Source organism: Bubalus bubalis, chromosome 6 (genome assembly GCF_019923935.1).
Source record: "Bubalus bubalis isolate 160015118507 breed Murrah chromosome 6, NDDB_SH_1, whole genome shotgun sequence".
In the NCBI taxonomy this organism is placed as follows: Eukaryota; Metazoa; Chordata; class Mammalia; order Artiodactyla; family Bovidae; genus Bubalus; species Bubalus bubalis.
Window position 1 is genome coordinate 105,218,323 of NC_059162.1, and position 60,948 is coordinate 105,279,270.

At 41.4% G+C, this 60,948-nt stretch overlaps 3 protein-coding genes and 1 pseudogene across 21 annotated transcripts; 1 reads left to right on the forward strand and 3 right to left on the reverse strand.

Moving 5' to 3' along the window:
- The first annotated feature begins 3,627 nt into the window (after positions 1-3,627).
- LOC123334152 (general transcription factor IIF subunit 2-like) lies at positions 3,628-5,289 on the forward strand. Its single transcript, XM_044945191.2, has 2 exons — positions 3,628-3,739; positions 4,274-5,289. The coding sequence occupies exon 2, from the start codon at positions 4,352-4,354 to the stop codon at positions 5,123-5,125; it is 774 nt and encodes a 257-aa protein (XP_044801126.1). The 5' UTR covers positions 3,628-3,739; positions 4,274-4,351; the 3' UTR covers positions 5,126-5,289.
- Positions 5,290-28,950: 23,661 nt separating this feature from the next.
- Positions 28,951-58,356, reverse strand: ZNF684 (zinc finger protein 684). Of its 8 annotated transcripts, XM_044945184.2 has the most exons (6): positions 58,323-58,356; positions 57,425-57,517; positions 36,540-36,577; positions 32,036-32,162; positions 31,618-31,713; positions 28,951-30,518 (listed from the first exon to the last, which is right to left on the reverse strand). In XM_044945184.2, exons 3-6 carry the CDS (start codon positions 36,552-36,554, stop codon positions 29,614-29,616), a joined length of 1,143 nt encoding a protein of 380 aa, XP_044801119.2. In that variant the 5' UTR covers positions 36,555-36,577; positions 57,425-57,517; positions 58,323-58,356; the 3' UTR covers positions 28,951-29,613. The 8 variants fall into 8 exon arrangements, with proteins under 8 accessions (XP_044801119.2, XP_044801117.2, XP_044801116.2 ...); XM_044945182.2 differs by lacking the exons at positions 57,425-57,517; positions 58,323-58,356 and adding an exon at positions 38,475-40,297 and having other exon boundaries at positions 31,618-31,737; XM_044945181.2 differs by lacking the exons at positions 57,425-57,517; positions 58,323-58,356 and adding an exon at positions 38,479-40,295 and having other exon boundaries at positions 31,618-31,737.
- LOC112585702 lies at positions 41,249-44,126 on the reverse strand (annotated as a pseudogene).
- On the reverse strand, positions 46,836-58,398 carry EXO5 (exonuclease 5). Of its 12 annotated transcripts, none has more exons than XM_025289005.3 (4): positions 58,354-58,398; positions 57,425-57,517; positions 51,012-51,193; positions 46,836-48,793 (listed from the first exon to the last, which is right to left on the reverse strand). In XM_025289005.3, exon 4 carries the CDS (start codon positions 48,766-48,768, stop codon positions 47,656-47,658), a length of 1,113 nt encoding a protein of 370 aa, XP_025144790.2. In that variant the 5' UTR covers positions 48,769-48,793; positions 51,012-51,193; positions 57,425-57,517; positions 58,354-58,398; the 3' UTR covers positions 46,836-47,655. The 12 variants fall into 12 exon arrangements, with proteins under 12 accessions (XP_025144790.2, XP_025144798.2, XP_025144797.2 ...); XM_025289013.3 differs by having other exon boundaries at positions 57,425-57,482; positions 58,323-58,395; XM_025289012.3 differs by having other exon boundaries at positions 51,012-51,223; positions 57,425-57,482; positions 58,323-58,395.
- Positions 58,399-60,948: the final 2,550 nt, after the last annotated feature.

Sequence of the window (60,948 nt, forward strand, 5' to 3'; positions counted from 1 at the left end):
TGGTTGGATGGCATCACCGACTCAATGGGCATGAGTTTGAGTAAGCCCCAGGAGTTGGTGATGGACAGGGAGGCCTGGCATGCTGCAGTCCATGGGGTTGCAAAGAGTTGGACACAACTGAGCGGCTGAACTGAACTGAACTGAAAAAATATATTCACAGCTAAGACCTGGCACAACCGAATAAATAATAAGTAAAAATAAATATTAAACAAAAAATAAACATAATACGATCTCTATTTATATTTGATTTAAGAAGTGGGAATAGAGACACGCTAAACTCAGGCAGCAAGATAACCAAGACGTGAAAGTAGCTGTCTACATGAAAGTCGACATGAAAGTTGCCCATCTTGGGAAAGAGACTCTTACCTGAGGGAGCTGCCCCACCAGGCTGTATGTCTGCTCGCCATCATCCAGTGTCCCCCGTGTCCCCCAGGTCACCAGGATGCTGCAGACCACATTCTCAGGACTTCTGGGAGGGGCCAGGTGCCCCACTGGAAGGGACAGGAGGGCCATGAGGGAGAGTGGGGATCATCAGGCCTGGTGAGGGCTGGGTGGGGCAGATGTCCTAGCAGAGGCAAGGGAGGCTTACGTGGGCCCAAGGTCCACGCGGGTGGGGGAAGAGGCAGGGTGTGGAGGAGTGGCAAGGGGCACGGTTCAAGGGAGGTGTGTCAGAGAGGAGGGGAACAAGTTGGAAGGGGCAGTGAATGGAAGGGAGAGGGAGAGGGGAAGGAGGGTGGTAGGAAGAGCAGGGGCATAGACCAGGGTAGAGGTGATCCAGGCAAGAAGGTGGGGAAGGGCAAAACTAGTAAGAGGAGCGAGATGGTCTGGGCATGTGGTAGGAAGGGGACCAGTGTGGTCTGAGTAGCTGCTGAATGAGGCAGGCATAGGGTGAAGAGACAGGGATGACATAGGGACAAAAGGCCGGACAGGAGGCAGGAAGCGAGCCAAAAGCTGAACCTGGGCAGATGAAGAGAGGCCATCGAGCAGGAAGGAGACAGGGCAGCTCCTTCTGCATGACTCTGGGTTGAGAAGTGATGGGTTCAGTGTTCAGCATTCTTTCTGTGCTTAATGCCTTTATGACTCAGATTCCATCAACAGGCAGTGCTACATTCTGTGGCATTTTGACTTGGAAGATACCTTTACCATGAGTACGCCTTCTCCATCTTATAAATAAAGAAACAAAGGCTCAGAGGGTTGCCCAAAGTCCCTCAACAGTTAGTTAGGGGCACGGTTTGGACAAAATTCAATCCAGAGATCACAAAAACAGTCCCAGGTTGACCAGGGAGTGGGTCAAATGGGAGAATTCTCGAGGGCCTGGAGGGGGTCCCTCTGGCTATTAGAGCCCACCCTAGATAGAGGCACTGGAGGTATCTACTCTCCATCTTTAAGGTACCTTCTGTCCATGACTAGCATTGTCAGAACCTGCAAGGAGCCTCTTGTCTCCCCACCACGAGAAAGCCCACTACATACGCCCAGGAAAGGGACTGAACATGAAGGAAATACCAATACTGACCTGCTCGCCAAAGAATGAGTGAGTGAGTTGAGTGAGTCAGTCCTGTCCAACTGTTTGCGACTCCACGGACTATAGCCTACCAGGCTCCTCTGTCTATGGGGATTCTTCAGGCAAGAATACTGGAGTGGGTAGCCATTCTCTTCTCCAGGGGATCTTCCCAACCCAGGGATCAAACCCAGGTCTCTTGCATTGCAGGTGGATTCTTTACCAGCTGAGCTACCAGGGAAGCCCCCTCAGACAATAATTTAGCTCAAATGGGCTAGAGGTATGGGGAATGGGGGAGGAAGGACCTGGAGCAGGGGGATGGGTCAAGGAGAATTTAGATCCTCCCTCTAGTCTTTGCATTAGATGCTGCTACATCTTGCTTACTATCTCATTGGGAGTTCACCAGGTAGGGACATTACCTCCATTTTAAGCAAGAAGAAACTATGCCCAGATTTGCGGAGGCACTTGCCCAGGGCCACTCAGCACTGGAATAACAATACTAAAATCAGAATCCTGGCACCTGAGTCTGTACTCTTTCCATTAAATAACTATTGGAAAATGGGATGGAAACACAAGGGAACAAGTCCCTACACTAGAATGAGAAAGTTTTAGAGGCGGGGCAGGGCAGATGGTGGTGGCAGATGGTGAAGAGAAGGAGAATTCGAGAATTAGGGAGATTTTGCAAAAAATGATGGTGAGCAGCAGTCCCTTCTGGAAAGGCTTTGGAAGCCACCTTAGACCGAATGGACTTCATTCTATAACATACGGGGAGGTTCCCAAATCTATGAAGAAGGAGAAAGGCATGTTTAGAATCATGCTTTAGAAACACTACTCTGACTCCAGCATGTGGGATGTAGGGACAGGAGGAACCGGGTTCAGAGAAAAAGATATTGCACTGAACCAGGAGAGGAAAATCATAGAGGGGGAAATCTGAGATGAATTAAGGAGACAGAATAGGTAGAACTTGCTGGCCCACTGGAGCAAGACATGGGGAGAAGTAAGCTTAACACTCAAGTATCCAGTTTAGGAGACAGGGTGGAAGGGGAATATAAGAAGAGTAGGTTTTTTTTGAAGGCGGGGGTGGGTTCCTGGTTTTTACTTACTAAGAATCATATGCAGTTGAGAACATCAGTTGGCATTTGGGTGGCCTACCAGAAGCTCAGGAGAGAGAGCTGAACTATGGATGCCCTTTCGAGAGGCATCTGCTGAAATATAATTTTCAAAATGTGTGTCAAATGAGAAAGGACATCACCTGAGCCAATGGGCAGCATTTATGGCCCAAGACACACTGAGGTGCCCAGGAAGGAGGCTGAAATGGCAGCCTGAGAGGCAGGAAGGAACCCAGGAGCTTGTGTCATGGAACCACAGAAAGAGTGTTTTAAGAAGGGAACAATCAGGGAAGGAAATAAAGACTTTCCACATTCAGTCAGAGGGTGAAAGAAAGTGAAAGTGAAAGTCGCTCAGTCCTGTCTGACTCTTTGTGACCCCATGGACTATACTGTCCATGGAATTCTCCAGGCCAGAATACTGGAGTAGGAACCTTTCCCTTCTCCAGGGGATCTTCCCCACCCAGGGATGGAACCCAGGTCTCCCACGCTACAGGTGGATTCTTAACCAACTGAGCTATCAGGGCAGCCAGAGGGTAGTGAGAGCAATTTGTTTTTCTTAAATTTTTTCATTTTTTATTTTTCAGCCACACCCGGGGCATGCAGCTCAAGCTGAAAAGTAAAATCCCAGTTCCCCAACCACTGATCCAACCCACACACACCTTGCTTTGGAAGCATGGAGCCTTAACCCCTGGAATGCCCCAGTGAGAGCAGTTTTAATTCTGAGTGGAAGTGCTTGGTCAGGGACTGGGAATAACATGTCCCATAACTCCTCAAAATACCTGCATCTCCTGCCTTTTTAAAGACACTGCAGGAAACTGTCTTCCCTTGAACCCACCCTACACTGGAGAATTAAAGAAAATGGGTTCAGTGGAGGAAATAAATCAAGAAGGTCCCCACCCTCAGGATTATGCTTTAGGAGATGTTTGGGGGAAAACCCATAACTGAATCAAGGTGATTGGATTTTCAGTCTGGTTGTTACCTAATCCCGTCAAGGACTCCCTACCTGTAGCAATAAATAGGGCCATGCAGAGAAACTCTGTTCTCATTTCCAGGGAGAGGCAGCGTGGAGCCTGCTCAGTAGAGAGCACCCTCCCTGGCCAGCCTTGCTCGACACAGTTTTCTGCTGCCTCTGGTGAGTCTCAGCCTGGTGGAAGGGCCTTCCCTCCTGGCTTCCTTTTGTAAAATTATGCTCACTCTTTGCTCTCTCTGCCTCCCTCAAAGAAATAAACAAAATTATTAAACACCAAAAGCAAGCTATAAACTCTACCTTCATGGTGTTTAGAGTCTGGAGTGGGGTAGAGATATAGGATAATATGATGAATATGTAAAAATATAAAGAATCTAGGATGTTTCATGTGCTCTGGAGAAATATAGAGCAGGGGAGAGGGGAAGCTTGGTAGAGTAGGTGTTTAGGGATGACTGTGTCTTAAAAATTCCTACACTGGTAGATTGAAGCTCCTGTAATTTTAATTGTGGAAGTATTTCGTCTTCACCTTGTGCCACACAGTTATCAAACTCCCCACTTTTATGGTTTGCCATCTCCCCTTATTATGAATAATTTGACAATTGTACAATTGTTGGAATTAATAGCATAGCACTCTGTGGATTCTAAGACCCCATCTTTGAACATTTCTGAATGTGCGTGTATTTCCTGCTTCCTCTCTAGGCTTCTGGATTCCACCAGCTGGTTTTGGTGTCTGGCTTCCCCTGCATTCCTAACTCTGCACCCTCAGCTCAGGTGCCCATGGCCTCCGGAGGCAGCCGACTCAAGCCCCAGAGCATTCCACTCAACTTGGAGGGAATCCGACAGAACCAGCGGATGTGGCTGGTGAAGGTACCGAAGTACCTATCGCAGCAGTGGTCGGAAGCTTCTGGAAGCGGTGAAGTAGGGAAGCTAAAGATTGCCACAAATCAAGGGAAGTCGGAAATCTCCTTTACTCTGAATAAGGAACTTACAGACATTCGGGGTACAGATGGACAACCGGTCCCGGTCCACGCTCCCACGGAGCATCAGTTTCTCTTGCAGACAGACAGAGGGCAGGTCCTCACGGTGCTGACTGAGCATGAGCCAGATCAATTTTCCCTGCAAGGAACCGTGGTCCATCGCGGCGAATGCAGACCTGCTCCCAGTGAAAACTACATGAGGCTGAAGAGGATGCAAATAGAGGGGGCTTCCAAACCTGCCAGAACTGTACAGAAACTGGAGAAGGTGGTCACGACCAATTTTAAACCTGTTGCCAATCATCAGTACAATATTGAATATGAGAAGAGAAAGAAAGAAACCGGAAAGAGAGTGAAGGCGGATAAAGACCAAGTGTTAACCTTGCTATTTGCTGCCTTTGAGAAACACCAGTATTATAATATAAAGGACTTGGTTGGCATCACTATGCAACCTGTGGTGTACCTGAAGGAAATCCTGAATGAAATCGGTGTTCGAAATGTAAAAGGACCCCACAAAAACACTTGGGAGCTGAAGGAAGAGTACAGGTGTTACCAGAGAGCAGCCAAGAGAGAGTGAGACCGCCCTTTGTCACGAAGGTGTCAATATGAACTTGAAGATCTTCCAACACAAAAACTGGTGTGAGGCTGTGCTATTAGGGGGTAGGGAGGTTTAATATCTTTTTAAGTATTCACATTTACATTGTAAAACAAGGAAATAAAATAGGCTGTAAATTGAGAAAATATTGTCTGAGGACTTCTCATCTTTGCTGCATCCATAAAGAGCTCAGCTCATCTAAGTCTACAGAGACCTGGCATCCGAAACTGGGCAGGGGTGTGCTGGGGATGTGGCTAGGGGTGGAGGTGGGGGCTCTGCAGGGAGTGGGGATGCAGGCAAGCAAATTCAGTCTTCTAAAATGACTGAAGAACAAAGTTGCTTCTGAAATGTTTAAGATATGGTCCCTTCATATGTAGAAACATGAATGCAAAAATATTAAGGGTAAGAGGGTGAGACCATTAAAACTGCTAATTGACAGGTGAGGAGGATGGTGTCCGATAGAGTGGAAACAGGTTGTATTACAGGTCCTTTACTTACTTCAAGGAAGTCGTATGTGGATTGTATTTTGTTTTCTTAATGATAATTTGGGGTTTTTTGGTTTGTCTGGTTGGTTGGTTTGGGGTTTTTTGTGGGGTTTTTTTTTTTTTTTTTTTTGGTGGCTAAGCTGGGTCTTTGTTGTGGCCCTCGGGCTCTCTAGATGGGGAACTGAAGCTGCTCCACGGCATGTGGCATCTTAGTTCCCCAATCAGGGATCAAACCCACCTCTCCTGCATTGGAAGGCAGATTCTTAACTACTGGCCCACCAGGGAAGTCCCTGGATGGCATCTTAAGCTTGGATTCTTAATCATTGCCTGAAATATCTTTTTAAGAGATTGCACTCTGGCAGCGAGCACTGAAATGGAAACCGACAAGAATAATAGCAACAGTGACGATAATAGCGGCTAACACTTACGCTTTTGGCGTAAGCTGGGTGCAGTGCTTACGACCTGACGTTATTAGTTTTTCTCTCTCAGCAGCTCCACGGGGGAGATGTGAAGTCTCTCTTCCATTCTCCCACCCCATCCTTCAAAGTCTTTGTAGGGAGGTGGGGTTGAAGCTTTTTTTGCTTTTGTTTTAAAAAAATGCCTGCATGTTGTCAGCCAGCGAAGTCAATGACAGTGGAGAGAGAAGGAAGTCAAAGAACTCCTTGACAGTGAACAGGGTGGGGTCTTGGGCACAGGTTGGGCTGGGGGTTGGGGGTTGGCAGGGATATTTTTAGTAGGCAGAGAGAAAAAAGAATATTAGTGAAGAAGCAGGTATGCTGGTAGATTTGGTGGCAGGAAGAAATAAATGGGCATCCCTTTCTGGTGCCTCATTAGTTCAATAAAATATGATGCAAAGTCATTAAATGTGAGGGGGGGGTGAGTGGAGATCGTAATAATGACTAATGCCCACTGAACACTAGACTTCAGGGACTGTTCTAGGCACTTTGTTGGTGTCAACTCATTTAATCCTTATAACAATTCGGGGAAAGTAAATATATTTGGAGCCCATTCTTCAGATGAGGAAATGGGACACAGAGATGTTAAATAACTTGCCTGAGGTCACCTAGCTACTACATGGGCAGACAGACAGTGGGTTTGAACCCAGGCGACTCTGGTTCGATTCTTGGGTCAGGAAGATCCACTGGAGAAGGGATAGGCTACCCACTCCAGTATTCTTGGGCTTCCCTTGTGGATCAGCTGGTAAAGAATCTGCCTGCAGTGCAGAAGACCTGGATTCGATCCCTGGGTTGGGAAGATCCGCTGGAGAAGGGAAAGGCTACCCACTCCAGTGTTCTGGCCTGGAGAATATAGCCCATGGGGTCACAAAGAATTGGACTAGACTGAGTGACTTTCTGCAACTTCAGACGCCATTTCCCTGATTTTTGTGTTGTCTTGGAAGGCCAGCGGCATGCTGACTAGTGAACTGTGAATTTCTGGGTGGTATTGAGTGTTTTTTAAAGTGAAATGAGTTGTTAAAAATGAAGTTCTGACTTGGCAACAAGATAGAATAGATGTGAAACCAGCTGCCACAAGATACAGCAGATGTGAAACCCCAGGTGAGGGGGCAAATCGCTCTCTGGAGATCTACAAGAAAATGGTCTGACTCTTCTAGACCTCCTTGATTGAATCCTCAGCCAGACCAAGGAGCTCAAAAGGGAGCAGACAGTGAGAGGAAGAGCCCAGAGAAGGGAACTCTTTGGAGAAAAGTTGCTGATGATAAGGTGAGAAATTCCTCTTTCCGTTTGGGTGGTCAGGTGAGAGGCTGCTAACTTGGAACCCAAGTCTATTGAAGAGGCTTCAAAGTGCCCACCAGGACAGCTCTGAGTCATGTTCCCTGAGCTGGAAGCAAAGAGGCCTGAGAACACCTGGAAAAGCTACAGTAGACTGTGGACGTGGAAATCTGGAGGCCAGAGGAGGGCTGTTTTGCTGCGTTGGTCAGGGCATTCTGCTGCACGGGGACCTATCTCATTCCTGGAATGTGCCCTGACAAGGGTTACACATGCTTCTTGTGGGCCAGGAGCTAGAGAAGGAGCTGGCGTGCTGTTTTCTCAGGTCCTGTCCAACAGGGGTGTCTGGAAGGGGTGGAGAGACCTTGGCCGACAGAGGCTAAGAAATGGCATTTGATGACAGGGCTGAGGAGGGACTCGTAAGCAGCCAGGTAGAGCAGAGGTGCCTTCCTCTGAGTCAGGCTTACGCAATGGGAAGCCTCCAAATAACCATCACACAGCACAACCCATGAGAGCACTGGCTTTCTTCCTTTACATGAGCCAACCAAAGTGCCAACTGGCACCAGAGGGCTTGAAACCATACCTCAAGGGTACCAGTTCACATACTACTTTCCTTCCTCCTCTGGCCTTCCACTTTGGTGGGTCCCAAACCGTGGTTAATGACTAGGGGAGGAGATGAGCAGGAAGGGAGGAGGGAGCAGAGTGATGAAGCTGTTCCCACGTGGGGAAGGTGGGAGGGCTCAACACTGAGCCATGTCTGGATATTCTTATCACTGAGGCAAGACTGTTTGGGTTGACTTACATGACTGTAAGGCTGTTTACTTCCTAACAGAAGAAAAGTGAGGGAAGGAGGTTACTCCAGAAATGAATGTTAAAAGGATGAAAGTGAAAGTTGCTCAGTCGTGTCTGACTCTTTGCGACCCCCTGGAATAGTCCATGGAATTCTCCCGGCCAGAATATTGGAGTGGGTAGCTGTCCCTTCCAGGGGATCTTCCCAACCCAGGTCTCCTGCACTGCAGGCGATGCTTTACCAGCTGAGCCACCAGGGAAGCCCAAATATTACGGGTAAGAGAATGAGATCATTGTGCATGTGCTGCCACTTCAGTCGTGTCCAGCTCTTTGCAACCTCATGGACTGTAGCCCGCCAGGCTCCTCTGTCCATGGGATTCTCCAGGCATGAATACTGGAGTGGGTTGCCATTTCCTTCTCCAGGGGATCTTCCTGACCCAGGGATCAAACCAGCATCTCTTTCATTAGCAGGTGGGTTCTTTACCACTAGCGCCACCTGGGAAGCCCGGTGTTAAAAGGATGATAAGAGACAAAAATACAATTAGTTTGATCATATCATGAGTGGTGCATGTTCAGAGTACCTGTCTAGTCAGGAGATTAATGTGAAGGCAGTCAGTGTTGTGTGACTTTATTCCAGCAACAATCAGCTTCTGAGTATAGGCCCAGGGTCAGAGTTGGGGTTATCAATGGTTTGGGGTTTTCTAGGTTAGTATGATGGATGGAGAGAGGGGAGAGTGTTGAAGCTGTCTGCAGATATCTACGATGATGGAAAAGTGGAAAGTGGAGATAGGAGGGGAGAGACAGAGAGTGGAAAGTAATGGGTCTCAGGTCCTAGGAGACCCCAGTGGGGTTGAAGAATTATTGGCCTGTAAGTACCAGAGAACATGAACTTGAAAGACAGGAAGTGGTGGTCAGTGATGTTAAGTAATTTCTGTGAAGTCATAAAGCCACCAAGAGGGGAAATGGCAGCCTTCCGTCATTTAGACTGGTAGTCCCCAACTCCTGCTCATTGTTTCTGAATTATTGGGAACACTTGGAATAAATCTCCTTCTTCATAATATTCCCTCCTGGAAACTATGGTGTCAGCTTGAAAGAATACTATTTTCTGCCACAGTTTCCCCCTTGCTTTCTACAGTCTCTCTAGGAAATAGCTCCTAGATCCTCCCATACTCTCCCTTCCCTGAGTTTGGTCTCCATCACTCCATGACTGAAACACTGAGTTTCTTACTATTATCTACTGCTGCCACATACTTTCTATTAATAATTCTATTAATAATGTCTCTGCAAATTTTTTCACCTGAAATATCCAGCTTTATTTTATACCTGGTATAAAACTTTAGATGATTCCCTATTCACTGCTTCAAGTCATAGACATCTACCTAATTTTCTAGGCCATCCACACTTTCTCCTGCTATTATGCAGAGCTTTCCAAGAAATCTGAGTTCCAGTTACTCATAGAAGATGAATAAAGGGAATCATGCTCTACATGATCTCATCGATGTCCTCAAAAATAACAATTCTTATTGAAGTTCTGGCATGCTCAGAGTGACGCATAGAGTGCTGGCCAACCTGGGCCAGCTCCCAGAGAGGACAAGCATTTGCAGTCCACACAGAGGGGCCCATGGAGAAGAAATGAGCAGGCCAGCCTTTCCCATCAGATCACCTGGCACAGGACCTGCACTCACTCCTTAAATGCGTGAATGGCTTTCAATGCAGGAACATTTACTAAATCTATCCATCCAATTAGATGGCTAAGGACAAGTCATGGTTGAATTTAAGTCAATTTGAATGGGTAAGTGAAGCTTTGGAAATTTAAAAACAAGTGAGGAAAGTGGCTTCAAGGATTCTGTGGCTAGAAGGTTAACAAAATTTGGAATGAGATGAGTATCAAGATCATACAAATTCATTTTGAGGATTGCAATTCATTTAACTATAAAAATATGACTAAATTAAGTAAAGATTGGCTCTGTATCCCAATTGTTAGTGGAGAGGCACTAACAATTATATTCAGAACTGGTGGAGAGGGAGATTGAGAGGCTGGGAAAGAGGGCTAGCTACCTAGTTCTACCAAAGCTACCTTCTTTGCACCAAATTCCTCTACTTATACAGTTAAAAAAAGAACTAGTTTTATGTATAAATACAAAACAATAACATACATATAAATAATAAATATAAAATAAACACAAAATAAAAACTTTATATATAAATTAAACAAGGTCCTACTGTTGAGCACACAGTGGCACGGTCAATATCTTGTAATAGCCTATAATGGAAAAAAGTCTGAAAAAGAATGTAAATATATATATATATGATTGAATCACTTTGTTGTACACCAGAAACTACAACACTGTAAATTAACTATACTTCAATTTTAAAAAGAATTTATTCAATGCTTATTTTTGACAGTCTTTGAAATAAGCAATGGTCCTCCTTTATTTTTCTTTATTGAGTTATAATCAACATACATGGTTATATTAGTTTCAGGTATACAGCATAATGATTCAATATTTGTATATATTATAAAATGATTATCACAAGACTACAAAGTTTTTTTTCTTGTGATGAGAACTTTCAGGATTTATTCTCTTAATAATTTTCAAATCTGCAATACAGTGTATTATTAACTATAGTCACCATGCTGTACATGACTTATTTACGTTATACTGGAAGTTGTACTTTTTGACCTCCTTTACCCATTTTGCCCCCTACACCTCTGGCAGCTACCAGTTTGTTCTCTCTGGCTATGAACTTGGTTTTTTATGTTGTTGTTTTGTTCTTTGGCCATACTGCACAGGAGGTGGCATCTTAGTTTCCTGATCTGGGACTGAACTCATGCCCCTTACAGCAGAAGCAGAGTCCTAACCATTCGACTGCCAGCGAATTCACAAGATTTCCTTCTTTTTATGGCTGAATAATATTCTGGTGTGTGTGTGTGAGCACACGTGTATGCTCATGCGTGCATCACATTTTCTTTATCTGTTTATCCAGGGAGGGACATTTAGGTTGCTTCCATATCTTGGCTATTATAAGTAATGCTGCAATAAACATGGGGGTGTAGATATCTTTCTGAGTTAGCATTTTCCTTTTCCTCAGATAAATACCCAGAAGTGGAATTGCTGGATCATATGATAGCTCTATTTTTAATTTTTTGATGAAACTTCATACTGTTTTCCATAGTGGCTATACCAATTAAGCCATGGTCAACCTTAATGTTTGAGCAAAAGAACTTGCAATCAGAATTCTGGATGGTGTAGGGCTACACACAAGAAGCCCATCAAGGATTACCAGGAGCTACACTCTTAGAGATTACTTAGCAGCAGGGTAGCCCTGGCCTGAGAGATGTTACTCATTTCTAATTCTAAGGCTCAGTATGTAGGTAAAAGGCAGAAAAATAAATCAAAAGTAAAGATGACAATTATAATCACTTGAGGGTAACATTTCTGAGATTTGGGAAATAAGGATGGTGGTAGAGGAGAAAAGTAACTCCCTAAGTGCAACCTGATAGCCATTCCAGAGCTTAGGCATTAATTTGAAAAGCCTTAACACAAACTGTGGTGTTGGAGAAGACTCTTGAGAGTCCCTTGGACTGCAAGGAGACCCAACCAGTCCATTCTAAAGGAAATCAGCCCTGGGTGTTCTTTGGAAGGGATGATGCTAAAGCTGAAACTCCAGTACTTTGGCCACCTCATGCAAAGAGTTGACTCATTGGAAAAGACTCTGATGCTGGGAGGGATTGGGGGCGGGAGGAGAAGGGGACGACAGAGGATGAGATGGCTGGATGGCATCACCTACTCGATGGACGCGAGTTTGAGTGAACTCCAGGAGTTGGTGATGGACAGGGAGGCCTGGCGTGCTGCGATTCATGGGGTTGCAAAGAGTCGGACACGACTGAGCGACTGAACTGAACTGAACTGAACACAAACCAAGACTTTAATGAAAATAACAATTTCCTATTTAAGAGGAAATCGTAATTGGGAGAAAGGTTTCATAAAGTTGATTCAGCTGCTTATGGGTGAATTTGTCAAATATGCTTTGGTGTTCCAGAGACCCAGGTCAGCAGAAAGAATCAGAGAATGTAAAAGGAATAGTTTGTCCTTATTCCCCGTAACTGATAACCTACAGACTGATCATATTAGTTGCTTAATAGTAGATTATTAAAATAAAGGCTTAGGCTGCAAGGCTATATTGTACAGCATATATTTTATAATAAATATGAATGGAATATAACCTATAAAAATATTGAATCACTATGTTGTACACCTGAAACTATTATATAAATCAATTGTACTTCAATTAAAAATAATAATAAAGTTAAATATAACTCTCCTAAAAATAAATAAATAACTGTTTATTTGTTAGGGTACAGTGGACCCTCCAAAAGAGTGACTCTCCTCTATCCCTGCCCCCAAATTTCTCACCTTTAGTCCCAGACAAGTTTGCTGACAAAGCACTTGGTGAGGAGGCTTCTCCTGACCTCCTGGCTTCTCCTGGCTTGTTTCTTGAAGAGACCTCATCCTCAACTGTTTGCTGATTTCAGGGATGCCAGGTGTTAAATGTCTTAAAATGTCATCAGAACAGGATGGACAGCACGGTAGCTCTGTCCTTGACAAACGCTCAATCTTCCTGATCTCTTTGCCCCTCCTCAGCCTGTTTTCTGAAGTAGACACCTGCTCCTTATTGAATTCCATGGACTGTCTCTGACAACGTATCAGAGCCCCATATAAAGGTTTCTATAGAGAGCCTGGGAGTGGGGGCTCAGAGCCTGTGGGCTCACTCACTCCTATGGTACCATGTCCGAAAAGGGGGTGTACATATTACTTGCAGAGCAAAGTGTTCCAGAACCAGAAACATACTTTCAGTGAGGAACTGCTAAGTGAAAATTTATTTTTATATTCTTTAAACAGTACTTGTCCACATATTCGATTGGCTCTGAGTAAGGGCGATCAGAGATGGCTTTAACAACTCAAATTGCAGAGCCCTCTTCTTGTGCGGTTCCTTTACTCCTCTTAATCATGACCTCAGGAAACTGTCAGCATCAGGACCTTAACAGGATGTTCCAGACCCCACTTTGCCATGACTGAGACTCTGAATCAGCCAACTTCGAGGAAGCCCAGATTCCATTTAGAAAAGGACAATAAAGTACAGCAGTTCCAAAAACCTGGAACTTAGATGCTTAGTCAGGCCTTCTCACAGAAATGCTGAATCTCAGCCTCCTGGAGTGGTACCCAAGATAACTATATTTTTAACAAGCTGCAGTTGATTCTGATGCCCACACACATTTGGAAATCACTGATACAGATTCAGATTAGGCTATAAATTGCATGTTTATACCATTCCATATGACTATTTACAGTAAATAAGCTGATGCCAGAGACAGCACAAATTATTTCAGTGACAGACTGAATTTATGCTGATGTTCCTAATTTAATCATCATTGCTCTAAGGACAACTTAACCAGTATCTTACTTAACTACAGAAATTTCTCAATCTGTCTTTTTCCATATATAATAGACTCATACCAGACTCCCCTTATCAAGTTGTATATTCCCATACCAAACCATGTTTAAAGCTTTAGAAATAACATCATTTAAAAGCTGAGTTGTGGCTGCTTGTCCCCATTACTTTTCATTTGTGGTCATCACCTATCTCATCTTGGGTGATGTCAGAGAATCCTTTGTTAATATTTCTTTTGGCAGCTGATGTGCATTTTTAAGTTTCTTAGATTTTACCTCCTACTTCAATCAATTTATTGGTATAAATTTCTGTATTCAGTAGGTTCAGCACACTAGTAAAATGCCACCTAAGATTTTGTTTCTTTTTCTTAACCTTATGCAAACACTCCATAGAGCAGTAATTGTCCAACTTTGGTATACATAATAATCACCTACAAGGGGAGGAGGAGCTTTTATAAATGCAAATCCTTGGTCCCCACACCTGTAGACTGATTAGATATGGTTGAAGCCCAATAAGATGATTATATACACTGAAGTTTTCATGCACAAAATACTAAGGTATTATTTACACTTAAATGAAGCAGGGCAAAGGCTAATAGTTTTGCAAAGAGAATGCACTGGTCATATCAAACACTCTCTTCCAACAACACAAGAGAGACTCTACACATGGACAGCACCAGATGGTCAACACCGAAATCAGATTGATTATATTCTTTGCAGCCAAAGATGGAGAATCTCCATTCAGTCAGCAAAAACAAGATCAGGAGCTGACTTTGGCTCAGATCATGAACTCCTTATTGCCAAATTCAGACTTAAATTGAAGAAAGTAGGGAAACCACTAAGCCATTCAGGTATGACCTAAATCAAATCCCTTACAATTATACAGTGGAAGTGATAAATAGATTAAAGGGATTAGATCTGATAGACAGAGTTCTATGCACGGAGGTTCACAAATTGCACAGGAGAAGGTGATCAAAACTGTCCCCAGGAAAAAGAAATGCATAAATGCAAAATGGCTGTCTGAGGAGGCCTTACAAATAGGTGAGAAAAGAAGAGACGTGAAAGGCAAAGGAGAAAAAGAAAGACATACTCATCTGAATGCAGAGTTCCAAAGAATATTAAGGAGAGAGAAGAAAACCTTCCTAAGTGATCAAGGCAAATAAACAGAGGAAAACAAAAGAATGGAAAAGACTAGAGACCACTTCAAGAAAATTAGATATACCAAGGGAATATTTTATGCAAAGATGGGCACAATAAAGAACAGAAATGGTATGAACCTAACAGAAGCAGAAGATATTAAGAAGAGGTGGCAAGAATACACAGAACTATACAAAAAAGATCTTAATGACCCAGATAACCATGATGGTGCAATCACTCACCTAGAGCCAGACATCTTGGAGTGCAAAGTCAAGTGGGCCTTAGGAAGCATCACTATGAACAAAGCTAGTGGAGGTGATGGAATTCCAGTTGAGCTATTTCAAACCCTAAAAGATGATGCTGTGAAAGTGCTGCACTCAAAATGCCAGCAAATTTGGAAAACTCAGCAGTGGCCACAGGACTGGAAAAGGTCAGTTTTCATTCCAATCCCAAACAAAGGCAGTGCCAAAGAATGCTCAAACTACCACACAATTGCACTCATCTCACACCCTAACAAAGTAATGCTCAAAATTCTCTAAGCTAGGCTTCAACAGTACATGAACTGAGAACTTCCAAATGTTCAAGCTGGATTTAGAAAAGGCAGAGGAACCAGAGATCAAATTGCAAACATTTGTTGGATTATCGAGAAAGCAAGAGAGTTCCAGAAAAACATCTACTGCTTCATTGACTACGCCAAACCTTTTGACTGTGTGGATCACAACAAACTACGGAAAATTCTGAATGAGATGGGAATACCAGACCACCTTACCTGCCTCCTGAGAAATCTGTATTCAGGTCAGGAAACAACAGTTAGAACCAGACATGGAATAACGGACTAGTTCAAAATTGTGAAAGGAGTACATCAAGGCTATATATTATCATCCTGCTTAAAGTCTATTCAGAGTACATCATGTGAAATGCCAGGCTGGCTGAAGCACAAGCTGAAATCAAGACTGCCAGGAGAAATATCAATAACCTCAGATATGCAAGTGACACCACCCTTATAGCAGAAAGCAAAGAGTAACTAAAGAGCCTCTTGATGAAAGTGAAAGAGGAAAGTGAAAATCTGGCTTAAAACTCAACATTGAAAAAACTAACATCATGGCATCCAGTGCCATCACTTCATGGCAAATAGATGGGGAAACAAGGGAAACAGTGAAAGAGATTTTATTTTCTTGGGCTCCCAAATCACTACAGATGGTGACTACAGTCATGAAATTTAAAGACGCTTGCTCCTTGGCAGAAAAGCTATGACAAACCTAGACAGTATGTTATAAAGCAGAGACATTACTTTGCCAACAAAGGTCTGTCTAGTAAAGCTATGGTTTTTCCAGTGGTCATGCATGGATGTGAGAGTTGGACCACAAATAAAGCTGAGAGCCAAAGAATTGATGCTTTTGAACTGTGGTGTTGGAGAAGACTCTTGAGTCCCTTGAACTGCAAGGAGATCAAAGCAGTCAATCTTAAAGGAAATCAGTCCTGAATATTCATTGGAAGGACTGATGCTGAAGCTGAAGCTCCAATATTTTGGCCACGTGATGCACAGAGCCGACTCTTTAGAAATAAGACCCTGATGCTGGGAAAGATCAAAGGCAGGAGGCGATGGGGATGACAGAGGATGAGATGGTTGGATGGCATCACCGACTCAATGGATATGAGTTTGAGCAAGCTGCAGGAGATGGTGAAGGACAGGGAAGCCTGGCGTGCTGCAGTCCATGGGATTGCAAAGAGTTGGACACGACTGAGCAACTGAACATCACACTCACCTTGGGTAATTCCAATATAGGTGATCTGCAAACCACACTGTAAGAAACAAGAATACTCACCTAAGAGATGTAAAAGTGGAAAGTTCACAAACATAAAGGCAAGATTTTAGATATCATTACCCTGGAAAAGAAGCACTGTGGACCTACCCCCATGATTATTTGTATTCTTGGCAGAATCTTGTACCACTGGACAAGTCATGATATGAACCCGACTCTTTGTGAGGTTTTTTTCATTCTCCTTATGGGTCCATGGTGTCCCATAGAAATAATTCTTTTCAGCGTTCTCTTTATTGCTTCTTCATAAACAGAACCTTAAGGTGACAGCTTCTGTATCTTGTAACATTAAAAAGCTTGACAAATAACATTTTCATTTAAATTTCACTTAGGCTATTAGTATGGTTTATTTCTTACATGCAACTTCATTATGAGTGTATCTCCATTATGAGTATATTCATTATGTATGTTCATTATGAATATAAATTCATTATGTGTAACTTCATTATGAGTGTTGAAGTTTTGGGTGAGCTCTTCCCCTCTCCACAATTGTCATATTTGTAATAGGTGCCTCTGCTGCATGTCTGTAACTCACAGTTTTGACAGTCCTTATTATCACATTGATTATAAAGGATTTCTCTTCCGTGTAGATTCTAATAAAGGTATTTCCTTTCTGACTGAAGTCCATATCACACTCATTAATATCAATTTTCCCTTGTGTGGTTTCTCAGATGAATATGAAGTGTTGACGCCTCAGAGGAGCCTTACTGCACTCATCACATTTATAGAGTCTCTCTCCCTATGGGCCCTCTCTCAAATGCCAAGTTTCACACTCCTAAAATTCTTACCACGCATACCACATCAATATACTTTCTCTCCTGAATGGGAATGGAGGGCATAATGGAGAAGAGTGGAGCATCTGGCGAAGCCCTTACTGTGCTCATCATGTGGATATGGTTTCTCTCCCATGTGGACTCTGAAGATGTCTAAGGCAGGCAGCTCTTCAATAACTCTCACCACCTTTACGTTCTTCATAGGGTTTCCCTCCTCCACAGACATTTTCATGATTGCAAATATTTTTCTACTGGCTGATACCCTCAACCCACTCAGACCATTTACAAGGCCCTTCTACTACGTGAACTCCAAGATTGTCAAAAGCTTTAGGCTCCCAGGTGGTGCTAGTGGTAAAAAACCTGCCCGCCAATGCAGGAATCACAGGCAATGCAGGTTTGATCCTTGGGTTGGAAGATTCCCTGGAGGAGGAAACGGCAACCCACTCCAGTATTCTTGTCTGGGAAATCCCATGCAAAGAGAAGCCTACGGTCCATGGGATCGCAAAGAGTCAGACACGACTGTGCACACACACACAATCACACAATCATCTAAAATGGGTGTACAGTAGGAAGCTTCTGACTTGGCTGCCATATTCATGCCTCCAGGTAAGTAATCACAGCCTTGGATAATCCCTTCGTCTGGAGTTCGGGCTGGACCTTGCTTCTAACAAGTAGAATAAGAAATACTAACAATGTTAATTTCCCTTTCATTTGCTTAAACTGAAATGGTTATGAATTAGGGTTGTTATTATACTTCTGTGACTAGGTTACAGAAGATTTCTGCCTTTCTGGTCATTTCTTTCTGGCTCTCCTTGTGTTTAGTTGTGCAACCATCACAACCTAATTTTAGGACATTTTTATCCACCCACCCCTCTCAAGTAACTCCACACCATTAGCAGTAAATCCTCTTTTCCGCTTTTAGCCCTGAGCAACCACTGATTTACATTCTGTCTCTTCAAACTTGCCTATTTTAAGCATTTTATATAACTTGAATCAAGCAATATGTGATATTTTGTGACTGACTTCTTTCACTTGGCATATTTTCAAGGTCCATCCATGTCGTTACATGTGTCAGTACTTTATTTCTTTTTATAGCTGAATAATAGTTTCCAGGTGGCTCAGATGGTAAAGAATCTGCCTGCAATATGAGAGACCCAGGTTCAATCCCTGGGTTGGGAAGATCCCGTGGAGAAGGGCATGGCAACCCACTCCATTATTCTTGCCTGGAGAATTCCACGGACAGAGGAGCCTGGGCTATAGTCCCTGGGGTTGCAAAGAGTCAGACATGACTGAGCAACTTAACAACAAAGTGATTTGGTGTGATTCCGATCCGATCCGATCCGATCAGTTGCTCAGTCGTGTCCAACTCTTTGCGACCCCATGAATCGCAGCACGCCAGGCCTCCCTGTCCATCACCAACTCCCGGAGTTCACTCAGACTCATGTCCATCGAGTCAGTGATGCCATCCAGCCATCTCATCCTCTGTCATCCCCTTCTCCTCCTGCCCACAATCCCTCCCAGCATCAGAGTCTTTTCCAATGAGTCAACTCGTCGCATGAGGTGGCCAAAGTACTGGAGTTTCAGCTTTAGCATCATTCCTTCCAAAGAAACCCAGGGCTGATCTCCTTCAGAATGGACTGGTTGGATCTCCTTGCAGTCCAAGGGACTCTCAAGAGTCTTCTCCAACACCACAGTTCAAAAGCATCAATTCTTCAGCACTCAGCCTTCTTCACAGTCCAACTCTCACATCCATACATGACCACAGGAAAAACCATAGCCTTGATTAGACGGACCTTTGTTGGCAAAGTAATGTCTCTGCTTTTGAATATGCTATCTAGGTTGGTCATAACTTTCCTTCCAAGGAGTAAGCGTCTTTTAATTTCATGGCTGCAGTCACCATCTGCAGTGATTTTGGAGCCCAGAAAAATAAAATCTGACACTGTTTCCACTGTTTCCCCATCTATTTCCCATGAAGTGATGGGACCAGATGCCATGATCTTCGTTTTCTGAAAAGTTTAAGCCAACTTTTTCACTCTCCACTTTCACTTTCCTCAAGAGGCTTTTGAGTTCCTCTTCACTTTCTGCCATAAGGGTGGTGTCATCTGCATATCTGAGGTTATTGATATTTCTCCCGGCAATCTTGATTCCAGCTTGTGTTTCTTCCAGTCCAGCGTTTCTCATGATGTACTCTGCATATAGGCTAAATAAACAGGGTGACAATATACAGCCTTGACATACTCCTTTTCCCATTTGGAACCAGTCTGTTGTTCCATGTCCAGTTCTAACTGTTGCTTCCTGACCTGCATACAAATTTCTCAAGAGGCAGATCAGGTGGTCTGGTATTCCCATCTCTTTCCGAATTTTCCACAGTTTATTGTGATCCACACAGTCAAAGGCTTTGGCATAGTCAATAAAGCAGAAATAGATGTTTTTCTGGAACTCTCTTGCTCTTTCCATGATCCAGCGGATGTTGGCAATTTGATCTCGGGGTTCCTCTGCCTTTTCTAAAACCAGCTTGAACATCAGGAAGTTCACAGTTCACATATTGCTGAAGCCTGCCTTGGAGAATTTTGAGCTTTACTAGCGTGTGAGATGAGTGCAATTGTGCGGTAGTTTGAGCATTCTTTGGCATTACCTTTCTTTGGGATTGGAATGAAAACTGACCTTTTCCAGTCCTGTGGCCACTGCTGAGTTTTCCAAATTTGCTGGCATATTGAGTACAGCACTTTCACAGCATCATCTTTCAGGATTTGGAATAGCTCAACTGGAATTCTATCACCTCCACTAGCTCTGTTCGTAGTGATGCTTTCTAAGGCCCACTTGACTTCACATTCCAGGATGTCTGGCTCTAGGTCAATCATCACACCATTGTGATTATCTGGGTCGTGAAGATCTTTTTTGTACAGTTCTTCTGTGTATTCTTGCCATCTCTTCTTAATATCTTCTGCTTCTGTTAGGTCCATACCATTTCTGTCCTTTATCGAGCCCATCTTTGCATGAAATGTTCCCTTGGTATCTCTGATTTTCTTGAAGAGATCTCTAGTCTTTCCCATTCTGTTGTTTTCCTCTATTTCTTTGCATTGATCGCTGAAGAAGGCTTTCTTATCTCTTCTTGCTATTCTTTGGAACTCTGCATTCAGATGTTTATATCTTTCCTTTTCTCCTTTGCTTTTCACTTCTCTTTTTTTCACACCTATTTGTAAGGCCTCCCCAGACAGCCATTTTGCTTTTTTGCATTTCTTTTCCATGGGGATGGTCTTGATCCCTGTCTCCTGTACAATGTCACGAACCTCATTCCATAGTTCATCAGGCACTCTATCTATCAGATCTAGGCCCTTAAATCTATTTCTCACTTCACTGTATAATCATAAGGGATTTGATTTAGGTCATACCTGAATGGTCTAGTGGTTTTCCCTACTTTCTTCAATTCAAGTCTGAATTTGGCTATAAGCAGCTCATGGTCTGAGCCACAGTCAGCTCCTGGTCTTGTTTTTGCTGAGTGTATAGAGCTTCTCCATCTTTGGCTGCACCTAAGTTTAATTAGCACATAGAATGAAAACTCTGTAAAACAAAGTTTCACTTAGATCTGATGGATATTCAGAAAATCACTCTCATTCACATGTCTTTGCTCATCATCACCCTGCAAGAATGCTAATGAGGGTAAACAATCCCAACCTCACATATTTAATCGAAAAACTTATGCTTCCAAGAGAAAACCTGATTTTGTGAATATAGGTTTAAGCTCAACACTGTATCTAAGCTTCACAAAAATGTCTGAAGAAAGAGCTTACGGACTCTACAAAAATTTCACTTAAAATCATTGTGCATTTTTAAAGGGAATACACAGAATGTATGTAATGTCGAATTATAAGAGTTGCTGAGTACTTCAAGGAAGCAGACAAGATCTTCAAAATAGCTTGGTATAATACCTATGCTGCTGCTAAGTCACTTCAGTCGTGTCCGACTCCAGCGACCCCATGGTCAGCAGCCCACCAGGCTCCCCCGTCCCTGGGATCCTCCAGGCAAGAACACTGGAGTGGGTTGCCATTTCCTTCTCCAACGCATGAAAGTGAAAAGTGAAAGTGAAGTCGCTCAGTCGTCCGACCCTCAGAGACCCCATGGACTGCAGCCTTCCAGGCTCCTCAATCCATGGGATTTTCCAGGCAAGAGTACTGGAGTGGGGTGCCATTGCCTTCTCCAATGATACCTATGCTAGTCACCTGGAAATTTCCAAACATGTCTGAGATATCTCTGAATCGATTTCCTAAACAAAAAAGTAATGACTGATTTTAACAATAATATTGACAATTTAATCAATAATATTGATTTTTAAGAATCTTCTTCCAGAAGTGTTGCAAAATATTTTAACACCTAGTTTTTAAAAACTAGGTACTCCAGTTATATGCTGCTTCAGCTAGGCTCACTTCTACTTATGAAGTTGCTCCAGCAAAATAGGATGGCTTTTATTTATGACTATCTACTTGGAGAAATGCCTCTTTCCATGTACTAAGTGCTAGGATTAATACAGAACACAGCTGCTTCCTTTCTTCATTGTTTGGTTAATCAGGATCAAATACATACACACACATGCACACACGTATTTTCCATAGAGACAAAAACATATTACATGATGTGCTCAGCTGAGCAGAGCAGAAGACTTCATAACCGTCCCTGACTATTATTTAAGAGGAGGCTCAAGAAGGTTCAGGCTCAGGAACAACTGCTGCAACTATTTGCAAGTGCCCCAAAATGGTTAGAGATCAAGTTCATACTGCTGACCTTCATTTCCATAAGAAACCATATTATTTCTCTTACAGTTGGCAGTTCTGTATATGGTGATTTTAGGTTTTGAAGAGACAATGATGGTGTTTACCAAAGATATTAATAGATATACTTTTAGAAGGGGTTAAGTTTTATTTATATATGTTTTATTTTAGTAAAATATACATAACATAAAATTTACTGTACTTAAACCATTTTTAAGTGTATGATTCATTGGTATTAAGTATGTTCACAATGTTGTACAACCATTACAACAGATATAAATCAGTATAATATGAATAGCACATATGTCAAATCTATAGATATACAAATTTCTAAAGCAGTGCAGATATTTGTATAATTGGTGTGAACATCACAAATCAGGGGGCAGAGTAGATATGCAATTACAGCCAGTTTGATGCATAATTATTCAATTTTTTCATAACTTCCTCAATTTTACTGTACAGTAAAGTTGTCTATAGCTCAAAATTTTCCATAATTGTTTCCAAAAAATTAGTAATATCACTTATAGAACATGAATTTCAGACGTGCTCTTCCACATTTATTCAACTGATAGGGTTTTTCTTATAATGAATTCTTTGCTGCTTTAGTAAAAGGCTAATTTTAAGTTTTCCCACATTTACAAAGCTCTCTTGTTTTTATGACTTCTTTGATGGATAACAAGATATGTCTTCTGGTTAAAAGATTTCTCACATGTGCTGCCTTTATTTTGTTGCTCTATGTGAGTTATGTTAAAGAAGATGTGAGCTCCTGATGAAGGCTTTGCCATATTCAGTGCACCTGTGAGGTTTCTTGCCTGTGTGAATTCTCTGATGCAAGCTCAGCACTGACGAGTCCGCAAAGGCTTTGCCACATTGTCTCCCTTGGTACAGTTTCTTGCCAGTATGGATTCTGGAGTGTTTAGGGATGATCTGTACTTGAATGTTTTCCCACATTCCTTATATTCATATGAGTTCTTGGGTGTGTGAGATTTCATATGTTCAATTTCATATGTTCATATGTGTGAGATTTCATATGTTCAGTAAGGCCAGGTGAGTAATTTCCTGCACTGACCACATTCGTAAGGCTTCTCTCCAGTGTGAACTCTCTGTTGGATCTTGAGCTGGGTTTCATGCATAAACACTTTCCCACAATCACTGCACACAAAGGGTCTCCCTCCACAATGAATTTTTTTGATGAGCTGTAAGATGTCCCTTTTTGGAGAAGGCAAAGGCACCCCACTCTAGTACTCTTGCCTGGAAAATCCCATGGACGGAGGAGCCTGGTAGGCTGCGGTCCATGGGGTCGCTAAGAGTCAGATACAACTGAGCGACTTCACTTTCACTTTTCACTTTCATGCATTGGAAAAGAAAATGGCAACCCACTCCAGTGTTCTTGCCTGGAGAATCCCAGGGATGGGGGAGCCTGGTGGGCTGCCATCTGTGGGGTCGCACAGAGTCGGACACAACTGAAGTGACTTAGCAGCAGCAGCAAGATGTCCCTTTTATACAGTTCATGAGGTTCTCATGGCAAGTACACTGGGGTGGTTTGCCATTCCCTCCTCCAGTGGATCACATTTTGTCAGAACTCTCTGCTATGACCCATCTGTCTTGGGTGGCCCTGCACAGCATGACTCATAGCTTCATTGAGTTACATAAGCCCCTTCGCCACGACAAGGCAGTGATCCATGAAGGGGATTGGAATGCAAAAGTAGGCAGTCAAGATATACCTGGAGTAACAGGCAAGTTTGGCCTTGGGGAACAAAATGAAGCAGGGCAAAGGTTAACTGAATTCTGCCAAGAGAATACACTAGTCATAGCAAATACCCTTTTTCAATAACACAAGAAATAACTTTACACATGGACATCACCAAAATCAAACTGATTACATTCTTTGTACCTGAAGATGGAGAAGCTGTGTACAGTCAGCAAAAACAAGACCTGGAGCTGATTGTGGCTCAGATCATCAGCTTCTCATAGCAAAATTCATGCTTAACCTAAAGAAAACTGGGAAAAACAATAGGCCAGCCAGGTATGACTTAAATCAAATCCTGTTTGAATTTGCAGTAGAGGTAACGAATAGATTCAAGGGGCTAGATCTAGTTAACAGTGAGCCTGAAGAACAATGGATGAAGTCCATAACACTGTACAGGAGCAGTGAACAAAACCATCCCAAAGAAAAGGAAGAGCAGGATAGCAAAGTGGTCATCTGAGGAGGCTTTACAAATAGCGGAAGAACAAAAAGAAGTGAAAAACAAGGGAGAGAGGGAAAGGTACATCCAATTACATGCAGAGTTCCAAAACGAAACTAGAAGAGACAAGAAGGCCTTCTTCAATGAACAGTGCTTAATAATAGAAGAAAACAACAAAAAGGCAAAGACTAGAGATTCTCTTCAGGAAAACTGTAAACTTCAAGGGAGCATTCCACCCAAAGAGGGGCACAATAAAGGATAAAAATGGTAGAGACCTAGTAGATGCTGAAGAGATTGAGATGGAAAGAATACAGGGAAGAACTGTATAAAAAAAGATCTTAATGAACTGGATTACTACAATGGTGTGGTTAGTCACCTAGAGCCAGACATTCTGGAGTACCAGGTCAAGTGGGTCTTAAGAAACTCTGCTGTTAATAAAGCTAGTGGATGGAATGAAATTCCAGCAGAACTATTTCAATCCCTAAAGGATGATGCCATCAAGGTTTTATATTCATTATGTCAGCAAATCTGGAAGACCCAGCAGTGGCCACAGGACTGGAAAAGGTCAATCCTCATCCCAATCCCCAAGAAGGGTAATACCAAAGAATGTGCTAACCATTGGACAATTGCACTCATCTCCCATGATAGTAAGGTCATGCTTAAAATCTTGCATTCTAGGGTTCAGCAAAATGTGACATCAAGAACTTCCAGATGTCCAAGCTGGGTTTAGAAAAGGAAGAGGAATTAGAGATCAAATTGCCAACATTTGCTGGCTTATAGAGAAAGCAAGGGAACTTCGGAAAAACATCTATCTCTGTTTCATTGACTATGCCAAAGCCTTTGTGTGGATCATGACAAACTGTGGAAAGCTCCCAGAGAGATGAGAATAGCAGACCATCTTACTTGTCTCCTGAGAAACCTGTATGCAGGTCAAGAAGCAACAGTAAGAACCCCGTATGGAACAACTGATTGGTTCAAGATTGAGAAAGGAGTATGACAGGGCTGTCTACTGTCACCCTATTTAATCTATACACTCAGCGCATCATGAGAAATGTCGGGCTGGATGAGTTACAAGCTGGAATCAAGATAGGCGGGAGAAACATCAACAACCTCAGATATGCGGATGATACATACCACTCTAATGGCACAAAGTGAAGAGGAACTAAAGAGTCTCTTGATGAGGGTGAAGAAGGGGAGTGAAAGAGCCTGCTTAAGACTAAATATTAAAAACACTAAGATCATGGCATCCACCCCCATCACTGCATGGCAAATAGAAGGGGAAAAGGTGGAAGTAGTGACAGATTTCCTCTTCTTGGGCTCCAACATCTCTGCAGACATTGATTGCAGCCATGAAATCAGAAGACAATTGCTTCTTGGCAGGAAAGCAATGACAAACCTAGACAGCATATTGAAAAGCAGAGACATTACTTTGCCGTCAAAGGTCCATGTATAGTCAAGGCAATGGTCTTCCCAGTGGTCACATACAGTTGTGAGAGCTGAACCATAAAGAAGTCAGAACACTAAAGAATTGATGCCTTCAAACTATGGTACTGGAGAAGACTCCTGAAAGTCCCTTGGACTGCAAGGAGATCAAACCAGTCAATCCTAAAGGAAATCAACCCTGAATACTCATTGGAAGGACTGATGCTTGAAGCTGAAGCTCCAATACTTTGGCCACCTGATAAGAAGAGCCAACTCACTGGAAAGACACTGATGCTGGGAAAGATTGAGGGCAGGAGGAGAAGGGAACAGCAGAGGATGAAACTGTTGGATGGCATCACTGACTCAATCGACATAAGTTTGAGTAGTCTCTGAGAGAGTGAAGGAAGGGAAGCCTGGCACGCTGCAGCCCATGGGGTTGCAAAGAGCTGGACATGAGTTAGTGACTGAATGACAACAAAAAAATAAGAGACCATTGTTTCTTCCTCATTGTGGGTGAGTTTAACATATTTTCAGTTAATATTATTGATATGCTTTTGTTTCTACCTTTTTTTTTTGGTCAGGGGGACTTTCTATTTATCATGCCTTTTTTCTGCAACTTTCACCTTTCCTGCTTTGTTGGATTTATGAAGTTTTCATTATTCCTCTTTTCAGATTTTTAAGTTATACACTTTATTTATGTTCTTCTAGTTACCATTACATTTTTTCACCTTATAAGGCCTTATCCTTTTTCAGAACTCAAGGACTCCTAATTTCAGATCTCCCTTTTTCCACATTCTGTTTTCTTCTTTTCATTATCCTTTTCATATTTAATTCTTAAAAATTACCATGTAGGATATAAACAGAAAAAATGGAGCAGATTCACTGGCGGAAAAAAGGCCCTAAAAGAGAAAGAAAGGATTTTTCAGTGATCTTTTTATAAAGTTAAACAAGAAAGAAAACCTCAATGTATGACAAACTCTTGGAGGTGGGAAAAATTGAGGGGTTTCTCCCTTAGACTGTGTATGGCTGTTTCAGCCAGAGAATACGGAGTAGGGAGTTCTGGGAATCTGAGATGTTCGGATGGAGCTGAGCATTCTTTTGGTTTTCTTCTTGTCAAAATCTTGTACAGCCTGACAATGAGGTCAGTGACAAAAGCTTTCAAGGCGGCAGTTTATATTTGTCTAGTATTGGAAATATATTTTTAACTTGCTTATTGTATTCTTTCTTTCACTTATGCTGCTGCTGCTGCTGCTAAGTCCCTTCAGTATGGAAGGGAGCAAGTTAGAGAACCTAGATCACAAGCTTCCTGATGTATTACAATTAAAACTCCCTTATTTTAGGGACTTTTCTGGTGGTCCAGTGGCTAATGTTCCATGTTCCCAAGGCAAGGGGCCCGGGTTCAATCCCTGGTCAGGGAATTAGATCTCACATGCCACAACTAAAGATTCCTTATTTTATTCACAGATCTTTACACACTTCTTGCCACATTTTTACACATTTCTTGCCTACACAGCTGCTCTTCCAAGGGGACCTCATGTCATGCTGACAATAGAGCTCTGGGCTGCTGCTGCCAAGTCACCTCAGTCGTGCCCGACTCCGCACCACCCCATAGACGGCAGCCCATCAGGCTCTTCCGTCCCTGGGATTCTCCAGGCAAGAACACTGGAGTGGGTTGCCATTTCCTTCTCCAGTGCATGAAGGTGAAAAGTCAAAGTGAAGTCGCTCACTACTTCCTCTTAAAATGTGTCCTCCTATAGTCTTAAGTAATTTGGAGTTTCTCAGATGAGAAGCATGGGCATGGGAAGGGGAGATAGGATGGGAAGGGGAAGCACTAAGCAGGGCAAAATGAGGATTTCATGTAGGAAATGAGAAAACTGTTAAGTTGAAAAAAGGCAAATTCCATGACTATAACTACTTAAAGAATTCCCAGTACTTCCCTGGTGGTCCAATGGTTAAGACTCTGCACTTCCACTGCAGGGGGTACTGGTTTGATCCTGGGTGGGGAACTAAGATCCCTCATGCCATGTGGCCAAAAACAGAATTCCCTGTGTGGCTGGCAAACTGGTTCTGAAGACAGTTCCAAAATAAGGTAACAGAGATTTAGGGAACTTGAAAGAGTGTAAACAATATGTAGTCTCCTAAAATAACTGGCAAACTGTTAAAGAAAAAAAGGTATTTGATGACATTTGTTAAAGATGACAAATGACAAGGCAGACTTTCTTCAGGACCAGTGTGATAGGCAGAGGGACCACTGCAATGGGGTTTTAGTCAGGCTCAACTCTGAATATACTGTGGACAAGTGGGTATTTACAGCCAAGGAGTAGGGTAGGGGTCAGTGAATGGAAAATTATTAAGAGAAAACATTTGGGAAAAGAAGGGAAAACATTAGGGGTAAAGGAGGGTTCTGGCTAAATCATCCTTACAGGATTCTTGCCGAAACAGGCCAGGGTAATCAGACATTACCTGAAGGATGATGGAGGATGAGAAATCTGATCAGACACTCAGGGTGGAGAGTTCTGTTTAAAATGACTAGCAGGGTTCTTGCTAAAAATAGATTTTTTAAGGAAGCGTGCAGGTGAGCCTCAGAAAGTTTCAGGAACCTGACTAAAGTTTAGTCAAGCAAAAAAATATTCAGTAAAAGATTTAATTTAGATCCTTAAGTTCTAGTATGCTTGTTCAAAAAAGCACTAGTATTCATTTATAATCATTACTCAACATTACTCTTCGAAACATGGTTAATGAAAGAAAAGCAATGTAAAAAAGTTGTAACTGAGCCTAAACTTTAAAAGGCCTGATTTCTGAATTTAGGATCAAGCTGTTTTGCCACAACTCAAAAAAAGGCATAAACATTTTTTGACATTATCAAGGAATATTGTGTACAATTATAAAAACTGTAGCTTAAATAAAGATTGGTTCATCCTTTTAAGGGAATATTTGGAATTTACCAAATGTCATGTTCCAAAGTGAAGTTGCTAAACAAAACATAACAAAAACAGTGCTCTTTTCAACTCAATTAAAGTGCCTATGGAAATTTCCCATGTGCTGTCACATGGAAAATTCCAGGCAGTTCTAAGAGTTAAACCTGTATCAATCTCTTAACAAGAAAACAAAAAATAGATCCAAAAACTTGCTTCCTGAAAGTTGCAAAGTATCACGACACCCTACCTTACTAAGATGAAATTCAGATGGTACCCTAGGTAACTATGCTTACACCTTAGGTGGACACATCAATGAAAAAGAACAGGGATATCTGAAGTGCAAATGTTTTATTTACATACTTCTTTAAATACTTCCTTTTCCACAACTGAGCACTTAGTGTATAGAATACAACTGCTTTCACCATCTCAATTGATATCTTGTTAAGTTATACACACATGTAATTCTATATATCTTTATAACAAGTTTCAGAATTAAAGAGGAGACTCGGAGATTCAGTAACACTGCCATACCCATTAAAAGCACCAGTGAATGGATGAAAATATTACTGAAATTCATACTATATCTTAAACCACATTTTTTCACTTGCATGTTACTATTCAGATTGGAAGAAAAAGTGATATTTACTTCAGAAACTTTTAATAGATATAATTTAATATATAAACTTATTTTATATTCACACTTGCATAATTATATAATTTGTTATAAAAATAATCAGAGATGCTAAATGCAGTTTCACTGATTCCTTGATTGTTTAATTTATGTTTTCCAAGCTCTAAGTTTTATCATTATAAATTAACATTTTCTGTGATCTTTCCTCTAAAAACTTTATCACTTCCAGAACATGACTGGCATTGATTTTTTATGGGAATTTATTCTTTCAGTTCCTTCAAATTGTTGCATTTCTCCTCACCATGAATTCTCTACTCAATAACTTATCAAATATTAAAGCTTTCTCATATTCTTAAGTAAATATTACATATGAATTTTCTGATGTACAGTAAGATTTGACTTCTGGGAAAATGGTTTCCCACATTTGCTACATTCATAGGGCCTTTCTCCTGTATGAGTTATCTGATGTCTAAGGAGATGAGACTTCTTGATGAAGGCTTTGCCACATTTAATACATCCATAAGGTTTCTCTCCTGTATGAATTCTTTGATGGGTAACAAGCACAGAACTGTTGCCAAAGGCTTTGCCACATACAATGCACTGATATGGTTTCTCTCCTGTATGAAATTTAGAGTGTTTATAAAGGGATGAGCTATACCTGAATGTTTTCCCACATTCCTTACATTCAAATGAGTTCTCAAGTGTATGCGATTTCATGTGTTGATTAAAGGAAGAATTCCAAGTGAATGATTTTCCACACTGACTGCATTCATAAGGCTTCTCTCCAGTGTGGAGTCTCTGATGGACCACGAGTTGTGCTTTATGTGTAAACGCTTTTCCACAATCACTGCACACAAAGGGTCTCTCTCTGTTATGAATTTTCTGATGAGTCGCAAGGTGTGCCTTGCTGCTATAGGCTTTCCCACAGGTGTTGCATTCAAACAGTTTTTTTCTTGTATGATTTTTTTCACGTCTAATGAAATTAAATTTCTTTTTGAAGGCTTTCCCACATTCATTGCATTCATCAGCGTGTTCTCCATTATAACATCTATTATAATTAGGAAAGTCCAAAGTAGGCTGCAAACTCTTCCCAAATGACTTACATTTATATGATTTTTTTCTTGTAGGATTAAGATTTGCACTCATATTATAACCATGAAGTCTCTCCACAGTCAGAATTTTATTGAACATGAACAAAATTGAATTTAAAAAATTGTCTTTGCTTTTCTGGTGCTTGTCTGATTCATCAACAAGTGGGCAGTCAGCTTCTAAAAAGGAGTACAATGAAATGTTCCTAGTTAATTTTTGCCATTGACAGTCATAGAAAGAAACTTGATTTCAAATCTAGTCTCATTCTGAAACAAGTATGCTTTCACCTTGCTCCTGAACTTGAAGAATAAAACTGCTAGGGAGGAAAAAGGAGACAGAATGACAGTGAGAATGGGTGGCTTAACTTGTGACCTAGGGAAAAAAACCCAAAACAACAGTAAAATAGCATAAGGTAGTGAGGAGAGTACAAAGAAAATCAAAAAGTTGCTCAACAGGGTATATGGTCAACTCACAGAACAAAGACAGCCCACTATGGAGATGTGATCAATGGACAGGGAGAGGAACAAGAGACAATGGAGTTAAGGGAAAATTAGATTTGGAAGAGGGAGATCAGAATCAGAGTCCTCACTACATAATTCCTAGATCACCCTGGTAGAATACCTCCCTTTTTTCTGCATTCATACCTCTTTTTTCCTCTTGGTCAGCTGGCACAATATCAGTTCCCTTCAGGAACATTTTTATATCTCCAGTCTGCTGCTGCTGCTGCTAAGTCGCTTCAGTCGTGTCCAACTTATGTGACCCCATAGATGGCAGCCCACCAGGCTCCTCCGTCCCTGGGATTATCCAGGCAAGAATACTGGAGTGGGTTGCCATTTCCTTCTCCCTCTCCAGTCCTCTAACCTTATCCAAAAGAGGTTGGTGGAGTAAGACTGCAAATCCACATAAGCTGACTACATTATTAGAACTAGATGTATGGAAAGATCTGCCATCGTGTTGAGGAGGAAAGAACAATGAGGATTCCAGGAATTGAGAGAACCAGGCAAGCACTTCGATGCAACAGGCAGTGTGAGGAGTCAAAGTGGAGTGGCAGCACATCCTCCTACACAAGAGCTGAGGAAGAGAAAGAGCAGCCACGTGGGAGAGGGGAACTGAGGGTGTCATTTGGGGATCTGACGATGTCAGATGCATGTCAAGTGCACCCAGTCACTTCCAAAGGTATGTGCTTCCTAAAAAGTGTTTCAAAGGTGCCAGTCCCTCACTCACCAACTGGGACCCCAATTTCAAAGACTCCCATCTTCCTGGGTTTCTCTGACTCACCTGGAGAGCTCCAACGTGAGTTCTCTCCCTCCACCATCCATGGGCCTTGTCCTTGCTCCACCTTGAATATCACTGTTGTTTCAGTAACTGGACACCCTGTTCCTGGGAAACAACACAGAACTGGGGACAAAGTGCTAGGAACAACTACCTCATAATTCGGGTTTGCCTCCTGGTGTCTTAGGGCCTGTGAAGGCTGACAAACAGGCTTCAGAACAGAAAAGACCCTTCTTCACTTAGGAGGCAGAAGCATAAACACAGTACCTGATCCCCAAAGGAGATTAAGAATCTTTGACTAATGAAGTTCAAGGCCAAACTTGCTAATGCTTCAGAATGTTCACAGCTTTCACAGGTCTTAAAGGAAGGCTACTGTTAAAACATTCTGAGCTACAACTAAAAAGTTACCACCCACTGTCCTTACCCACTGAGATGAGGTTTCTAAAGTTCTCCAACATCACATCCCAATACAGGGTTCTCTGATCACAGTCAAGCAGCTGCCATTCCTCTGGGGTGAATTCCACAGCCACATCCTGGAGTGTCACTGATCCCTGTAATAGTACATGGATCTTCAAACTAAAGTGTGCATCATTTGGGGACTTGTAAGAGTCATGGCAGCCTCTTAGGATCATATCATGTTCATTGATGAGTTTTCAAAGTTATGTATGAAAACTACTATACACCTGATTCAGAAATATACTTTGTGATAGAAACAAAAATTATATTAAAAATATTCAAATAGTATCAGAACAATTCAATAGCAGAAAGAATAGTCTTTTAAATGAATGGTGTTGGGACAGTTGGATATCCACATGCAGAAGAATGAAGTTGGACTCCCTCCAACCCACACACCTCATATCATAATAAAAGAAAGTGAAGTCGCTCAGTTGTGTCCAACTCTTTGTGACCCCATGAAATGTAGCCTACCAGGCTTCTCCGTCCAAGGGATTTTTCAGGCAAGAGTACTGGAGTGGGTTGCCATTTCCTTCTCCAGGGGATCTTCTCGACCCAGGGATTGAACCCAGGTCTCCTGCATTGTAGGCAGAAGCTTTTACCCTCTGAGCCACCAGAGAAGTCATCATAATAAAAATAAACTAAAAATGGATCAGAGACCCAGTGTAAGAGTTAAAACTACAGGTAACCCTTGAACAACTTGGGGGTTAGGGTGCCAACCCTCCCCACAGTCAAAAATCCACATAAGTTTACAGACATATCTGTGGTTCCACAACCATGAGTTTAATGAACCACAGGTCATGTAGTACTACAGTATGTATTTACTGGAAAAAACCTGCACCTAAGTGGACCCACACAGTTCAAAGCTGTGTTATTCAAAGGTCAACTGTATATAATTCTTACATGAAAACAAGGGAGTAAATATTTATGACACAGGATTAGGTAACGGTTTCTTAGACATGACAGAAAAAGTGTTATAAAAGAAAAATAGATAAATTGGAATTCATCAAAATTAAGCATTTTTGTGCTTCAAAGGACACCATGAAGAATGTGAAAAAGACAACTCACAAAGTAGCAGGAAATATTTGTAAATCATATATCTGAAAAGAGAATTGTCTCTAAAAGAAAAAGAATTCTTACAACAATAAAAAGAAAACTCAATTTAAAAATGGGCAAAGGATGTGAACAGACATTTTTCAAAAGACAGATATGATCCAAAAGCACATGAAAAGATGTACAAATCAAAATCACAATGAGATATCATTTACATCCAGCAGGATGGCTAAAATCAAAGGCAGACGATGACAAGTTTTTCACAAGGGTAGGGAGAAACTAGAACTCTCATACACTGCTGATGGAATTGTAAAATGGTGCAGCAACTATGTAAAACAATTCAGGAGTTTTTCAAAACATTAGAGTTACCATATACCCAGCAATTTTTCCTAGGTATATACCCAAAAGAGTTGGGAACATGCTGCTAAGTCGCTTCAGTCGTGTCCGACTCTGTGCGACCCCATAGACGGCAGCCCACCAGGCTCCCCCGTCCCTGGGATTCTCCAGGCAAGAACACTGGAGTGGGTTGCCATGTCCTTCTCCAATGCATGAAAGTGAAAAGTGAAAGTGAAGTCACTCAGTCGTGTCTGACTCTTAGTGACCCCATGGACTGCAGCCCGCCAGGCCCCTCCGTCCATGGGATTTTCCAGGCAAGAGTACGGGAGTGGGTTGCCATTGCCTTCTCTGAGGGAACATATGTCCACACAAAAATCATACACACATGTCCACGGCAGAATTATTCATAGCAGGCAAAAGTGGTAACAATATGGGTATTGAGCAAGTAATAAATGAATAAACAAAATGAGGCATATCCATATGATCCAATATTATTCAGTACTAAAAAGGACTCTATGACATAGATGATCCCTGAAAATATTGTGCTAGGTGAAAGAAGCCAGTCACAAGAGATCACATATTGTACAGTTCAATTTGTATGAAATTTTCAGAACAGGCAAATCCATAAAAACATAAAGTAATTCAGGGCTGGGGGAAGGAAGGAATGGGGAGTAACTGTTAATGGGTATGGGGTTTCTTTTGAGGATATGAAAATGTTCTGAGATTAGTGATGACAGTTTCAGAATTGTGCTAATACACTAATTTTAAGGTGGTCAACTTATAATAAGTGAATTAAGTCTTAATAAAATTATTTTAAAATACTGCTTATATGTTCTTCACTCATTCACTCATATAATATTTAATGAGGACATACCAAGTATAGTACTACTGCTGCTGCTGCTAAGTCGCGTCAGTCGTGTCCGACTCTGTGCGACCCCATAGACGGCAGCCCACCAGGCTCCCCCGTCTCTGGGATTCTCCAGGCAAGAACACTGGAGTGGGTTGCCATTTCCTTCTCCAATGCATGAAAGTGAAAAGTGAAAGTGAACTCGCTCAGTCGTGTCCAACTCTGTGCAACCCCATAGACGGCAGCCCACCAGGCTCCTCCATCCATGGGATTCTCCAGACAAGAGTACTGGAGTGGGGTGCCATTGCCTTCTCCAAGCACACTACTTTTTTTCTTTTTTGTATCACTAGTACTGCAAAAAAGAAAAAAAGTATTACTGCCCTCAGTAATCTTATAGCCTATTAAATACTACAAAATAAATGTATAAAGGTAATTAGATGTTAAATGGGCTATAAAGTTAACAGGCTAGACTTATATAAGCATAATAAAATAGAAAAACACAGATTTTAATATGATAAAATATATCCTCTTAACCACAAATCAAAATCATTTTTAATTTAAACTGAAATTAAAAAGGCACATAGCAACATTTCTATCACAAAGAGATAGTTAAGACTATATAAGGAAGCAAATTAAAACCTACAAGCTTTTTTTTTAATGCCACAGAAATAATTTTATTTAGAAGAAATATAATTTTGTAAATAAAATGTAAGTGGAAAAAGTGCCTATTTGTTTTACTTCAACTACAAGGGCAGAGTTGAGCAGTTGTCAGGGAAGCTATATAGCCTTCAAGCCTAAAATATTTACTGTTTGTCCCTTTAATGGGAACAGTATTAGAAATTCTTTAAACTGTTAAGTTAAAAGCATGAAATATATTATTGACAAGTATAAAAAAAGGATATGAGGGAAAAAGTTCCCACCTTATGAAAACAATCTTAATAAGCTAAGAATCCTTAACTTGATTAAAAATAAAAAAACAAAGAACAACTATCTACCAGAATATAAGACACTGGAAGAATTCCCATTAAAACTGGACCAGAAAAGATTCTGGCTAGCAATTATATTCAAAATTATAGTACTAGAAATCCTGTCCATTGCAATAAGACAAAAAAAAAAAAAAGGAGATAAGCAAATAAGGGACAAAACTCCATTTGAAGAGTATATGATGGTCTAAATAGAAAATCTAAGAGTTCTGTAAGTTGAATAAAGTCAAACAGATAAATCCATACTTTCCTATGCACCAGAGTAGCCAGTTAGAAAATATTATGAAAAAAATATTCATCCCATTCTCAATAGAAACTTAAACCATGTGTAAGAATAAACATTATAAGAAATGTATAAGAATTTACATATATAAAAACCTATACAACTATAATGAAGGACCAAAATAAAAATGGAAATAAAATGGAGAACTCATTATTGAAAAGTTATGAATTCTCTCTAAATTTATCTAAAAGTGTAATGCAATCACAATAATGATACCTAATCTATCCCCTGGGTTGAGAAGATCCCCTGAAGGAGGGCATGGCAACTCACTCCAGTATCTTGCCTGGAGAACCCCCATGGACAGAGGAGGCTGGCAGGCTACAGTCCATGGGGTCACAAAGAATCAGACACAAATAAATGACTAAGCACAGCATAGCACAGCACACATGGACTTACAAATGGACTTCTTGGCACTATGTTCTCTGCTTATTCTAGGGAACACTCTTAAGAAGGTCATTGGAAATCGGATGTTATATTTATCACAGAATTGTTACTGGCAATACTGCTGCTAACATAACTTCTTTGAAACATTATTGTAAGATATTTTCTTTGGAGAACTGTGCTAGGAAAAATTTTACTTATCAGGGGAATTGTTCTGCTTTATGCTCCTGGACAAAGCCAATACTTTGGTTGGCTACCCATTTTCTATGATCACCAGAAAGAGTGGGTACACATATGAAGCTCTACCTAAATGCTGAAAAACCCTATAACCTGGATATCAATTTATCAATTTTCTGAATTTCCTATTGGACCTGATCTATTCAGTCTACATTCTCCCTAACTATATATAATCTCCTTTTTATATGGATTTTTTAAAAAGAGATTTGGAAAAAAAAAAAAAGAGATTTGGACCTCTTGCTTTCTGAGATGGTGCACACTCTGTCTATGGGCTGTGTATCTTTCTAAATAAATCTTCATATCCATCAAAAAAAAGAGACAGATTTTAATAACAATAAATGGATGCCTTCCTTACCTTGAAGTTGATCATTTCTGCCTCTCTTGCACAGAGATCTATGAAAGTAGAAATGGGGAAGAGAATAAAGACATGAAATACCAGGACTGCAATGGAGAACTCTGCTCTACGGGAACAGAAGCACAAACAGTGCAGTCTGAGAAAATCCACCCCGTGAGAGAATGACATTTCCAGCAAGTCAGAAATGTCCACATTTTATAAGCAATGATCTTATATTAGTGGGCTGTACATTTCTATCCTACTGACCTAATAGCAAATCATTAACCTTTAAACCAGTGACAGGTTTTTTTCTCCCAGAAATTCATTCTAAGTAGATAATAATGAATGAGTTAAAGTGATAACTAAAAGCCTGATCTCTCAAGCTCAGTTATCTTTGGAAGTCATCTCTTCCTGTGATTCTCTGGCCTCTGTTCTGTAGGTGGATTGGGTAAGGGATCTCAAATTAGGTTTTATGAAGAGGCTGGATGCAGAAAGGGCGGGGGCGGGGGGGGGGGGAGGATTTTTTTTTTAAGCTGAAGTCTTAAACTGAGACTCTAAATCTCAATCTCTCTCTCTCAATCTCACCATCTCCTACAGGCCCAACCTGGGCTTTTTGAAATTCCAACCAGAACTGCTAGAGCCCTAGAAAGGCTAAAATGTGCAAGAGGCACTCTCAGCTTTATTTACAATCATCACTGGAAAATCTGCAGATTGACCAAGGGTTCTTTTTTAAAAAAAACTTTATTTTGTATTGGGGTATAGCCAATTAACAATACTGTGGTAGTTTCAGGTGAACAGCAAAGTGACTCAGCCATACATACACCACGAGTTGTTGTTTTTTTTAAATGATGACAAACCAAAATTTACTCAGCATATATAAAAAGATTTTGAAAGAAAAATAAATCCAATGATTTGTTTTGCAGGTTCTTTTCAACTTGCAAAAAGAATGAAATTTGAAGGAAATTCATTGGAGTTTAACCCTCAGATGGTCTATACTAAACTGCCTGAGTCCAGGCAAGTTAAACTCAACCTTTCTGCTTCAGTTAACTCATATACAAAATAGAGATAATATTTACTTCAGATGATTGTTGTGAGTGTTGACTAAAAAAATATAGTCACAATCTGAAAGTAGAGAATTATTTTATTTGGTGGGAATGTTAGCCTGGGAGACTGCATCTCAGTAACTGGGAAAACTGCTCCAAGGAGGCAGGAGAGGAAGTCAGGCTATATACAAGTTTGCAACAAAGGAAGCAGGCAGGCTGAACATCAAATATCAGTATCAAGTTAAGGAATTTAGCATTCTATGTATGGGAAGATGCAAGCCTCTGGGCTCACTGAATTCATTCCTTTCATATTCACCTCAGCTATCTGGGGCTAATCCTGTTTCCTTGTTCACCGTACTTCTGGCATTCTCCCAACTCCAAAGCAATCACCGTGGGGCGGGGGGTGGGCAGCAGCTTCTGCTGGATCGCAGTTTAGCAGCCCTCATTCACATTCTGAAGCCTGGTATCACTGATAGCTGTGACATTTCTTGTTTATTAATATGGCAGGAGATATTTTCATTTCACATGAAAATACCCTAAAGCATGCACCGAAGTTTCTCTAAAAATGTTTTCTTCCTAGATCCCTGAAAATGGTTTACTATTTCCTTTTGCAGGCTTTAGTAGGGCCAAAGGTGCTTTTGTCATCAGGAAAGGTGCAGTTTAAAGCACAAGAGCAGGAAGGCAAACTGAACTTACTCAAGCCGCAACTGGGATCTAGGAACCCACGGAGTGGCAGTTGGACCCTTTCCTTGCTTTCTCTGAACTACTCCAGAATCGGACAGGACGCACACACCCAAACTGGAAGTCACCGCATGTGAGGGTTTTCACGTTTTATTTTCGTTGGGTAAGCCAATAAAGCGGTCCCTTTCTTCCTGCCCTTTCCTTATGTCCCCCGAGTTTTGTAGAGTCATACTTGCCAGCTTTGCACCTCCACACTCCCAGCTCCGGCTCTAAGCTCTCCAGGTTACGGAGATCTCCCAAATCCGGGAGATACCCCAACTTTCACTTCATGCAGTACTGGTTCAAAAATTACAGAATACCGGCTACCACCCCACCGCGCGTGTCCGGAAGTAACTCTTCGCCCAGAGTCCCCAGGCTCCCGCGGGGTGCAGGCTATTCATCCAATACTACATTTCCCATAAAGCCTATGGAGCTTATTTCTGGAATGCGTCGGTTCTGCCTCCTTAGAGGGAGACTCTAGATCTGGTATCTCTGGGGCTGCTTGAAGAGACATGCTCACTTATAAAAGGGAGATGTAGATGTCATTTTTGTTTAAAAGCTATAGACCTCAGAATTTTTAAATACTGGAAAATCTAAGTCAGCAGTTTGCTAAGAGAATAATTTGCCTTTACTCAGTTCAGTCTTTTCTAGTAAAACAGTAGTTTAGGTCAGAAACATGAAGAGGACCCAACAAAGAAGACTGAGACGGAATAATCCCGAGGCAGATGGAAAAGGAGGAAGGTTTGGATCTGCAAAATCAAGGGAAGAGAACGTTTCAAGGAGGAGGGAGTGATCCATTGCATTAACTGCTGCTGATAGGTTAGGCAGGATGAGAAGTAATAATTGACCATTGGATCGAGCAATGTGGGGATGGCTGAAACTTGCCCTTTTGGTGTACTGATGGAAGTTTGATGAAGTCTGACAAGAATTAGGAGTGGGATGAAACAATGGGAGAAGGCAAGTACTTATAGACATACTCCTTCAGTTTTTTAAAGATGAATAGGAAAGTAAAACTGTCCATTGCAGAGGGATTTGGGGTTCAGAAATTTTTTTTAAGATGGAAGAAATTACAGTGTTTGTACCCTAATTAAAATGATACAATGGAGAGGGGAAAATCAACAATACAGGAGAGACAGGACAGTTGCAAGAGCAAAGTCCTTGAGGAAAGAAGGGATAGAATCCAGCACACAATTGGGAGGATCAGTTCTAAGCAAGAGCCTGGGCAATTTATTCATTGAAATAACACGAGAAGCAGAATCGATAGGTACAGATTTGGTGGGGGGAGAATGAGGATATCCTCCCCGAGTGTTTGTATTTTATAAGTGAAATTGAAAGCTCAGAGTGAAGTTAGGGAGAAGGTATTTGAGATATGAGGAAAGAAAAGATAAGAAATTCTGCATTAGACTGATTCTAATATTTTTTTCATATTTCAACATATGTGAAATTGCTGTCTCACAAATGATGACATGCCATAGTTTAATTGGTAGACTTTTTTCTTTCCTACTAATATGTAAAATAATGATGTATCTTATAATCAGTGGCATCTGAGATTCTAATGTTAGTTATTTAGGAATGTGGGGAAGTGAATGGATTCAGAAAATGAAGTACTATTACAGAGCACCATTAAGATCTCACTTGATGCTCACCATTAAGATCTCACTTGATGCTAGTAAGCTCTTGACTTTACTGGCGTTTTCAATGTCATAAACACATATTTTTATATCTTATTTTTAAAAAATCATTTCTTGACTTTAGCTCACGAGCAATTGTGCCATTTCCTAGCTTTCTTTCTTTTTTTTTAATGTTTTGACTGTGTCCTGCAGCTTTGGTAGTTCTGTGACCAAGGATCAAACCCATGCCGCCTGCAGTTAAAGAGCACTGTCTTTCTTTTGGCTTAACTTTTAATTTGGAAACACTCAAACTCACAGAAAACTTGCAAGCAGAGTACAAAGAACCATTTGTTTAGGACAGCAATGACCTAAAAAAGGAAGTTCAGTTTAGTCCCTCAGTCGTGTCAGACTCTTTGTGACCCCATGGACTGCAGCATGCCAGGCTTCTGTGTCCATCACCAACTCCCGGAGCTTGCCTAGCATCAGGGTCTTTTTCAATGAGTCAGTTCTTCACATCAGGTGGCCAAAGTATTGGAGCTTCAGCTTTAGCCTCAGTCCTTCCAATGAATATTCAGGACTGATTCCCTTTAGGATTGACTGCTTTGATTTCCTTGCAGTCCACTGGAGTCTCAAGAGTCTTCTCCAACACCACAGTTCAAAAGCATCAATTCTTCAGTGCTCAGCTTTCTTTATAGTCCAACTCTCACATCCATATGTTACTGGAAAAATCATAGCTTTGACTATACGGACCTTTGTAGGCAAAGTAATGTCTCTGCTTTTTAATATGCTCTCTAGGTTGGTCATAGCATTTCTTCCAAGGAGCAAGCGTCTTTTAATTTCATGGCTGCAGTCATTATCTGCCATGATTTTGGAGCCCAAGAAAATAAAGTCTGCCAGTGTTTCCATTGTTTCCCCATCTATTTGCCATGAAGTGATGGGACTGGATGCCATGATCTTAGTTTTCTGCCATGTTGAGTTTTAAGCCAGCTTTTTCACTCTCCTCTTTCACTTTCATCAAGAGGCTCTTCTTTAGTTCTTTGCTTTCTGCCATAAGGGTAGTGTCATCTGCATATCTGAGGTTATTGATATTTCTCCCAGCAATCTTGATTCCAGCTTGTGCTTCATCCAGCCCAGCATTTCGCATGATGTGCTCTGCATATAAGTTAAATAAGCAGGGTGACAATATACGGCCTTAACATATTCCCTTCCCAATTTGGAACCAGTCTATTGTTCCATGTCCAGTTCTAACTGTTGCTTCTTGACCTGCATACAGATTTCTCAGGAAGCAGGTCAGGTGGCCTGGTATTCCCATCTCTTTCAGAATTTCCCACAGTTTGTTGTGATCCACACAGTCAAAGGCTTTGGCATAGTCAATAAAGCAGAAGTAGATGTTCTTTCTGGAATTCTTTTGCTTTTTCAATGATCCAATGGATGAAACCAGGAAAATAAACAAATATACCTCCTGCCCCCAACTGGAATCAACTAGACAGCACTGTCCCCCAACACGAGGGGTCCCATGATGCCCCTTCATCCTACCTGAGGATGCTTAGCTGGCACTGGCTGGGCCCAGGCCTGCCTCTCAGAGGTGGCTGACCAACATCTTCAATGGCTTGGGTCACTTTGTGGAAGCAAAGTCTTAATCACTGGGCCACCAAGGAAATACCCCTAGCTTTCTTTCCGAGGAAGATTTCTCTAAAGAGTTGCTTCTTGGTTCTGCCTACATTTTCTCACCTCCAGTTCTCTCTTAAATCCACTCTAATTGGCTTCTTGACCATAACTATACTCCTAAAACTGCTCTTGTCAATTTACCAATGAAATTCCAATTGAAAAACTAAATGGGTTTTCTTTGTCCTCATCATATTTGACTTCAACAGCATTTAAGATAAATGACATATTTCCTTATTTTGTTTTTTTACAACATCTCACGAAAGATAATTTCTCCCACCTCACTAATACTGTTTCTCTATTTTCTTTATTGAATAATCTTCCTCTATTCCACCTCCAAATGTTGGAATACTTGGCCTTGGGTCTTTTCTTTTTGAAGTTTTCCTCAAATGGTCTCATTCAGCCCCACAATTTTAAATACCATTTATATGATGACAAATTTCTTTGATTTAACTGACAAATCTGTATCTCCAGCCCTCATCTCTCCCCTGAATTTCTGAGCCCTAATTCCTTATGCCTACTTGAAATCTCCCTTTAAAAGCTACCTTCAACTTCACATGTTCAAATCAACCTATTAATCCTGTCCCCACCCACACTCCCACTATAACACTTCTTCTAGTTCAATAAATGTATCATTCACCTGGTTACTTGAGCAAAAATTTAGGAGCCATCCTTCATTTCTCTTCTTCCTGTTTCCTTTCTTTGATTTATTTGTATTTGGCTTTCATCCCCAGTTCTGAATAAGAGCTCCTAAAACTCTTGGAATTTCCTAAGATATGAGAATGAGCATGTCTTTTGTTGTGTTAATGAGGTGACTTTTGGACAGCACCTAAGGATGAGGGCTGACTGTCCGGAAAACCAAACCACATGATTAGAGGGTTAGAACTTTCAGTCCCATATCTCCTAACCTATGGGGAAGGGAGAGAGGTTAGAGGTTGAATCAATTGCCAATGGCCAATGGTTTCATCAGTCATGGCTATGTAATGAAGACTCCATAAAACCCCAAAAGGGGACTTCCCTGGTGGTCCAGTGGTTAAGAATCTAACTGCCAATGCAGGGGACACAGGTTCAGTCCCTGGTCCAGAAGATTCCACATACTGCAGGCAACTAACCTGTGTGCCACAACAACTGAGACCATGCACCTGAGACCATGTTCTGCAACAAGAGGAACCACCACAATGAGAAGCCCACACAATAACTCGAGAGTAATCCCTGCTCACAACCAGGTTGGTGAACACGTGAAGGTATGGGGAGAGCCATGTACCCATAGAGGGCATGGAAGATCTGCACTCTTTACCGATACCTTACGTTATGCATCTCTCCATATGGCAATTCTTGAGTTATATCCTTTAATAATAAACTGGTAGTCTAGTAAGTAAAATGTTTCTCTGAGTTCTGTGAGCCATTTGAGTAAATTAATCAAATCCAAGGAAGAGGTTGTTGAAACCTCCAACCTATAGCCAGCAGGTCAGAAACACAAGTAGACCACCTGGACTTGTATCACTGAGTAGGGAAATTTCCCTCCCATTTTCTGGATGTTTGTCTAGACTTCAGTGTCATTTCTAAATATTTGGTAGAATTCAGCAGTAAATCATCTGGGCCTAGAGCTTTCTTTGTGGGGAGGTTTTAAACTACAAAGTCAACCTCTTTGTTGGATATAGGGCTATTTAGGTTGCAAATTTCTTCAGAGAGCTTTGGTAGTTTGTATCTTTCAAGGAATTTTTCTATCATCTAAGCTGTCAAATGTATTGGCATAAAGTTGTTCTTAATATCCCCCCCCTTTTTTTTTAACAAATCCACATTTTTATTTACTTTTCAGTAAGTTTAAATTCTCAAAGGGTACAGCATCACATGGATTCTGTGTTCAATGTCTTCAGCAGGAAGGTTGCTTTGGAATTTGGCAGGAACCATGCCACTGTTTCCATGAGCTTGAGTTATCTTTCCCCAGATTACTAAGGTTTTCTGCCAGGAGTTACTGTGTTGTTCTTTGCTTTGTACACAGAAACACATCTCTTGCCTAGACAGAATTCAGTTTCATCCCGAGCATATACACTTTCAATTTTCAGGAGAGCTGCATGCCCCCTCTGGTTCTGTAGACCCCACTTATAGCCAGAAAAAATGGCCTCGGACCACAGCCTTCCAGACATATTTGTCAATTTAGAAGTCCTGTCCCTAGCAGGCCTCCACAGGATCCAAGATGGCTGCACAACAAGCGCCTATTTTCTTTAATATCCATAACATTTGTAGTGCTGTCACCTCATTCCTGATATTGGCCATGTGTCCTCCCTCTCCCCTCTCCCACCCTAATTGCTCTGGCTAGAACTTGTCAGTTTTATTGATCTCAGAATCAGTTTTTGGTGTCATTGATTTTTCTCTGTTATCTGTTTTCTATTTCATTAATGTCAGCTATGTTGCTCATTTCATTTTTATGCTTTCTTTGAATTTCATTTTCTCTCCTTTTTTTAGTTAATGGGGACACTGAGGTCAGTAATTTGAGATCTTTCTTCTTTTCCAATTAGTGGCATTCAGTTCAGTTCAGTTTCTCAGTCCTGTCCGACTCTTTGCGACCCCATGAATCGCAGCACACCAGGCCTCCCTGTCCATCACCAACTCCCAGAGTTCACTCAGACTCACGTCCATCGAGTCAGTGATGCCATCCAGCCATCCCATCCTCTGTCATCCCCTTCCCTTCCTGCCCCCAATCCCTCCCAGCATCAGAGTCTTTTCCAATGAGTCAACTCTTTGCATGAGGTGGCCAAAGTACTGGAGTTTCAGCTTTAGCATCATTCCTTCCAAAGAAACCCAGGGCTGATCTCCTTCCGAATGGACTGGTTGGATCTCCTTGCAGTCCAAGGGACTCTCAAGAGTTTTCTCCAACACCACAGTTCAAAAGCATCAATTCTTCGGTGCTCAGCTTTCTTCACAGTCCAACTCTCACATCCATACATGACCACTGGAAAAACCATAGCCTTGACCAGACGAACCTTTGTTGGCAAAGTAATGTCTCTGCTTTTCAATATGCTATCTAGGTTGGTCACAACTTTCCTTCCAAGGAGTAAGCGTCTTTTAATTTCATGGCTGCAGTCACCATCTGCAGTGATTTTGGAGCCCAGAAAAATAAAGTCTGACACTGTTTCCCCATCTATTTCCCATGAAGTGATGGGACCAGATGCCATGATCTTCGTTTTCTGAATGTTGAGCTTTAAGCCAACTTTTTCACTCTCCACTTTCACTTTCCTCAAGAGGCTTTTGAGTTCCTCTTCACTTTCTGCCATAAGGGTGGTGTCATCTGCATATCTGAGGTTATTGATATTTCTCCCGGCAATCTTGATTCCAGCTTGTGCTTCTTCCAATCCAGCGTTTCTCATGATGTACTCTGCATAGAAGTTAAATAAACAGGGTGACAATATAGAGCCTTGACGTACTCCTTTTCCTGTTTGGAACCAGTCTGTTGTTCCATGTCCAGTTCTAACTGTTGCTTCCTGACCTGCATACAAATTTCTCAAGAGGCAGATCAGGTGGTCTGGTATTCCCATCTCTTTCAGAATTTTCCACAGTTCATTGTGATCCACACAGTCAAAGGCTTTGGCATAGTCAATAAAACAGAAATAGATGTTTTTCTGGAACTCTCTTGCTTTTTCCACGATCCAGCGGATGTTGGCAATTTGATCTCTGGTTCCTCTGCCTTTTCTAAAACCAGCTTGAATATCAGGAAGTTCACGGTTCACATATCAATTAGGTATCCAATTAGGCATTTAGTGTTATCAATTTCCCTGAAATATACTGCCTCCCACACATTTTTGTATATTTTCAAGTAAATATAAGTAATTTCTCTTTTTGTGATATCTTAGAAAATGAAGATCATGGCATCTGGTCCCAGCACTTCATGGGAAATAGATGGGGAAACAGTGGAAACAGTGTCAGACTTTATTTTTCTGGGCTCCAAAATCACTGCAGATGGTGACTGCAGCCATGAAATTAAAAGATGCTTACTCCTTGGAAGAAAAGTTATGACCAACCTAGACAGCACATTCAAAAGCAGAGACATTACTTTGCCAACAAAGGTTCGTCTAGTCAAGGCTATGGTTTTTCCAGTGGTCATGTATGGATGTGAGAGTTGGACTGTGAAGAAAGCTGAGCACCGAAGAATTGATGCTTTTGAACTGTGGTGTTGGAGAAGACTCTTGAGAGTCCCTTGGACTGCAAGGAGATCCAACCAGTCCATTCGGAAGGAGATCAGCCCTGGGATTTCTTTGGAAGGAATGATGCTAAAGCTGAAACTCCAGTACTTTGGCCACCTCATGCAAAGAGTTGACTCATTGGAAAAGACTCTGATGCTGGGAGGGATTGGGGGCAGGAGGGGAAGGGGACGACAGAGGATGAGATGGCTGGATGGCATCACTGACTCGATGGACGTGAGTCTGAGTGAACTCCAGGAGTTGGTAATGGACAGGAGGCCTGGCGTGCTGCGATTCATGGGGTCGCAAAGAGTCAGACACAACTGAGCGACTGAACTGAACTGAGGGTACTTTAGTGTGTAATTTAGTTTGCACATAATTTTTGATTGTTCAGATATCTGTCATCAAACTCTAACTTAATTCCATTGTGATCAGATAGCATACTTTGTATGACTTTCATCCACATAAATTTATCCAGATTTGTTTTATGGCCTAGAAATAGTTTATTTTGATAAATACTCTATGTTCACCTAAAAAATCAAGCATCTACAGAAGATTTTTTATGTCTAATCACATACACCCAACACATGCATTTGATTTATATTTAAATGTATGATTTAAATATATTTAAATATATGATTTTTGATACATCCACAAAGTATCTTGAAGAACCTTATCCAACTTCCTATTGATGGTTATTTTGAGATTCAGAATTAACAGGTATGCATGTAAGACCAATATTTACTTTCTACTTTATACATTATTATAGTGTTTGTAGTAGGAAAAGATAGGAAATAGCTTAAGTATATATAAATAGAGGTCTAGTTAGATAAACAGTATATCTTTACAATGGAACCCTTTGCAGCGACTAAAAGGAAGGTGAACTATATATACTAATATGAAACAACTCTAAAGTACATTGATAAGTAAAAGAAACAAGGTGTGTTGAAGTTGAAAAATATTGTATATCTTAAGTGAGATACCAAAAGCACTAATGAAACATTCAAACTGGTCTTCAGTAATATTTTGTTCATCAAAAGACACCATGACAGAATAAAAAGGCAAGCCACAGACTGGAAAAAGATACTCCCAATAAAGATATTCAATGAACGTTGTATTTATTGGAGACATTATTAAAGAACAGCAGAAGTGAAGTTCAGTGGAATTAGAGCTACTGAGGCTGGGATAACAATTCTTAGCTCATTCGTGGTCCACATTCATAGATTCTGCTTATGAGGCTTAATCAGTATTCCTAGGATACTGACCTGGAATTCAATACAGCTCATTTTTCACTTCATCCAGACCTCCAGGACTTAGACCCTCCCCTTGTTCCCAAGTCAACAGAACCATCTGCATTTTTCGCTTCCACATGTGAGGATCTGACAAGCTGGTGGACTGTGACACCACTGTAATATTTCCAGTTTCAGATCCATCTGAGATAAATCATTCTGCAACATGTTAGCTTTTATCATGTCAGCTCCTCCTCTGGAATACTACTTTGCTCTCATTTACTTTTAAAAGCTATTGACACAGTAGAATATTATTCAGTCTTAAAAAGGAAATTCTGGCACATGCTACAGCACCTTGTAGAAATCTTGATTGAGAAAAACGTAGGGAAGAGACTTAAAAGAAATGGAAGAATCTTAAGAAAACAATGATTGTGCTCCAGCCATGATAAGCATTTGTCTTTTTGGCAAACTGTGGCAAAATTCTAGGGATAGTATAATCCCAGATCTCTCCCACTCAGCCATGAGCCAGGGTCTTGGATTTGTGAAGTTAGAGGCTGAGGAAACATGAAAAGAACCAAAATAAGAACACTCTCCAAGAAATTCAAGCTTGGTTGAAGAGACTGGTCCTCTTTAACTCTGCTAAGTACATTAGATGCAGGAAACATCCAAGTTCTTGAAGGCACATCTTCTGTTCATTTGGCCTTTTTGACTTGTGGCTGTAGCGTGGCACTGGTCAACCCACCGCTCTTCTTCCACTCACAGATATCTGCATAGTTGCACATCCGGCATTTCCAGGCCTCCTCCACGTCAACCCCTTGAGGCTCTCGGTGGCCCATCCAGTAGGTCATATAATGTTGTACTTTGCTTCTCACCTCCTTCTCTTCAAAGGCCACTATCTCTGTACCTAGCACAGTGGCAGTCCCTTGGTGGACATACTCAATTTTCAGGCTATCAATAAGTGGGAGGTCAGACAGTGTTAGAGACAAGAAGACCAGTTCTATGAGGTCACCCAAGGACTTCACAGAGTAGCCTCCCTGCTGGGCATGCCTCAGCACTGAAGGTCCCAGTGGTTTTTCTGGATCCAGTTTTGTGTGGTGGATTAAGCTAGCAGCAGTCACTTTCCCCTGTACCATGGCATCAAAGATATATTTGTACAGGCTGACTTGAAAACAGTCTTTTTTTTTCTGAGCATCTGAAGGGAGCACAGGGTTCCCACGTGTCTTGAGTTCAGCCAGTTCCAGTTCCCCGCTGGCTGTATAGTGCAGCTCATCAATCACACCAACAAGAAGCACACCCTCCACTTCTCCAAACACTGGAAACTCTCTGATGCGCCCTTCTGACTGCAGGGTAGGAATCATTGATAATATGTTCAGAAACTTAACTGCCCAAGCATCTTCTTTACTGGTGATGGGGATACTCACAAGATCATGAACTTCTAGTTCTCTAGCTAGATGGATGTTGGCACCAGTATCCAAAATAGCTGATTTCTCAGGTGTCAAGAAACCAGAAAACTCCTTTCCATATACCATTTGCTGTTCACACCAGTTCTGAGTAGACAGGTCAGTGACATACAAATATTTAAGATGAAATCGCTCCATAGGTGATGAGACATCCAATCTTCTTTTCCATTTTGGTGACCTTATGAGCTTGTCATCCTTCCCAGGTAATTCATAAGAAGGACCAGGCTTGCTAGGTAAAGCACTTGACTCTTGTGTATCCTCCAGGTCCAAAAGTTCTGAGTCACTCAAGTCTGAGAATCCAGAAGCCTCTTCTGACACCGTCTCCTCTTCCTCAGTCTCTGCCATGGCACAGCTCTGGATTGGGCAAAGGCTGTACACATCATATTAAAGAAATGCATTATCCAAATGAAAAATTTCTCAAAAGCACTTTTGAATTCCAATGAGGTAAAAAAGATTCACAACTAATTATTTATATATAGTCTTTAAAGATGCTTATTAATTTATGAACAATTAATAATGCTATAGAGTTGTAGCATACATGCAGTTTACAATAAGGCTCACTGTATCATCCATATATGAATACTTGGCAAATATTTTTTAAGTGCAAAATAGTTTTATTCCTAAATCTGGCACTAACATATTATGTGACTTTAAGCAAATCACTTTCCTCATCCTCAATTTCTTCATTTAAAAGGAGATTTAAGGTTTGTCCTTTTTCCTTCAAAGCTCTCCTGGGGCTTCCCTGGTGGCTCAGTAGTAAAGAATCTGCCTGCCAATGCAGGAGACATGGGTTTGATCCCTGGTCCAGGAAGATCCCACATCCTCAGGAGCAACTAAGCCTATGTGTCACAGCTATTGAGCCTGTGCTCTAGAGCCCATGAGCTGTAACTACTGAAACCTGCGTACCCTAGAGCCCGTGTTCCACAACAAGAGAAGTCACGGCAAAGGGAAGTCCACGCACCATAACTAGAGGGTGGCCCCTGCCGGCTGCAACTAGAGAAAAGCCTGCACGACAAAAAAGAACCAGCACAGCCAAATATAAATAAATAAATAAAATTATATATATATATATATATATATATATAAAATCTCTACTGCCTTGGGATATTATTTCATTATTTTAAGTAAATACAGAACACTGTAAATGTTGTACAATGTCTGCCAGTTTATCATGGACTGCTTCTACAATTCCTCTAAATACAAAGTCCTTAGCTAGGAAAACAAATCTCAATACCAAACTGTTCCATGAGGAAAATCAGCTCTACAATGACTGTTTCAGGAACACGGTGTGGCAAAATTTAAAAACTAATTACAGATAAATACAAATAGACCTACCCATATACAAAGTAATAGCATACAGTAGTAGAGGATATTCACAGCAATATGCAGAAATCAGTTGTTTTTTCTATTTGAGATATATTAATACTTTACCTTTACTGCCTTTAGAAATTCCTCCTAACATTATAGAAATTGATGTTTCTTGCTAAGTTTTATTTTCTCTCCCCACAAGAAATTAGCTTATGATGGAAAACATCTGTCAGTGAACACTCTTAAAATATTACTGTATGAGCATGCTTGCTAAATCACTTCAGTCATGTCCGACTTTTTTCGACCCAATGGACTGTAGCCCACCAGGCTCCTCTGTCCATAGGATCCTCCAGGCAAGAATACTGGAGTGGGTTGCCAAGCTCTCCACCAGGGGATCTCCCTGACCCAGGAACTGAAACCACGTTCGTTATATCTCCTGCATTAGCAGGTGGATTCTTTACCACTAGCACCACGTGGGAAGCCAACAAATATTACTGGATTTTGCTACAAATAATAGTGGATATTGGGAATTCCCTAGCGGTCCAGTGGATTGGGCTCCATGCTTCTACTGCAGGGGGCACAGGTTCGGTTCCTGGTTGGAGAACTAAGATCCCACATGCTGCACTCCACAGACAAAATGTGCTAGACACTGAACCAAGTGCTTCACATTTAATATCTCACTACTTTACTACAGGACAAGTACTCCCTCTCTTTACAACAAGCAATTTCTCAAACGCAGGAGATAGAAAGAATAGAACAATGAACACAATCTAGTTAGCAACTGTTGACATGTTGCTGTATTTGCTTTTTTCAGGTGCTTTTTGTTTTCAGTTTAACTATTCTAATGTAAATTACAGGCAGCATAATGCTTCAAATATAAATGCTTCAGCATACATTTCCAAAGAAGACTTCTACATTAACTACAATATTATCACATCTAATAAAATGAATAATTCCCTAATACTCTAGTCCATATTCAAATTTCCCCAAGTGCCCTAAAAACATCTTGACATTGTCCAGATTCCAGGCCTGCCCACAACCATAGTAAGTCAGGCAGCACTTTAGATAAGAAAGGGAGTGGGTTTTGGAATTCTTGAGCCCCTGGAGGTCTGGCCAACTGCTCAGGGTATAATGAAATTCTGTGACTCACAAGATAAGCAGTATTGTGAAAAGAGTAAAGTAAAACCAGAACTGCATTCGTTCTTGAAAACTGATAATGTATCAGTTTGCGGCCTGGATTTTTAAGTGGGAACTCCCAAAACTGCAGTTTGAAGTCTCACCTGTGGAGTGGACGCACTATCTGGGACCTTCTCCCACCTGGGACTCCAGGCTGCTGTATAAGGAGGGACTTCGCAGTGCTGTTTATATCTGGATGTTGGCCAGCCCAACTTGGTGATGTATGTCCTGTTACTTTTCTCTATTGTTTCTTTTTTTTGTTTGTTTGTTTCTTTTCTTTTAATGGCTGTATATTGAAATTAAGTCAGATAATCTCCTATAAAAAATTGAATTGTGAGTAACACGTGGTTTCTTTTGTTAATGAATCCTTCAACCCTGAAATGAAAGTAAAACTTAAAGCAAAATATAAACTGGCACTGTAAGCAGGATTCATGAAGCAAAATGCCACAAGAGATTAAGATTAATGAAGTTTTTAATTCCTGGATGGGAAGATTTGCCTTATTGCTCATTAGCTACTGAATGGGGCGTATCCACCGGATTGTGTGAGAACTGAGACCCCAAAATAAGCACGCCAAAACTTTAGAATTTATCGAATGTTTGCAGCTCATGCCAATTGAGAAAGGATAAGAATGTACTGCCCTGGGTCAGACAGGCTGGATCTACCTCTCTGCCTATTGTAAGGTACATGAAGCCAAATTAAAACTGGCTGAAGAGAAGTCAAAATTGGAGAGAGAATTATGCAATTCGCAAGGACAATTGTCCATGTTACAATGTCAAAGATTTATTTTAGCTGATCAAGTCCATTTTCCAGTTGGTAGCTGAAAAAGTCACTATAAAGGTTGCAGAAACTATGAGCCATGCCGTGTAGGGTCACCCAAGATGGACTGGTCACAGAGAGTTCTGACAAAACGTGATCCACTGGAGAAGGGAAGGCAAACCAGGTCAGTATTCTTGCCTTCAGAATTCCATGGACAGTATGAAAAGGCACAAAAATATGACACTGAAAGATGAACTCCCCAGGTCGGTAGATGCCCAATATGCTACTGGAGATCAGTGGAGAAATAACTCCAGAAAGAATGAAGAGACAGAGCCAAAGCAAAAACAACACCCAGCTGTGGATGTGACTGGTGATGGAAGTAAAGTCTGATGCTGTAAAGAACAATATTTTATAGGAACCTGGAATGTCAGGTCCGTGAATCAAGGTAAATTGGAAGTGGTCAAACAGGAGATGGCAAGAGTGAACATCAACATTTTAGGAATCAGTGAACTAAAATGGACTGGAATGGGCAAATTTAATTCAGATGACCATTATATCTACTACTGTGGACAAGAATCCCTTAGAAGATATGGAGTAGCCTTCATAGTCAACAAAAGAGTCCGAAATGCAGTACTTGGGTGCAATCTCAAAAATGGCAGAATGATCTGTGTTCATTTCCAAAGCAAACCATTCAATATCACGGTAATCCAAGTCTATGCTCCAACCACTAATGCCAAAGAAACTGAAGTTGAATGGTTTCTATGAAGACCTATAAGACCATCTAGAACTAACACAAAAAAAGATGTCCTTTTTATCATAGGGGACTGGAATGCAAAAGTAGGAAGTCAAGAGATACCTGGAGTAACAGGCAAGTTTGGCCTTGGAGTACAAAACGAAGCAGGGCAAAGGCTAAAAGAGTTTTACCAAGAGAACGCACTGGTCATACCAAAAACCCTCTTCAACAACACAAGAGAAGACTCTACACATGGACATCACCAGATGGTTAATACTGAAATCAGATTGATTACATTCTTTACAGCTGAAGATGGAGAAGCTCTATAAAGTCAATAAAAACAAGACTGGGAGCTGACTGTGGCTCAGATCATGAACTCCTTATTGCCAAATTCAGACTTAAATTGAACAAAGTAGGGAAAACCACTAGACTATTTAGGTATGACCTAAATCAAACTCCTTATGATTATAAGCGGAAGTGACAAATAGATTCAAGGGATTAGATCTGATAGATAGAGTGCCTAAAGAACTATTGATGGAGGTTTGTGACATTGTACAGAAGGTAGTGATCAAGACCATCACCAAGAAAAAGAAATGCAAAAAGGCAAAATGGTTGTCTGAGGAGGCCTTACAAATAGCTGAGAGAAGAAGAGAAGCAAAAGGCAAAGGAGAAAAGGAAAAATATACCCATTTGAATGCAGAGTTCCAAAGAATAGCAAGGTGAGATAAGAAAGCCTTTCTCAGTGATCAATGCAAAGAAACAGAGGAAAACAATAGAATGGGAAAGACTAGAGAGCTCTCAAGAAAATCAGAAATACCAAGGGAACATTTCATGCAAAGATGGGCACAATAAAGGACAGAAATGGTATGGACCTAAACAGAAGCAGAAGATATTAAGAAGAGGTGGCAAGAATACACAGAAGAACTATACAAAAAAGATCTTCATGACCCAGATGACCACGATGGTGTGATTACTCACCTAGAGTCAGACATCCTGGAATGCAAAGTCAAGTGGCCTTAGGAAGCACCACTACGAACAAAGCTAGTGGAGGTGATAGAATTCCAGTTGAGCTATTTCAAATCCTAAAAGATGATGCTCTGAAAGCGCTGCACTCAATATGCCAACAAATTTGGAAAACTCAGCAGTGGCCACAGGACTGGAAAAGGTCAGTTTTCATTCCAATCCCAAAGAAAGGCAATGCTAAAGAATGTTCAAACTACCGTACAAATGCACTCATCTCACACGCTAGCAAAGTAATGCTCAAAATTCTCTAAGCTAAGCTTCAATAGTACATGAACTGATAACTTCCAGATGTTCAAGCTGGATTTAGAAAAGGCAGCGGAACCAGAGATCAAATTGCCAACATCCGCTGGATCATCATAAAGCAAGAGAGTTCCAAAAAAAAAACATCTATTTCTGCTTTATTGACTATGCCAAAGCCTTTGACTGTGTGGATCACAACAAACTGTGGAAAATTCTTCAAGAGATAAGAATACCAGACCACCTTACCTGCCTCCTGAGAAATCTGTATGCAGGTCAAGAAGCAACAGTTAGAACTGGACATGGAACAAGAGACTGGCTCCAAATTGGGAAAGGAGTATATTAAGGCTCTATATTGCCACTCTGCTTATTTAACCTATAAGCAGAGTACATTATGCGAAATGCTGGGTTGGATGAAGCACAAGCTGGAATCAAGATTGACAGGAAATATCAACAACCTCAGATATGCAGATGATACCAGCGTAGTGGCAGAAAGTGAAGAGGAAATAAAGAGCCTCTTGATGAAAGTGAAAGAGGAGAGTGAAAAAGGTGGCTTAAAACTTAACATTAAAAAAATTAAGATTATGGAATCCAGTCCCATCATTTCATGGCAAATAGATGGGGAAACTGGAAACACTGACAGATTTTATTTTTTAGGGCTCCAAAGTCACTACAGATGGTGACTGCAGCCATGAAATTAAAAGACACTTGCTCCTTAGAAGAAAAGCTATGACCAACCTGCTGCTACTGCTGCTAAGTCGCTTCAGTCATGTCTGACTCTGTACGACCCCATAGATGGCAGCCCACCAGGCTCTGCTGTCCCTGGGACTCTCCAGGCAAGAACACTGGAGTGGGTTGCCATTGCCTTCTCCATTGTGTGAAAGTGAAAAGTGAAAGTGAAGTCCCTCAGTCGTGTCTGACTCTTCATGACCCCATGGACTGCAGCCCACCAGGCTCCTCCATTCATGGGATTTTCCAGGCAAGAGTACTGGAGTGGCTTGCCATTGCCTTCTCCGATGACCAACCTAGACAGCATATTAAGAAGCAGAGACGTTACTTTGCTTACAAAGGTCCATATAGTCAAAGCTATGGTTTTTCCAGTAGTCATGTATGGATATGAGAGTTGGACCACAAATAAAGCTGAGCGCCGAAGAATTGATACTTTTGAACTGTGGTGTTGGAGAAAACTCTTGAAAGTCCCTTGGACTGCAAGATCAAAGCAGTCAATCCTAAAGGAAATCAGTCCTGAATATTCATTGGAAGGACTGAGGCTGAAGCTGAAACTCCAATATTTTGGCCACCTGATGTGAAGAACTGACTCATTGGAAAAGACCCTGACTATGGGAAAGATTGAAGACAGGAGTAGAAGGGGACAACAGAGGATGAGATGGTTGGATGGCATCACCAACTTGATGGACATGAGTCTGAGCAAGCTTTGGGAGATGGAGATGGACAGGGAAGCCTGGCGTGCTGCCAGTCCATGGGGTCACAAAGAGTCTGACACAACTGAGAGACTGAACAACAACATGCTCTTTCAATCTAAACAACCCTGAGGCTGACAGGGAAATTAAAATGGAGAAAGTCTTGTTCAGGCTTCAGAAGCAGGAGGGCAGGTCCCTGACCTGGCTTCTGACCTGCCTGGACGCTGTCCAGATTCAGTGCCTGCCCACAAGCATAGTAAGTCAGGCAGCACTTTAGATAAGAAAGGGAGTAGGTCTTAGAATTCTTGAGCCCCTGGAGGTCTGGCCAACAGCTCAGGGTATAATGAAATCCTATGACTCACAAGGTAAAACAAACAGCATTGTAAAAAAAATTAAAGTAAAACCAGAGCTGCATTTTTGCACACAAATATGCGGGAACCCCTGAAACTGCAATGTGAAGTCTCATGGGTGGAGTGGAGGCACTGCCTGGGACCTTTTCCTAATTGGGACTTCAGCTTGCTATTATCGAGGGACTTCCCAGCACTGTTTAAATTTGGATATTGACCAGCCCAATTTGGTGATGTATGTGCTGTTACTTTTCTGTATTGTTTCTATTTCTTTTCTTTAATGATAGTATATTGAAATTAAGTCAAATAATTTTCTATTAAAAAAACCTGAAATTGTGTGTAACGAGTTATTTCTTTTGTGAGTAAACCCTTCGAACCTGAAACGAAAGTAAGACTTCCGGCAAAACAAACCCTTCATAAGAAAAAAAAAAAAGTATGATCAGTCCACTAGTATTTGACTTTGGGTGCCCGGGAAAATAACTTGACACAGAATTTAAGCCGATTGAGGTTATAAGCCAAATATCCTCCTTGCTACTCTAATGAACAATAAAAGAGATGCATTCACCAACTCCCATGGTAAAAGTTTAACAATTGGTACCTTGAAAATGGTATAAATATTAGTTGTCATTGTACTTAACTAACTTTTAAATAGTCTAAATTCCCCCAAAGAAAGAAGACACAGATAACTGGAAGAAAAGTTATTTGCAATAAACAAAGGCAATACAATGCTCAGACTTCTGGGTATATCCTATTAAGTTATTGCTTTATAGGATACTTCAACAGTAATAAAACACAAGAGCACATTTGCACAAGTATCTTGAACTATAAGTGGGTCTTAGATAATGATAGTTTCAAAATGAGTAATGTTATTTGGACAATTAAGTCCCTGAAAGTGGGAGAGAATCTTTACCCTTCATCAAAAAACAAAAGTTAAAAGGCATGACAGTGCATGGTGTCCCAAATTGCAGTCTGCATCTTTTTGACAGGAGACGATTTTACATGGTACATAGACCAACACCTTCAGATACATCTTACTACTACTACTACTACTAAGTCGCTTCAGTCGTGTCCGACTCTGTGCGACCCCATAGATGGCAGCCCACCAGGCTCCCCCGTCCCTGGGATTCTCCAGGCAAGAACACTGGAGTGGGTTGCCATTTCCTTCTCCAATGCATGAAAGTGAAAAGTCAAAGTGAAATCGCTCAGTTGTGTCCGACTCTAGCGAGCCCATGGACTGTAGCCTACCAGGCTCCTCCGTCCATGGGATTTTCCAGGCAAGAGTACTGGAGTGGGGTGCCATTGCCTTCTCCGCAGATATATCTTAGAATAAATATAAAGCCTTTCGAGCATCTATCAAATGCATAATTTCATATGCAGTGTTTCTCAGTGCAAGTTTGTTTTTTTAAATAAAAGTTAAAAATTAAAAATATGAGAATAACAATAATACAGCTAGTACACAGGTATGGCATAAACAGGTGGTAAGTGAATAAGATGTTTGGGAAACACCAGCATAGTGTCAAGAGTCTGGAGGTCCTACAGCTCTGGATTCTGAATCTGACTAGGTCAATAGTATTTAGTAGTAGGCTACGTCCCTTCCGAGTACTCTTGGGCAAGTTTTTCATTTTACTGAGGCTACTGACACATCTTTAAAATTAGAGTACTTCTTCCAACACCAGCTTCTCTGGTGGTTTAGCCAGTAAAGAATCTACCTGCAATGCAGGAGACCTGGGTTCGATCCCTGGGTTGGGAAGATTTCTTGGAGAAGGGAATGGCTACCCACTCCAGTATTCTTGCCTGGAGAATTCCAAGGACAGAAGAGCCTGGTGGGCTACAGTCCATGGGGTCACAGAGTTGGATATAATTGAGTGACTAACACTTTACAACAGTACTCAGCTGCCCAAATGATAGTGTGAAGACACACCAGGAAGACATGAGGTAGTGTATCTATTCCCTCTGTCGAATTAAAATAAATTTTAGGGGAGAAAAAACTTCTACTCACCTGGGACTTGGCTGATCTTCCTCCTCACAGGGAAAGGCAGAATGCTGAACTGACAAGTCTGGGGGAGGAGAAAGGAGCTCTGAAAGACCAGGTCTGAAATTGGAGAATTCAGATTAGCAACGGCCAGACTTGCTGTGGTAAAAGAGCAACTTTTGGTCTTTTCTCACCTGACCAGTCTCTCACACTGTGGTGTTTCCTCCTCTCTGATCCTCACTGCACAGACTGTTGCCCACCCAGATACTAGGTAATGCTTGCCTCTCTTTACGGGCAAATCCTCCGTAACTTCTTCGTTTTGCCCACACCCTGGATGCAGACACTCGATCCAATCCCTGCTTCCAGCAAGTAAAAGTGTCAACAATAGCGAAGATCTCCCAGCAACTCCAAGGTCAATTTCCTCTTCCAGCCCCAACCTGGGCTCAGAAGCTCAGAAAGAGAGCTCAAATTCAGAGGCTTTTCCTCCCTGACGGATTCCTGATGCCTCCGGAACTGCCACTGGCTTTACCACCAATATTCTGACATGGTCGGTACAAGCCCGGACTTGCGGGTCCCAGAAACTTCTGCTTTCAGCGGGGACCTTCCCACCATGCCCAAACCACTATCTCCCCGGGAGTCTCAAGCATGCCCAAAAGTATACTGAGCACTCCCTACAAGGTGCTAGAGGAGAGGCGAGAAGGGGATCGCCGGCTTTCGGAAAGGGGTCCCAGCCGACAGCAGGGTCTTCCAAGGTGAGAAGGTCCTCAACCCACAGGAACAGACGAGATAAACCGCTACTCCGGAGCCGTTCCCACCCGGAGAAAGCGATAGGGGGACGTCGTAACCGCGGATACAGATCCCAGGGTTCCAAAACGCAGCCCCTCAGCCCGCCACCCGCATTCGCCGGCCTTCTAACCCTCCTAACCTTGGATACGCCTCCGAACCCAGGACTTCACCTGCTCCTCTCGAGCTTCGCAACCGCTCCCGGACTCTTTTCCCTTAGGCTCAAGTACTAGTCAGGTCCTCTTTCTTGAAAGGACGGCTTCTCAGGAAAGCCGCCCGGAGACCACGCCCACAATGCCCAGCCCCTGCCCAGGGACCGCCCCCTCCCGGAGGCCTCTGCGGCGCCGCTTAGCCGTAACCGGTTTGCGACTCAGACTGGCAAGCCGGTAGCTGCGGATCGGAGTGGGGTCCTGTGGCAAGTATGCGTTAGCGCTGAGTCTGCGCTTTGCCACCTTGGATCCTGTATATTCTTTGCATCTCGCACCAGCTTCCCCACCCGAGAGAAAAGCCACAAACTCACTTTTCAAAGATGCTGGCACTCGTCTCATCAATGTATTTCTTTTTTGTATTTGCTTACTTTTTAGCTAACCCTTTTGTTAGGAAATGTAACACAATTATATTCTGAACTAGAAAGGTAAGTATAATAATCATTGAACAGACATGTCATCATGTAGAGCAAAAATAGAAAAGTGTCCGGCGCTTCACAAATACACTCCCTGCCCCCTTCCTAAGAAGACCAGTACTCTGACTTTTTTTTCTTTTTAATTTTGGTTTTATATTGGAGCACTTTTGATTAATAATGTTGTCCTAGTTTCTTTCAGGTGTGCAGCAAAGTGGCTCATACATATACATGTATATTCTGGGAGGGGGGCTTCCCTGGTGGCTCGGGGGTAAAAGAACGCACCTGCCAATGCAAGAGATCCCAGTTCGATCCCTGAGTTGGGAAGATTCCCTGGAGAAAGAAATGGCAACCCATTCCAGTATTTTTGCCTGGAAAATCCCATGGCCAAAGGAGACTCGCAGGCTACAATCCACCCGGTCACAAAAGAATTGGACACAACAACTAAACAACAGCAATTATTTTTCAAATTCTTTTCCCATTAGGTTACTACAGAATATTGAGCAGTGTTCCTTGTGCTATACAGTAGGTCCTGGTTGGTTATCTATTTTAAATATAGCAGTATATACATGTCAACCCCAAACTCCCGCTGGATCCTTCCCCCCACTACTAGTCTGACTTATATGACAATCATTGTTTTAAAAAACACAGTTTTTTATCACATATTTGCAAACTTGATTTGTGACAAAGGTGGCATCACATAGCAATGGAGGAAAAAAAGCTGGTTTTTTCAGTGAAGGGTCTGTGACAATAGGGTATCCTTATGGAAAAAAAAATGAGACACTTACCTTATTTCATCACAAATATCAATTCCAGGAGGATTTAAGACCTGGATACATTTTGGACTTCATAATAGGGAAATATTTCTTTTAAAAAATACATGAACACTTACTCAGTTGTGTCCACTTGTTTGTGACCCCATGGACTGTAGCCGACCAGGTTCCTCCGTCCATGGGATTTCTCAGGCAAGAATACTGAAGTAGTATTAAAAAAAATGTTAAATAATAAAGAAAACTACAAAGGACATTTTGGGTCTGTTGAAGAAGTTAAATGTGACATATATTAGATAATTAGATAACTCAACCAATTACCAACATCCTGAGTGTGATTTTGTGGCTGCATAGGAAAATACCCTTGTTCTTGGAAATAGGAAAGTTGAGGAAACTCTTCTTAATCAAGTGAAATATGAGTGGGCATTGCTTATTGAGGCTGGAGGTTTCTGCCTCCTCCCAAATGTAACTTTCCTTCACCAAGATGTAATTCCCAATGTTGTGAAAGACCCTCCTCCACTCTTTCACATATGGACCTATATCTTCCACTAGAGTTTGAGGAGGCAGTACTGCTGGGTGGAATCAAGCAAAAGGGATTGAGAAATGATCACACAATGGGGAAAAGATATGTCCAAGTTAGCTGGATAATGTTCCCCAAAGCTTTCATTCTCAAATTTCTGAAAATATTACCCTTTCCCCAAAAGGCTATCATAAGAAGCCTAGGTTTTTAAGGTCTGTGTGTGTGTGTGCTCAGTGGTATCTGACTCTGTGACCCCATGGATTGCAATCTGCAGGGCTCCTCTGTCCAAGGAATTTTCCAGATAAGAATACTGGAGTGGGTTGCCATTTCCTACTCCAGGGGATTTTCCTGACCCAGGGATTGAACCCATGTCTCTTGGGTCTCCTGCGTCGGCAGGCAGATTCTTTACCATTTGCCTCGATTTAAGGTCCATCTGTTTACAAAAATCATTGATTTAGATCTTCTACCTCCAGGGATGTCTGTAATCTGGGAAATACTATTAGACACAAATCATGTTTCCTCTTTCCGTCTTACCTTCCTTGCTCTTTCAGAGCATAGAATTTGTACCTCTAAACCACACTGATTACATTCTTTCATTTAAATGTTTATATGAGTGTTCTCTAGAATTCCACTGTCCAACACATTAGCCTCTAGGCACATGGGGCTCTTAAGCGTTTGCAATGTAGCTAGACCAAAATGAGACGTGCTGTAACTATAAAACACTGTAGATTTAGTAAAAAAAAAAAAAAAAAAAACTAATAATTTTTATTTCAATTACATGTTGAATTATAATATTTGGATATAGTATATCAAATTAAAGATATTTAAAAATTAATTTTATTTACTGCCTTTCATTATA

What these genes read in the sequence shown, in the direction of transcription:
- EXO5 (XM_025289005.3), bottom strand. Translation starts at nt 48,768, where the DNA reads ATGGCAGAGACTGAGGAAGAGGAGACGGTGTCAGAAGAGGCTTCTGGA.
- LOC123334152 (XM_044945191.2), top strand. Translation starts at nt 4,352, where the DNA reads ATGGCCTCCGGAGGCAGCCGACTCAAGCCCCAGAGCATTCCACTCAAC.
- ZNF684 (XM_044945182.2), bottom strand. An exon ending in TAGAAACCTCATCTCAGTGG is followed by an intron (nt 31,738 to 32,035) that starts GTAAGGACAGTG and finishes CTTTGTCCCCAG; the next exon opens with TTCTGTGTTGTTTCCCAGGA. An exon ending in CTCACGTTGGAGCTCTCCAG is followed by an intron (nt 30,519 to 31,617) that starts GTGAGTCAGAGA and finishes ACTCCTTTTTAG; the next exon opens with AAGCTGACTGCCCACTTGTT.